Here is a 72,089-nt window from a genome sequence, read left to right on the forward strand (position 1 = left end):
CCTTCGAATACGTGCAGAGAGCCAGAATTTGGCTCCAAAATATGGCTCAAGCGTCGAATTTGGGATGTTTGGGATACTTCGGAAACTGCAGGAGTGGTTTGGGCAAAATGTGACCCATCGCCTCTCTCAGTAATAAACATATTTTCGGTATAAAAAGTCGTAATTTCAAACTGTGAATACGTGCAGAGAGCCAGAATTTGGCTCCAAAATGTGGCTCATGCGTCGAATTTGTGATGTTTGTGATATTTTAAAAACTGCAGGGAGGGTTTGGGCAAAATGTGACCCATCGCCGCTTTCAGTAATTGGCATATTTTCGGTATAAAAAGTCGTAATTTCATACTGAAAATACGTGCAGAGAGCCAGAATTTTTCTCCTCAATGTGGCTCAAGCGTCGAATTTGGGATGTTTGGGATATTTTAAAAACTGCAGGTGGCGTTTGGGCCAAATGGGACCCATCGCTGCTCTCAGTAATTGTCACATTTTCGATATAAAAATTCGTAATTTCAAACTGCGAATACGTGCAGAGAGCGAGAATTTGACTCCAAAATATGGCTCAAGCTTCGTATTTGGGATGTTTGTGATATTTTGAAAACTGCAGGGAGGGTTTGGCCAAAATGTGATCCATCGCTGCTTTCAGTAATTGGCATATTTTTGGTATAAAAAGTCGTAATTTCATACTGAAAATACGTGCAGAGAGCCAGAATTTTTCTCCTCAATAGGGCTCAAGAGTCGAATTTGGGATGTTTTGGATATTTTGAAAACTGCAGGGAGGGTTAAGTCAAAACGTGATCCATTGCCGCTTTCAGTAATTGGCATATTTTCGGTTTAAAAAGACGTATTTTCAAACTGCGAATACGTGCAAAGAGCCAGAATTTGGCTCTAATTAAGGTTAAGGAGTCGAACTTGGAATGTTTGGGATATTTTGAAAGCTGCAGGGGGGTTTTGGGCAAAAAGGAACCCATCGCAGTAATTAGCATATTTTCGGTATTAAAAGTCGTAATTTCAAACATCGAACACGTGCCGAGAGCTAGAATTTGGCTCCAAAATAATGGCTCAAGCATCGAATTCGGTATGTTTGGGATATTCTGAAAACTGCATTGGGTGTTTGGGCAAAATATGACCCATCGCAGCTTTAAGTAATTGGCATAAATTCGGTATAAAAACTCTTAATTTCAAAAAGCGAATTCGTGCAGAGAGCCTGAATTTGACTCCAAAATATGGATCTAGCGTCGAATTTGGGATGTTTGGGATATTTTGAAAGCTGCAGAGGGTTTTGGGCAAAACGAGCCTTATCGCCGCTCTCAGTAATTGGCATATTTTCGGTATAAAATGTCGTAATTTCAAAGTGCGAATACGCAGAGAGCCAGAATTTGGCTACAAAATATGAATCAAGCGTCGAAATTGGGATGTTAGGGAAATTTTGAAAACTGCAGGGGGGTTTGAGCAAAATGTGACCCAGCGCCGCTTTCAGGAATTGGCATATTTTCGGAATAAAAAGTCGTAATTTCAAACTGCGAACACGTGCTGAGAGCTAGAATTTGGCTCCAAAATTTGGCTCAAGCGTCGAATTCAGGATGTTTGGGATATTTTGAAAACTGGAGAGGAGGGGGGGGGGGGATTATAACAATATGTGACCTATCGCCGCTCTCAGTAATTGGCATATTATCGGTATAAGAAGTCATAATTTCAAATGGCGAATACGTGCAGAGAGCCAGAATTTGGCTCCAAATTATGGCTCAAGCGTCGAATTTGGGATGTTTGGGATATTTTGAGAACTGCAGGGAGGTTTGGGCAAATTGTGACCCATCGCCGCTCTCAATAATTGGCATATTTTCGGTATAAAAATTCATAATTTCAAATGGCGAATATGTGCAGAGAGCCAAAATATGGCTCCAAAATATAGCTCAACCTTCAAATTTGTGATATTTGGGATATTTTGAAAACTGCAGGGAGGGTTTGGGCAAAAGTTGACCCATCTCCGCTATCAGTAATTGGCATATTTTTGGTGTAGAAAGTTGAAATTTCAACCTGCAAATACGTGCAGGGAGCCAGAATTTGGCTCTAAAATATGGCTCAAGGGTCGAACTTGGGATGTTTGGGATATTTTGAAAACAGCATGGAGGGTTTGGGCAAAATGTGACCCATCTCCGCTCTCAGTAATTGGCATATTTTCGGTATAAAAAGTCGAAATTTCAAACAGCAAATACGTGCAGACAGCCAGAATTTGACTCCAAAATATGGTTCAAGGGTCGAATTTGGGATGTTTTGGATATTTTGAAAACAGCAGAGGGGGTTTGGGCAAATTGTGACCCATCGCTGCTCTCAGTAATTAACATATTTTCGGAATAAAAAGACGTAATTTCAAACTGCGAATACGTGCAGAGAGCCAGAATTTAACTCCAAAATATGGTTGAAACGTCGAACTTGGATTGTTTAGGATATTTTTAAAACTGCAGGTTGATTTGGGCAAAATGTGACCCATCGCCGCTCTCAGTAATTGGCATATTTTCGCTATAAAAAGTCATAATATCAAATGGCGAATACGTGCAGAGACCCAGAATTTTGCCCCAAAATATGGCTCAAGCGTTTAATTTGGGATGTTTGGGATATCGTGAAAGCTGCAGGGGATTTTGGGTAAAAAGTGACCCATCGCTGCCTTCAGTAATTTGCATAATTTCGGTATAAAAAGACATAATTTCAAACTGCGAATACGTGCAGAGAACCTGAATTTGGCTCCAAATTATGGCTCAAGGGTCGAGTTTGGGATGTTTGGGATACTTTGAAAACTGCAGGGGGGATTGGGCAAAATATGACACATCGCCGCTCTCAGTAATTGGCATATTTTCGGTAAAAAAAAGTCGTAATTTCATCCTGCGAATACGTGCAAAGAGCCAGAATTTGGCTCCAAAATATGGTTAAAGCGTCAAACCTTGGATGTTTGTGATATTTTGAAAACTGCAGGGAGGGTTTGGGCAAAATGTGATCCATCGCCGCTTTCAGTAATTGGCATATTTTTGGTATAAAAAGACATAATTTCAAACTGCGAATACGTGCAGAGAACCTGAATTTGGCTCCAAAATATTGCTCAAGGGTCGAATATGGGATGTTTGGGATATTTTGAAAACTGCAGCTGGGTTTGGGCAAAATATGACACATCGCCGGGGAGCCGATCGGCCGAGCGGACAGCACGCTCGACATGTGATCCGGGTTCAATTCCCGGCGCCGGCGAGAAACAATAGCCAGAATTTCTTTCACCCTCTGCTCCTGTTACCTAGCAGTAAAATAGATACCTGGGTGTTAGTCAGCTGTCACGGGCTGCTTCCTGGGGGTGGAGGCCTGGTCGAGGACCGGGCCGCGGGGACACTAAAGCCCCGAAAAGCCCTCAAGATAACCTCGCCGCTCTCAGTAATTGGCATATTTTCGGTAAAAAATGTCGTAATTTCATACTGCGAATACGTGCAGAGAGCCAGAATTTGGCTCCAAAATATGGTTAAAGCGTCAAACTTGGGATGTTTGTGATACTTTGAAAACTGCAGGGAGGGTTTGGGCAAAATGTTATCCATAGCCGCTTTCAGTAATTGGCATATTTTCGTTATAAAAAGTCGTAATTTCACACTGGGGGGTGGGGGGGGGGGGGAGCAAAATGTGACTCATTCCCGCTCTCAGTAATTAGCATATTTTCGTTATAAAAATTCGTAATTTCAAACAGCAAATACGTGCAGAGAGCCAGAATTTGGCTCCAAAATATGGCTCAAGCGTCGAATTTGGGATGTTTGGGATATTTTGAAAACTGCAGGAGTGTTAAGTCAAAATGTGATTCATCGCCGCTTTCAGTAATTAGCATATTTTCGGTATAAAAAGACGTAATTTCAAACTGTGAATACGTGCAGAGAGCGAGAATTTGATTCCAAAATATGGCTCAATCGTCGAATTTGGGATGTTTAGAATATTTTGAAAACTGCAGAGGGGTTTAGGCAAAATGTGACCCATCGCTACTCTCAGTAATTGGCATATTTTCGGTATAAAATTCGTTATTTCAAACTGCAAATACGTGCAAAGATTCAGAATTTGGCTCTAAAATATGGCCATGGTCATGTTTGGGATGTTTTGGATATTTTGAAAATTGCAGGTGGGGGATTGGTGAAAATGTGACCCACCGCCGCTCTCAGTAATTGGCATATTTTCGGTATAAAAAGACGTAATTTCAAACTGCGAATACGTGCAGAGAGCGAGAATTTGATTCCAAAAAATGGCTCAAGCGTCGAATTTGAGATGTTTGGGATATTTTGAAAACTGCAGGGCGATTTGGGCAAAATGTGATCCTTCGCTGCTCCTAGTAATTATCGAATTTGGGATGGTATAAATTCGAATCCGAATTTGGATTCGGTATAAAAAGACGTAACTTCAAACTGCGAATACGTGCCTAGAGCCAGAATTTGGCTCCAAATTATAGCTCAAGGGTCAAATTTGGGACGTTTTGGATATTTTGAAAACTGCAGGGTGGTTGTGGGCAAGATATGACCTAACCTAACCTAACCTAACCTAACCTAACCTAACCTAACCTAACCTATCGCTGCTCTTATTAATTGGCATATTTTCGGTATAAAAAGTAACTTCAAACTTCAAATACGTGTAGAGAGCCAGAATTTTTCTCCAAAATATGGCTCAAGCGTCGAATTTGGGATGTTTGGAACATTTTGAAAACTGCAGGGAGGGTTTAGGCAAAATGTGATCCATCGCCGCTTTCAGTAATTGGCATATTGTCGGTATAAAAAGTCGTAATTTCAAACTGCAAATACGTGCAGAGAGCCAGAATTTGGCTCCAAAATATGGCTCTAGCGTCGAATTAGGGATGTATGGGATACTTTAAAAACTGCAGGAAGTGTTTGGGCCAAATGTGATTCATCGCAGCTTTCAGTAATTAGCATATTTTCGGTATAAAAAGACGTAATTTCAAACTGCGAGTACGTGTAAAGAGCGAGTATTTGATTCCAAAATATGGCTCAAGCGTCGAATTTGGGATGTTTGGGATATTTTGAAAACTGCAGGGGATTTGGGGCAAAATTTGACCTATCGCTGATTTCAGTAATTTGCATATTTTCGGTATAAAAACACGTAATTTCAAACTGCGAACACGTGCAGAGAGCCTAAATTTGGCTCCAAAATATAGCTCAAGGGAGGAGTTTGGGATGTTTGGGATATTTTGAAAACTGCAGCGGGATTTGGGCAAAATGTGACCATTCGCGGCTCTCAGTAATTAGAATATTTTCGGTAAAAAAAAGTCATAATTTCAAACTGCGAATACGTGCAGAGAACCAGAATTAGGTTTCAAAATATGGCTCAATCGTCGAGTTTTGGGATGTTTGGGATATTTTGAAAATGCTGGTAGGGTTTGGGCAAAATGTGACCCATCGACGCTTTCCGTAATTGACATTTTCGGTATAAAAAGTCGTAAATTCAAACTACGTAGGGGTTTGGGCAAAATGTAACACATCGTCGCTCTCAGTAATTGGCATATTTTCGGTATAAAAATTCGTAATTTCAAATTGCGAACACGTGCCGAGAGCCAGAATTTGGCTCAACAATATTGCTCAAGCTTCGAATTTTGGATTGTTGAAATATTTTGAAAACTGCTGGGGGGGTTTGGGCAAAATGTGACCCATCGCATCTCTCAGTAAATAACATATTTTCGGTATAAAAAGTCGTAATTTCAAACTGCGAATACGTTCACAAAGCCAGAATTTGGGTCCAATACATGGTTCAAGCTTCAAATTTGGGATGTTTGTGATAATTTGAAAACTGCAGGGGATTTTGGGCAAAATGAGACCCATCGCTGCCTTCAGTAATTTGCATGTTTTCGGTATAAAAAGACATAATTTCAAACTGCGAATACATGCAGAGAACCAGAATTTGGCTCCAAAATATGGCTCAAGCGTCGAATTTTGGATGTTTCGGATATTTTGAAAACTGCAGGGGGGGGGGGGGGCCAAATGTGACCCATCGCTGCTCTCAGTAATTAACATATTTTTCGTATAAAAAGTCATAATTTCAAACTACGAATACGTGCAGAGAGCAAGAATTTGGCTCCAAAATATGGTTAAAGCGTCAAACTTGGGATGTTTGGGATATTTTGACAACGGCAGGGAGGGTTTGGGCAAAATGTGATCCATCGCCGTTTCAGTATTTGGCATATTTTCGGTATGAAATGACGTAATTTCAAATTGCGAATAAGTGCAGCGAGCCAGAATTTGTCTCCAAAATATGGTTCCCGCGTCGAATTTGGGATGTTTGTGATACTTTGAAAACTGCAGGGAGGGTTTGGGCACAATGTGATCCATCGCCGCTTTTAATAATTGGCATATTTTTGGTTTAAAAAGTCGTAATTTCAAAATGCGAATACGTGCAGAGAGCCAGAATATAGCTCCAAAATATGGCTCAAGTGTCGAATTTTTGATGATTGGGATGTTTTAAAAACTGCAGGAAGGGTTTAGGCAAAATGTGATCCATCGTCGCTTTAAGTAATTCGCATATTTTTAGTATAAAAAGACGTAATTTAAACCAAGATCACGTGCCGAGAGCTAGAATTTGGCTCCAAAATATGGCTCAAGCGTCGAATTTGGGATGTTTGGGATATTTTGAAAACTGAAGGGGGGAAGGGGTTCGGGAAAAATGTGCCCAATCGCAGCTTTCAGTAATTGGCATAAATTCGGTACAAAAACTTGTTTTTCAAACTTCGAATACGTGCAGAGAGCCAGAATTTGACTCCAAAATATGGCTCAAGCGTCGAATTTGGGATGTTTGGGATACTTTTAAACCTGCAGGGAGGGTTCGGGAAAATTGTGATCCATCGCCGCTTTCAGTAATTGTCATATTTTCGGTAAAAAAAGTCGTAATTTCAAACTGCGAATACATGCAGAGAGACAGAATTTGGCTCCAAAATATGGCTCAAGGGTCGAATTTTATATGTTTGGGAGATTTAGAGAATTGCAAGGGGGTTAGGGCAAAATGTGACCCATCGCCGCTCTCGGTAATTGGCATATTTTCGGTATAAAAAGTCGCAATTTCAAACTGCGAATACGTGCTGAAAGCCAGAATTTAGATCCAAAAAATGGCTCAAGCGTCGAATTTGGGATGTTTGAGATATCTTGTAAACTGCAAGGGGGGTTTGGGCAAAATGAGACCCATCGCCGCGCTCAGTAATTAACATATTTTCGGTATAAAAAGTCGTAATTTCAAACTGTGAAATCGTGCAAAGAGCCAGAATTTGGCACCAAAATGTGGCTCAAGCGTCGAATTTGGGATGTTTGGGATATCTTGGAAACTGCAAGGGGGGTTTGGGCAAAATGTGATCCATCGCAGCTTTCAGTAATTGGCATATTTTTGGTATAAAACGACGTAATTTTAAACTGTGAATACGTGCAGAGAGCGAGAATTTGACTCCAAAATATGGCTCAAGCGTAGAATTTGGGATGTTTGGGATAGTTTGAAAAGTGCAGGGAGGGTTCGGGCAAAATGTGATCTATCGCCTCTTTCAGTAATTGGCATATTTTCAGTATAAAAAATCGTAATTTCAAACTGCGAATACATGCAGAGAGCCACAATTTGGCTCCAAAATATGGCTTAAGGGTCGAATTTGGGGTGTTTGGGTTATTTTGAGAATTGCAGGGGGGTTTGGGCAAAATGTTACCTATCGCCGCTCCCAGTAATATGCATATTTTCGGTATAAAAAGTCGCAATTTCAATCTGCGAATACGTGCAGATAGCCAGAATTTGGCTCCAAAATATGGCTCAAGGGTCAAATTTGGCATGTTTGGGATATTTTGAAAACTGCAGGGGGGTTTGGTGAAAATGTGACCCATCGCCGCTCTTAGTAATTGGCATATTTTCGCTATAAAAAGTCGCAATTTCAAAATGCGAATAAGTTCAGAGAGCCAGAATTTGGCTCCTAAATGTGGTTCAAGCGTCAAATTTGGGATGTTTGTGATATTATAAAAACTGCAGGGAGGGTTTGGGCAAAATGTGATCCATCGCCGCTTTCAGTAATTGGCATATTTTCGGTATAAAAAGTCGTATTTTCAAACTGCGAACACGTGCAGAGTGCCAGAATTTCCTAAACATCCCAAATTTGACCCTTGAGCCATATTTTGGAGCCAAATTCTGGCTCTCTGCACGTATTTGCAGTTTGAAATTACGACATTTTATACCGAAAATATGCCAATTACTGAGAGCAGCAATTGGTCACATTTTGACCAAACCCCCCCTGCAGTTTTCAAAATATCTCAAACATCCCAAATTCGACCCTTGAGCCTTATTTTCGAGCAAATTCTGGCTCTCGGCAAGTATTCGCATTTTGAAACTACAACTTTTTATACCGAAAATATGCCAATTACTGAGAGCGGCGATAGGTCACATTTTGCCCAAACCCCCCTAGTTTGAAATTACGACTTTTTTTACCTAAAATTTGCCAATTACTGAGAGCGGCGATGGGGTTACATTCCCCCCCCCCCCTGCAGTTTCAAAAATATCGCAAACATTCCAAATTCGACGCTTGAGCTATATTTTCGAGCCATATTCTGGCTCTCTGCACGTATTCGCAGTTTGAAATTATGACTTTCGGGGCTGTTAGTGTCCCTGCAGTCCGGTCCTCGACCAGACCTCCACCCCCAGGAAGCTGCCCGTGACAGCTGACTAACAACCAGGTACCCAATTTATTGCAAGGTAACAGAGGCACAGGGTGAAAGAAACTCTGCTAATTGTTTCTCGCCGGCGCCCGAAATCGAACCCGGGACCACAGGATCACAATTCCAGTGTGCTGTCCGCTCGGCCGACCGGCTGTCCGGTCGAAGGGGAGCCGGTGAACAGGGGAATCAGGTTAAAGAATATCTATCGATTTGCTATTGCATCAACTGAGATTCGATATGGAACCATCAGGATTATAACCAACGAACTCTCTCCGTTTAGACGGTAGGCCTCCAGTTTGTGTGTGTGTGTGTGTGTGTGTGTGTTTGTGTGTGTGTGTGTGTGTGTGTGTGTGTGTGTGTGTGTGTGTGTGTGTGTGTGTGTGTGTGTGTGTGTGTGTGTGTGTGTGTGTGTGTGTGTGTGTGTGTGTATGTGTGTGTGTGTGTTTGTGTGTGTGTGTGTGTGTGTGTATGTGTGTGTGTGTGTATGTGTGTGTGTGTGTGTGTGTGTGTGTGTGTGTGTGTGTGTGTGTGTGTGTGTGTGTGTGTGTGTGTGTGTGTGTGTGTGTGTGTGTGTGTGTGTGTGTGTGTGTAAGTGTGTGTGTGTGTGTGTGTGTGTGTGTGTGTGTGTGTGTGTGTGTGTGTGTGTGTGTGTGTGTGTGTGTGTGTGTGTGTGTGTGTGTGTGTGTGTGTGTGTGTGTGTTTGTGTGTGTGTGTGTGTGTGTGTATGTGTGTGTGTGTGTGTGTGTGTGTGTGTGTGTTTGTGTTAGAGAGAAATAGATGTAGTAGATATAAAAAAAGGAAAAATACATATATTTGATAGGCGGGGTCCAAGAGCTAATAACTCGATTCTGCAGATACATATAGTAAATACAAGGAGAAAATAAATACACACATACACACACACACACACACACACACACACACACACACACACACACACACACACACACACACACACACACACACACACACACACACACACACACACACACACACACACACACACACACACACACACACACACACACACACACACACACACACACACACACACACACACACACACACACACACACACACACACACACACACACACACACACACACCCAGAAGCGAGGGGGGAACCCACAACCAGCTACCCAGTAACACCAGAAGGGAGGACAACCCCGCCTCCCTCCTCTGCATAGAAAACCCCCCTACCCCAAACCCTCCCTCCCCCACTCAAATGTTCAGCCAAATCTCCCTCCCCCCACACCCAATCCCCACCCTTCTACCCCTCCCCTCCTCCCAAGTCCTCCCTCCCCCCCCTTTCCTTCCCGTCCTCCCTCCCCTTTCACCCCATACCCTCCCTGTCCCTCCCCCATCACTGGATCCCCCGCCCCTCATCCCAGTATCCTCTGAGACCCTGTTATCCACCTCACAGGTCCTCACACCCATGGAACAGCCTCCCCCACCAGCAGAACACTCACCAAGGAGGCGATTTGAGAAGGGACAGAAGAAAGTGAGCCTCAAAGCGATGTACACTAACATAGATGGAATTACAAATAAAACAAATGAGCTTGGAGAGCGGGTACTAGAGGAAAACCCAGACATAATAGCCCTCACAGAAACAAAGATCACGAAAACAATAACAAACGCAATGTTCCCATAGGACTATTACGTTATGAGAAAAGAGAGGGAAGGAAGAGGTGGGGGTGGTGTAGCTCTGCTGGTAAGAAAAGGCTGGGATTTTGAAGAAATGGATATTCAGGGCTGTGAAGGTTTCAGTGACTACATAGCACGTACCGTAACAAATGGAGGGAAAAAAATTATAGTCGTAGTCATATATAATCCACCACCAAATGACAGAAGACCTAGACAGGAATATGATAGAAACAACATGGCCACCATTAACATAATAGAAAGAGCAGCTTCTGTTGCTAGCAGGAATGGATCTGGACTACTAATTATGGGAGACTTCAACCATGGGAAGATAGATTGGAAGAACAGAGACCCGCATGGAGGACCAGAAACATGGAGAGCTAAGCTGCTGGACGTGGCAACAAGAAACTTTCTAAGCCAGCACATCAAAGAACCAACAAGAATGAGAGGAGAAGATGAACCAGCACTGCTTGATTTGATATTTACCCTAAATGAGTGGGATATAAGAGAAGTTAAGATGGAAGCGCCCTTGGGAATGAGTGACCACAGGGTATTGAACTTTGAGTACCTGGTAGAGCTAGGACTTATCTCCCCCAAAAAAGAACTAGGAATCAAAAGGCTGGCATACCGAAAGGGAAATTATGAACAGATGAGAAGTTTCCTAAGTGAAATACCTTGGGACACAGACCTCAGAGATAAGTCTGTACAGGGTATGATGGACTATGTTACCCAAAAGTTTCAGGAGGCAGTAAACAGGTTCATCCCGGCCCAAAGGGAAAAATCCGAGAAGCAACAGAAGAATCCATGATATAATAGGGCATGTATGGAAGCGAAGAAACTGAACAAAAGGGAGTGGAGGAACTTCCGGAATAACAGAACACCAGAAAGCAGAGAGAGAAATACCAGAGAGCCAGGAATGAGTACGTCAGGGTGAGAAGAGAAGCAGAGAAAAGTTTTGAAAATGATATAGCAAACAAAGCCAAGACCGAACCAAAGCTACTCCACAGTCACATCAGAAGGAAAACAACAGTGAAAGAACATGTATTGAAACTTCGAACAGGCTATGACAGGTATACAGAGAATGACAGAGAGGTGTGTGAAGGACTCAACAAGAGGTTCCAGGAGGTCTGCACAATAGAACAAGGTGAGGTCACTGTGCTAGGAGAAAGGGAGGTAAACCAGGCGGCCTTGGAAGAGTTCGAAATTACGAGAGAGGAGGTCAAGAGACACCTGCTGGATCTGGATGTTAGAAAGGCTGTTGGTCCAGATGGGATCTCACCATGGATACAGAAAGAGTGTGCAGAGGCACTTTGCTTGCCACTCTCCATAGTGTATAGTAAGTCACTGGAGACGGGAGACCTACCAGAAATATGGAAGACGGCGAATGTGGTCCCAATATACAAAAAGGGCGACAGGCAAGAGGCACTGAACTACAGGCCAGTGTCCTTGACTTGTATACCATGCAAGGTGATGGAGAAGATCGTGAGAAAAAAACTGGTAACACATCTGGAGAGAAGGGACTTCGTGACAAATCGCCAACATCGGTTCAGGGATGGTAAATCTTGCCTTACAGGCTTGATAGAATTCTACGATCAGGTGACAAAGATTAAGCAAGAAAGAGAGGGCTGGGTGGACTGCATTTTCTTGGATTGTCGGAAAGCCTTTGACACAGTACCGCATAAGAGGCTGGTACATAAGCTGGAGAGACAGGCAGGTGTAGCTGGTAAGGTGCTCCAGTGGATAAGGGAGTATCTAAGCAATAGGAAGCAGAGAGTTACGGTGAGGGGTGAGACCTCCGATTGGCGTGAAGTCACCAGTGGAGTCCCACAGGGCTCTGTACTCAGTCCTATCTTGTTTCTGATATATGTAAATGATCTCCCAGAGGGTATCGATTCATTTCTCTCAATGTTTGCGGACGATGCTAAAATTATGAGAAGGATTAAAACAGAAGAGGACTGTTTGAGGCTTCAAGAAGACCTAGACAAGCTGAAGGAATGGTCGAACAAATGGTTGTTAGAGTTTAACCCAACCAAATGTAATGTAATGAAGATAGGTGTAGGGAGCAGGAGGCCAGATACAAGGTATCATCTGGGAGAGGAAATTCTTCAGGAGTCAGAGAAGGAAAAAGACTTGGGGGTTGATATCACGCCAGACCTGTCTCCTGCAGCACATATCAAGCGGAAAACATCAGCGGCATATGCCAGGCTGGCCAACATACGAACGGCATTCAGAAACTTGTGTAAAGAATCATTCAGAACTTTGTATACCACATATGTCAGGCCAATCCTGGAGTATGCAGCCCCAGCATGGAGTCCATATCTAGTCAAGGATAAGACTAAACTGGAAAAGGTTCAAAGGTTTGCCACCAGACTAGTACCCGAGCTGAGAGGTATGAGCTACGAGGAGAGACTACGGGAATAAAACCTCACTTCGATGGAAGACAGAAGAGTTAGGGGGGACATGATCACCACATTCAAGATTCTGAAGGGAATTGATAGGGTAGATAAAGACAGTCTATTTAACACAAGGGGAACACGCACAAGTGGACACAGGTGGAAACTGAGTGCCCAAATGAGCCACAGAGATATTAGAAAGAACTTTTTTAGCGTCAGAGTGGTTGACAAATGGAATGCATTAGGCAGTGATGTGGTGGAGACTGACTCCATACACAGTTTCAAGTGTAGATATGATAGAGCCCGATAGGCTCAAGAATCTGTACACCTGTTGATTGACGGTTGAGAGGCGGGACCAAAGAGCCAGAGCTCAACCCCCGCAAACACAACTAGGTGAGTACACACACACACACACACACACACACACACACACACACACACACACACACACACACACACACACACACATTAATTGATAATGGACTGTTTTGTGTGCGTATCCATGTGTACTATTGTCAAGACCGACAGACACGTGGAGCTATGTGTGTTTATGTGTACCTGTAATTGAACTGACATGTGTACGGTAATTATCTGTATGCGTCCATTTTAAAGGTACACATTAGTGAATGTTTATTTATGTAAATTGATTGACATATGTATGTGGACGCTCGGTTAGTGTTACTGTAATTTATATGGTTAACGTTTGAATGACATAGTTTCCCCTCATTGTCACATTTTTTGTTACTATTTCGCTGTTCACTCTCACTCTCTCTAAATCCCGTGGACTAATTGTGCTCACGTGTGTTTGTTTAGGGTAGGGTAACCATAGTCTTCTTACACAATAATTTGCAACTATTTGCTGACTAACATTTCAAAAGATCATCTAAGTTTCTAATAAGTATTCTTTTTCCTAACATACAAGTCAATCAGACAGTACCTAACCTCAGTCAGAAAAACTTTTATTACTACATCTCGCAACGTCTTTTGCATATATATCCAAAATTAAAAAAAATTAAAAATTTACATTCATTAACTGGCAGCCCCCTCCCCTCCAAAGCCTTCAAGGCCACCAAACATCATTCCTTTCCCTTAACCTCTCCCAAATTATCTTTTGCACCAATACACAAATTAGGGGGCATTATAGCTGAGTGGACGTCGCTCTCGACTCGTAATCCTAGCTCATGCGATCCCCCGGTGATGGAACAAACGGAAATCAGCAGAGTTGCTATCATTCTGATGCCCCTGTTACCTAGCAGTAAATATGTACCTGGGCGTTAGACACCTGTTACGGGCTGCTTCCTGGGTGTGTGTGTGTGGAATGTTTTTTATTAGTTAGTAATAATTGATTGATTGACAGTTGAGAGGCGGGCCGAAAGAGCAGAGCTCAACCCTCGTAAGCACAACTAGGTGAACACTACTAGATAAATACTAACCAACCACGATCTCGACAATCCACTACACACGCAACCCGCCCCCCCCCCCCCAACTCCCCAAATCACTCTACCTAAGTCATTAAAAAATTAACACAAATCAATTAATACACCAAAAATACTAACTATAAATAAAGGCACCAAATTTGAGACATACAGCGACTCCAGCGTGGTCTAGTCGGAAGAGAACGAGTTCTCATCTGGATAGATTGCGATCGAGCCTGTCGGAACGGTTGTGTAACTGCAGGGCACAAATATTTGTGTGTCCCCTCCTGTAGCTGCCTCTGTTTCGACAGGTTCCTTGGATAGCTGGAATTGGCCTGGCCCTTGGAAAGTGGGGAAGGGGTGAAATCCGTTGGGCCCACGGACGGATACCTTGGATCCATGGACCTACGGCAGGTCTAATCACCTGGGATTCGAACCCACGGTGGGAATAAGGGAGGAGATTTCGGGAGGAGGGGTTGAAGGATTGTTCCAGGAACCAAACCTCACATAAACCCGGACACTCACACACACACACACACACACACACACCCTCATCCGAACACTCACAGGGACACTCACACACACCCTGTGATAAGGGAGGACTGTGATAAGGGAGACCATCTGAGGGGACACAGATGGCCTCGTGGACCCACTGGTATAACCGGACACAAACTCACCCGGACACTCACACACACTCACCCGGACACTCACAGGGTGTAATACACACTCACACAAAGACACACATCCATAGACACAAACTGTGATGAGGGAGACCATCTGAGGGGACACAGATGACCTCCTGGACCCACAAGTATATATCAATATTTAATTTATTATTTATTATTTAATTTTAATAAATAAATAAATCAAATTAATTTTTTTAATAAATTATTATTTTATTAAATTATTAAATAATTATTTTAATAACAAATAAATTAAATTAAATTAAATTTAATAAATAAATATTTATTATTTATATATATATATAATAATAAATATATATATAAATATATATATATATATATATATATATATATATATATATATATATATATATATATATATATATATATATATATATATATATATATATATATAAATTTGTGAGGGTACCAGCTCTGGTGCCAATGTGGGGACCCATAGCCTCGGAGAAGAAAATAAAACGTATTCAGAGGAGACCTTGTGGTTTCTCACTGAACACTAATATTATCTTCTCCTACCACCCCCATTCTTTTGTATGTACACATATATATTTGCTTTATTTGAACTTTGTTACAAAAAAGGAGTTACATATAGGTTACAAAGATGGTTATCATAGGTTGTCGAGTTCCTCCAGCTCCTCAGATGGCGGGCAGGAACCCTGGATGCAGTGCGCATTTCCCCTCTGTATCGCCACGCTGAGGCGCTAGAGAAGAAAGCTGGCAGCTGTAGGGTCCCTTGTTGTTTCAATGAGCCTAGAACCCAGTTCCTTAAAAAAACTGGTAGCACTTTTACCCCAGGCGCCGAGTGTCTCAGAAGCAATGGGGACAAAATTGTAGAGGTGATCCAGTTCTCTATACTTACGGGATTTTTCTGCTTCCCTGTGGGTGGCAGCGCCACCTGGTTGTGCAACACTGAGGTCAATGTAGGTGCTAGCCAGGGTTGATACGCACGTGTAGTCCCATACCAACTGCTTGCCATTCTTCTAGGGGTTCACTGTGATACCATCCGGGCGACCAATTAGAGCATCAGAGTTAAGGGGCGTGAGATAACGGGGCTCTCTTTCAGCTGGGCATCCAGCTGTGGTGAGACTCCTCTTGATGAAGTCGTTAATATAATATATATATATATATATATATATATATATATATATATATATATATATATATATATATATATATATATATATATATATATATATATATATATATATATATATATATATATGCGAACAAGCCTGAATGGTCCCCAGGACAATATGCAACTGAAAACTCACACCCCAGAAGTGACTCGAACCCATGTGGGGTGGTTCAAATAGCTTAGGCTATCTCCTCATTATGTCCGGTCGTGATGGTCAAGTGGATTAAGGCGTCTTGTACATACCAGTTGCGTTGCTCCTGGGAGTATGGGTTCGAGTCACTTCTGGGGTGAGTTTTCAGTTGCATATTGTCCTGGGGACCATTCAGGCTTGTTCGCATTTGTGTTCTTCACGTGTGCCCCAAAGAATGAGGTGATTTGGTAAAATGCTATGCCCAAGATTACTATCCGAGTGCCGGCGGTGGGGTGGTTCAAATAGCTTAGGCTATCACCTCATTATGTCCGGTCGTGATGGTTAAGTGGATTAAGGCGTCTTGTATATACCAGTTGCGTTGCTCCTGGGAGTATGGGTTCGAGTCACTTCTGGGGTGTGAGTTTTCAGTTGCATATTGTCCTGGGGACCATTCAGGCTTGTTCGCATTTGTGTTCCTCACGTGTGCCCCAAAGAATGAGGTGATTTGGTAAAATGCTATGCCCAAGATTACTATCCGAGTGCCGGCGGTGGGGTGGTTCAAATAGCTTAGGCTATCACCTCATTATGTCCGGTCGTGATGGTCAAGTGGATTAAGGCGTCTTGTACATACCAGTTGCGTTGCTCCTGGGAGTATGGGTTCGAGTCACTTCTGGGGTGTGAGTTTTCAGTTATATATATATATATATATATATATATATATATATATATATATATATATATATATATATATATATATATATATATATATATATATCTATGTCGTACCTAGTAGCCAGAATGCACATCTCGGCCTACTATGCAAGGCCCGATTTGCCTAATAAGCCAAGTTTTCATGAATTAATTGTTTTTCGACTACCTAATCTACCTATCTTAACCTAACCTAACTTTTTCGGCTACGTAACCTAACCTAACCTATATAGATAGGTTAGGTTAGGTAGGGTTGGTAGGATAGGTTAGGTTCGGTCATATATCTAAGTTAATTATTAGGCAAATCGGGCCTTGCATATATCGGCCGACCGGCCCATATATATGTATGAAAAATATATATATTTATATGAAAATGCATGACGAACTAAAAATCAAACAATTATTAATTAAATGAAAAATAATATTATAAAGAAAATATCAATGATACATAAAGGAATAAAAATAATTTATTCATAATTATTATGAAAATGGTTCAAGCGTCTAATTTGGGATGTTTGGGATATTGTGAAAACTGCAAGGGATTTTGGGCAAAATGTGACCCATCGCCGTGTTCAGTAATTGGTATATTTTCGGTAAAAAAAAGACGTAATATCAAACAGCGAATACGTGCAGAGAGCCTGAATTTGGCTCCAAAATATTGCTCAAGGGTCGAATTTGGGATGTTTGGGATATTTTGAAAACTGCAGCTGGGTTTGGGCAAAATGTGACCCATCGCTGCCTACAGTAATTGGCTTATTTTCGGTAAAAAAAATCGTAATTTAAAACTGCGAACACGTGCAGAGAGCCAGAATTTAACTCCAAAATAAGGCTCAAGTGTCGAATTTGGGATGTTTGGGATATTTAGAAAACTAAAGGGAGGGTTTGGTCAAAATGTGATCCCTCGCTGCTTTCAGTAATTGACGTATTTTCGGTATAAAAAGGCGTAATTTCAAACTGCGAATACGTGCAGAGAACCAGAATTTGACTCCAAAATATTGATCAAGCGTCGAATTTGGGATGTTTGGGATATTTTGAAAACTGCAGAGGATTTTGGGCAAAATGTGACCCATCGCTGCCATCAGTAATTTGCATATTTTTGGTATAAAAAGACATAATTTCAAACTACGAATACGTGCAGAGAGCCTGAATTTGGTTTCAAAATATTGCTCAAGGGTCGAATTTGGGATGTTTGGGATATTTTGAAAACTGCAGCTGGGTTTGGGCAAAATGTGACCCATCGCCACTCTCAGTAATTGGCATATTTTCGGTATAAAATGTCATAATTTCAAATAGCGAAAACGTACAGAGACCCAGAATTTGGTTCCAAAATATGGTTCAAGCGTCGAATTTGGGATGTTTGGGATATTTTGAAAACTGCAGGGGATTTTGGGCAAAATGTGACCCATCGCTGCCATCAGTAATTTGCATATTTTTGGTATAAAAAGACATAATTTCAAACTACGAATACGTGCAGAGAGCCTGAATTTGGTTTCAAAATATTGCTCAATGGTCGAATTTGGAATGTTTGGGATATTTTGAAAAATGCAGCTGGGTTTGGGCAAAATGTGACCCATCGCCGCTTACAGTAACTGGCTTATTTTCGGTAAAAAAAAAATCGTAATTTTAAACTGCGAATACGTGCAGAGAGCCAGAATTTGACTCCAAAATATGGATCTAGCGTCGAATTTGGGATGTTTGAGATATTTTGAAAGCTGCAGGGAGGGTTTGGCCAAAATATGACCCATCTCCGCTCTCAGTAATTGGTATATTTTCGGTATAAAAAGTCGAAATTTCAAACTGCAAATACGTGCAGAGAGCCAGAATTTGGCTCTAAAATATGGATCAAGGGAAGAATTTGGGATGATTTGAATATTTTGAAAACTATAGGGGAGGTTTGGACAAAATGTGACCTATCGCCGCTCTCAGTAATTGGCATATTTTCGGCATAAAAATTCGTAATTTCAAATAACGAATACTTGCAGAGAGCCAGAATTTGGTTTCAAAATGTGGCTCAAGCGTCGAATTTGGGATGTTTGGGATATTTTGAAAACTGCAGAGGGGTTTCGGCAAAATGTGACCCATCGTCGCTCTCAGAAATTGGCATATTTTCGGTATAAAAATAGTAATTTCAAACTGCGAACACGTGCTGAGAGCCAGAATTTGGCTCCAAAATATAGGTTAAGCTATGAATTTGGGATGTTTGGGATATTTAGAAAACAGCAGGGGGGGTTTGGGCAAAATGTGACCCATGGCCGCTCTCAGTAATTAACATATTTTCGGTATAAACAGACGTAATTTCAAACTGCGAATACGTGCAGAGAGCCAGAATTTAACTCCAAAATATGGCTAAAGCGTCGAACTTGGATTGTTTGGGATATTTTGAAAATTGCAGGGGGTTTAGGGCAAAATGAGCCTTATCGCTGTTCTCAGTAATTGGCTTATTTTCGGTATAAAATGTCGTAATTTCACACTGCGAATACGCAGAGAGCCAGAATTTGGCTTCAAAATATGGATCTAGCGTCGAATTTGAGATGTTTGGGAAATTTTGAAAACTGCAGAGGGGTTTGAGCAAAATGTGAACCAGCGCCGCTCTCAGTAATTGGCATATTTTCGGAATAAGAAGTCATAATTTTAAATGGCGAATACGTGCAGAGAGCCAGAATTTGGCTCCAAATTATTGCTCAAGCGTCGAATTTGGGATATTTGGGATATTTTTAAAACTGCAGGGGATTTTGGGCAAAAGGTGACCCGCAGCTGCTTTCAGTAATTGGCATATTTTCGGTATAAAAATTCGAAATTTCAAACTGGAAATACGTGCCTAGAGCCAGAATTTGGCTCCAAAATATGGTTAAAACATCGAAATTGGATTGTTTAGGATAACTTGAAAACTGCAGGGGGCTTTGGGCAAAATGAGACTCATTGCCGCTCTCAGTAATTGGCATATTTTCGGTATAAAATGTCGAAATTTCAAACTGCGAATACGCAGAGAGCCAGATTTTGGCTCCAAAATATTGACCTTGCGTGGAATTTTGGATGTTTGGGATATTTTGAAAACTGCAGGGAGGGTTTATGAAATATGTGATCCATCGCCGCTTTCAGTAATTGGCATATTTTCGGTATAAAAAGTCGTATTTTCAAACTGCGAATACATGCAGAGAGCCAGAATTTGGCTCCAAAATATGGCTCAAGGGTCAAGTTTGGGATGTTTGGGATATTCTGAAAATTGCCGGGGGGGCGTGGACAAAATTTGACCTATCGCTGCTCTCAGTAATTGGCATATTTTTTGAATAAAAGTTCGTAATTTTAAACTGCAAATACGTGCAAAGAGCCAGAATTTGGCTCAAAAATATAGCTCATGGGTAGAATTTTGGATGTTTAAGATATTTTGAAAACTGCAGGGGGGTTTGGGCAAAAGGTGATCCATCGCCGCCTTCAGTAATTGGCATAGTTTTGGTATAAAAAGTTGTAAATTCAAACTAGGATGGAAGAGGGGAGGGGTTTGGGCCAAATGTAACCCATTGCCGCACTCAGTAATTAACATATTTTCGTTATAAAAAGTCGTATGTTCAAACTGCAAATACGTGCAGAGAGCCTGAATTTGGCTCCAAAATATAGCTCAAGCGCCGAATTTGGGATGTTTGAGATATTTTAAAAACTGCAGAGTGGGTTTAGGCAAGATGTGATCCATCGCCGCTTTAAGTAATTAGCATATTTTCTGTATAAAAAGACGTAATTTCAAACTGTGAATACGTGAAGAGAGCCAGAATTTGGCTCCAAACTATGGCTCACGTGTCGAACTTGGAATGTTTGGGATATTTCTCAAACTGCAGGAGGCGTTTGGGAAAAAAGGAACCTATCGCAGCTCTCAGTAATTAGCATACTTTCGGTATAAAAAGACGTAATTTCACACTGCGAATACGTGCAGAGAGCGAGAATTTGACTCCAATATATGCCTCAAGCGTCGAATTTGGGATGTTTGGGATAATTTGAAAACTGCAGGGAGGGTTTATGAAAAATGTGATCCATCGCCGCTTTCAGTAATTGGCATATTTTCGGTATAAAAAGTCGTATTTTCAAACTGCGAATACATGCAGAGAGCCAGAATTTGGCCTCAAAATATAACTCATGGGTAGAATTTTGGATGTTTAAGATATTTTGAAAACTGCAGGGGGGTTTGGGCAAAATGTGATCCATCGCCGCTCTCAGTAATTGGCATATTTTTGGTATAAAAAGTCGTAAATTCAAACTAGGGGGGGAGGGGGGGGTTGGGCAAAATGTGACCCATTGCCGCTCTCAGTAATTAATATATTTTCGTTATAAAAAGTCGTATTTTCAAACTGCAAATACGTGCAGAGAGCCTGAATTTGGCTCCAAAATGTGGCTCAAGCGTCGAATTTGGGATGTTTGAGATATTTTAAAAACTGCAGGGAGGGTTTAGGCAAAATGTGATCCATCGCCGCTTAAAGTAATTGGCATATTTTCGGTATAAAAATTCGTAATTTCAAACTGGAAATACGTGCCTAGAACCAGAATTTGGCTCCAAAATATGGTTAAAACATCGAAATTGGATTGTTTGGGATACCTTGAAAACTGCAGGGGGGCTTTGGGCAAAATGAGACCCATTGCCGCTCTCAGTAATTGAAATATTTTCGGTATAAAAAGTCGTAGTTTCAAACAGCGAATGCATGCAGAGAGCCAGAATTTGGCTCCAAAATATGGCTCAAGGGTCGAATTTGGGATGTTTGAGATATTCTGAAAATTGCCGGGGGGATTGGGCAAAATGTGATCCATAGCCGCCTTCAGTATTTGGCATATTTTTGGTATAAAAAGTAGTAAATTCAAATTAGGGGGGAGGGGGGTGGGGTTTGGAAAAATGTGACCCATTGCCGCTCTCAGTAACTAACATATTTTCGGTATAAAAAGCCGTAATTTCAAACTGCGAATATGTGCAGAGAGCCAGAATTTGGCTCCATAATATGGCTTAAGCTTCGAATTTGGGATGGTTGGGATATTTTGAAAACTGCAGTTGGGCAAAATGTGACCCATCGTAGCTCTCAGCAATTAACATATTTTCGGTAAAAAAAGTCGTGATTTCAAACTGCGAATACGTGCAGAAAGCCAGGTTTTGTCTCCAAAATATGGCTCAAGCTTCGAATTTGGGATGTTTGGGATATTTTGGAAACTAAACGGAGGGTTTGGGCAAAATTTGAACGATCGCAGCTCTCAATAATTGGTATATTTATTATAAAAATTCGTAATTTTAAACTGCGAACACGTGCAGAGAGCCAGAATTTGGCTCCAAAATATGGCTCAAGTGTCGATTTTGGGATGTTTGGGGTATTTTGAAAACTAAACGGAGGGTTTGGGCAAAATGTGATCCCTCACTGCTTTCAGTAATTGGCATATTTTCGGTATAAAAAGCCGTAATTTCAAACTGCGAATACTTGCAGAGAGCCAGAATTTGGCTCTAAAATATTGCTCAAGCGTCGAGTTTGATATGTTTGAGATATTTTGAAAACTGCAGGGGATTTTTTGCAAAATGTGACCCATCGCTGTTTTCAGTAATTGGCATATTTTCGGTATAAAAAGACGTAATTTCAAACTGCGAATACGTGCAGAGAGCCTGAATTTGGCTTCAAAATATTAACCAAGGGTCGAATTTTGGATGTTTGGGATATTTTGAAAACTGCAGCTGGGTTTGGGCAAAATGTGACCCATCGCCGCTCTCAGTAATTAACATTTTTTCGGTATAAAAAGCCGTAATTTCAAACTGCGAATACGTGCAGAGAGCGAGAATTTCACTCCAAAATATAGCTCAAGCGTCTAATTTGGTATGTTTGGGATATTTTGAAAACTGTAAGGGGGGGGGGGTTGAGCAAAAAGGAACCCATCGCATCTCTCAGTAATTTGCATAATTTCGGTATAAAAAGTCCTAATTTCAAACTGCGAAAACGTGCCAAGAGCCAGAATTTGACTTCGAAATATGGCTCAAGCGGCGAATTTGGGATGTTTGGGATATTTTAAAAACTGCAGGGAGGTTTTGGGCAAAATATGACCCATCTCTGATCTCAGTAGTTGGCATATTTTCGGTATAAAAATTTGAAATTTCAAACTGCAAATACGTACAGAGAGCCAGAATTTGACTCCAAAATATGGCTCATCGGTCGAATTTTGGATGTTTAAGATATTTTGAAAACTGCAGGGGGGTTTGGGCAAAATGTGATCCATCGCCGCCTTCAGTAATTGGCATATTTTTGGTATAGAAAAGTCGTTAATTCACACTAGGGGGGGGGGGGCAAAATGTGACCCAATGCCGCTCTCAGTAATTAACATATTTTCGTTATAAAAAGTAGTATTTTCAAACTGCAAATACGTGCAGAGAGCCTGAATTTGGCTCCAAAATATGACTCAAGCGTCGAATATGGGATCTTTGGGATATTTTAAAAACTGCAGGTACGGTTTAGGCAAAATGTGATACATCGCCGTTTCAGTAATTGGCATATTTTCGGTATAAAAAGACGTAATTTCAAACTGCGAATAAGTGCAGAGAGCCAGAATTTGGCTCCAAAATATGGCTCAAGCGTCGAATTTGGGATGATTGGGATATTATGAAAACTGCAGGTGGGGTTTGGGCCAAATGTGACCTATCGCTGCTCTCAGTTAGTGGCATATTTTCGGTATAAAAAGTCGTAATTTCAAACTGCGAATACGTGCAAAGAGCGAAAATTTGACTCCAAAATATGGCTTTCGCGTCGAATTTGGGATGTTTGAGATATTTTGAAAGCTGCAGGGAGGATTTGGGCAAAGTGTGACCCAGCACCGCTCTCAGTAATTGGCATATTTTCAGAATAAAAGTCGTAATTTCAAACTGCGAACACGTGCCGAGAGCTAGAATTTGGCTCCAAAATATGGCTCAAGCGTAGAATTTGGGATGTTTGAGATATTTTGAAAACTACAGGGAGGGTTTGGGCAAAATGTGACCCATCTCCGCTCTCAGTAATTGGCATATTTTCGGTATAAAAAGTCGAAATTTCAAACTGCAAATACGTGCAGAGAGCCAGAATTTGGCTCTAAAATATGGCTCAAGGGTCGAATTTGAGATGTTTGGAATATTTTGAAAACTACAGGGGAGGTTTGGGCAAAATGTGACATACCGCTGCTTTCATTAATTAGCATATTTTCGGCATAAAAATTCGTAATTTCAAACTGCGAACACGTGCCGAGAGCTAGAATTTGGCTCCTAAATTTGGCTCGAGGGTCGAATTCGGGATGTTTGGGATATTTTAAAACTGGAGAGGGGGGGGGGGATTATAACAATATGTGACCTATCGCCGCTCTCAGTAATTGGCATATTATCGGTATAAGAAGTCATAATTTCAAATGGCGAATACGTGCAGAGAGCCAGAATTTGGCTCCAAATTATGGCTCAATCGTCGAATTTGGGATGTTTGGGATATTTTGAGAACTGCAGGGAGGTTTGGGCAAAATGCGACCCATCGCCGCTCTCATTAATTGGCATATTTTCGGTATAAAAATTCATAATTTCAAATGGCGAATACGTGCAGAGAGCCAAAATTTGGCTCCAAAATATAGCTCAAGCTTCAAATTTGCGATATTTGGGATATTTTGAAAATTGCAGGGGGGGTTTGGGCAAAATGTGACCCATCTCCGCTCTCAGTAATTGGCATATTTTCGGTATAAAAAGTAGTAATTTCAAACTGCGAACACGTGCCGAGAGCTAGAATTTGGCTCCAAAATATGGCTCAAGCTTCGAATTTGGGATGTTTTGGATATTTTGAAAACTGCAAGGGGATTTTGGGCAAAATGTGACCCATCGCCGCTCTCAGTAATTGGCATATTTTCGGTATAAAAAGTAACTTCAAACTTCAAATACGTGTAGAGAGCCAGAACGTTTCTCCAAAATTTGGCTCAAGCGTCGAATTTGGGATGTTTGGGATATTTTGAGAACTGCAGGGAGGGTTTGGGCAAAATGTGATCCATCGCCGCTTTCAGTAATTGGCATATTTTCGGTACAAAAATTCGTAATTTCAATCAGCGAATACGTGCAGGGAGCCAGAATTTGGCTCCAAAATATATCTCAAGGTTCGAATTTGAGATGTTTATGATATTTTAAACACTGCAGGGGGCGGGGGCAAAATGTGACCCATCGCCGCTATCAGTAATTGGCATATTTTCGGTATAAAATATCGTAATTTCAAACTGCAAATACGTCCAGAGAGCGAAAATTTGGTTCCAAAATATGGCTCAAGCGTCGAATTTGGGATGTTTCGGATATTTTGAAAACTGCAGGGAAGGGTTTGGGCAAAATGTGACCCTTCGCCGCCCTTAGTAATTGGCATATTTTCGGTATAAAAATACGTAACTTTAAATTGCGAATACGTGCAGAGAGCTAGAATTTAACTCCAAAATATGGCTCAAGCTTCCATTTTGGGATGTATGGGATTCTTTTAAATCTGCAGGGAGGGTTAGGTTATCTTGAGGTTATCTTGAGATGATTTCGGGACTTTAGTGTCCGCGCGGCCCGGTCCTCGACCAGGCCTCCACCCCCAGGAAGCAGCCCGTGACAGCTGACTAACACCCAGTTACCTATTTACTGCTAGGTACCAGGGGCATAGGGTGAAAGAAACTTTGCCCATTGTTTCTCGCCGGCGCCTGGGATCGAACCCAGGACCACAGGATCACAAGTCCAGTGTGCTGTCCGCTCGGCCGACCGGCTCCCTAGGGTTCGGGCAAAATGTGATCCATCGCCGCTTTCAGTAATTGGCATATTTTGTAATTTCAAACTGCGAATACACGCAGAGAGCCAGAATTTGGCTCTAAAATATGGCTCAAGGGTCGATTTTGGGATGTTTTGGATACTTTGAGAAGTGCAGGGGAGTTTGGGCAAAATGTGACCCATCGCCGCTCTCAGTAATTGGCATATTTTCGGTATAAAAAGTCGTAATTTCAATCTGCGAATACGTGCAGAGAGCCAGAATTTAACTCCCAAATATGGCTCAAGGGTCGAATTTGGGACGTTTGGGATATTTTGAAAACTGCAGGGAAGGGTTTGGGCAAAATGTGACCCTCTGCTGCTCTCAGTAATTAGCATAATTTCGGTATTAAAAGTCGTAATTTCAAACTGCGAACACGTACCGAGAGCCAGAATTTGCTCGAAAATAAGGCTCAAGGGTCAAATTTGGTATGTTTGGGATATTTTGAAAACTGCAGGGGGGTTTGGGCAAAATGTGACCTATCGCCGCTCTCAGTAATTGGCATATTTTCTGTATAAAAAGTCTTCATTTCAAACTGCGAATACGTGCACAGATCCAGAATTTGGTTCCAAATATGGCTCAAGGGTAAAATTTGGGATGTTTGGGATATTTTGAAAACTGCAGGGGGGGGGGGGGGGGGGTTAGTGAAAATGTGACCCATCGCTGCTATCAGTAATGGGCATATTTTCGGTATAAAAAGTCGCAATTTCAAACTGCGAATATGTGCAAAGAGCCAGAATTTGGCTAAAAAATATTGCTCAAGCGTCGAGTTTGGTATGTTTGGGATATTTTGGAAACTGCAGGGAGGGTTTGGGCAAAATGTGACCCATCGCCGCTCTCAGTAATTGGCATATTTTCGGTATAAAAATTCGTAATTTCAATCTGCGAATACGTGCAGAATGCCAGAATTTAACTCCAAAATATGGCTCAAGGGTCGAATTTGGTATGTTTGGGATATTTTGAAAACTGCAGGGAAGGGTTTGGGCAAAATGTGACCCTTTGTCGCTCTCAGTAATTGGCATATTTTTGGTATAAAAAGTCGTGATTTCAAACTGCGAACACGTACCGAGAGCCAGAATTTGCTCGAAAATAAGGCTCAAGGGTCGAATTTGGGATGTTTGGGATATTTAGAGAACTGCAGGGGGGGTTTGGGCAAAATGTGATCCATCGCCGCTTTCAGTAATTGGCATATTGTCGGTATAAAAATTCTAGTTTCAAACTGCGTATACGTGCAGAGAGCCTGAATTTGGCTCCAAAAATATGGCTCAAAGGTCGAATTTGGGATGTTTTGGATATTTTGACAACTGCAGAGGGGTTTAGGCAAAAATAAGACCCATCGCTGCACTCAGTAATTAATATATTTTCAATATAAAAATCGTAATTTCAAACTGTGAATACGTGCAGAGAGCCAGAATTCGGCTCCAAAATGTGGCTCAAGCGTCGAATTTGGGATGTTTGTGATATTTTAAAAACTGCAAGGAGTGTTTGGGCAAAATGTGATCCATCGCAGCTTTCAGTAGTTGGCATATTTTCGGTATAAAAAGACGTAATTTCAAACTGCGAATACGTGCAGAGAGCGAGAATTTGACTCCAAAATATGGCTCAAGCGTCGAATTTGGGATGTTTGGGATACTTTTAAACCGCAGGGAGGGTTCGGGCAAAAAGTGATCAATCCCCGCTTTCAGTATTTGGCATATTTTCGACATAAAAAGTCGTAATTTCAAATTGCGAATACATGTAGAGAGCCAGAATTTGGCACCAAAATATTGCTCAAGAGTCGAATTTTGGATGTTTGGGATATTTTGAGAATTGCAGGGGGTTTGGGCAAATTGTGACACATCGTCGCTCTCAGTAATTGGCATATTTTCGGTATAAAAATTCGTAATTTCAATCAGCGAATACGTGCAGAGAGCCAGAATTTGGCTCCAAAATATGGCTCAAGGGTCGAATTTGAGATTTTTATGATATTTTGAACACTGCAGGGGGGGGGGGGCAAAATGTGACCCTTCGCCGCTCTCAGTAATTGGCATATTTTCGGTATAAAATATCGTAATTTCAAACTGCAAATACGTGCAGAGAGCCAGAATTTGGCTCAAAAATATGGCTCAAGCGTCGAATTTGGGATATTTGGGATATTTTGAAAACATCAGGGAAGGGTTTGGGCAAAATGTGACCCTTCGCCGCTCTTAGTAATTGTCATATTTTCGGTATAAAAATACGTAACTTCAAATTGCTAATACGTGCAGAGAGCTAGAATTTGACTCCAAAATATGGCTCAAGCTTCCAATTTGGGATGTTTGGGATACTTTTAAATCTGCAGGGAGGGTTCGGGCAAAATGTGATCCATCGCCGCTTTCAATAATTGGCATATTTTGTTATTTCAAACTACGAATACACGCAGAGAGTGAGAATTTAGCTATAAAATATGGCTCAAAGATCGTTTTTGGGATGTTTTGGATACTTTGAGAATTGCAGGGCAGTTTGGACAAATTGTGACCCATCGCCGCTCTCAGTAATTGGCATATTTTCGGTATAAAAAGTCGTAATTTCAATCTGCGAATACGTGCAGAGAGCAAGAATTTAACTCCAAAATATGGCTCAAGGGTCGAATTTGGGATGTTTGGGATATTTTGAAAACTGCAGGGAAGGGTTTGGGCAAAATGTGACCCTTTGCCGCTCTCAGTAATTGGCATATTTTCGGTATAAAAAGTCGTAATTTCAAACTGCGAACACGTACCAAGAGCCTGAATTTGCTCGAAAATAAGGCTCAATGGTCGAATTTGGGATGATTGGGATATTTTATAAACTGCAGGGGGATTTGGGCAAAATGTGACCCATCGCCGCTCTCAGTAATTGGCATATTTTCGGTATAAAAAGTCGTAATTTCAAACTGCGAATACGTGCAGAGAGCAAGAATTTGGCTCCAAAATATGGCTCAAGCTTCGAATTTTGGATGTTTTAGATATTTTGAAAACTGCAGGGAAATTTTGGGCAAAATGTGACCCATCGCCGCTCTCAGTAATTGGCATATTTTTGGTATAAAAAGTAACTTCAAATTTCAACTACGTGTAGAGAGCCAGAATTATTCTCCAAAATATGGCTCAAGCGTCGAATTTGGGATGTTTGGGATATTTTGTAAACTGCAGGGAGGGTTTGGGCAAAATGTGATCCATCGCCGCTCTAAGTAACTGGCATATTTTCGGTATAAAAAGTCGTAATTTCAATCTGCGAATACGTGCAGAGAGACAGAATTTGGCTCCAAAATATCGCTCAAGCGTAGAATTTGGGATGTTTGGGATATTTTCAAAACTGCAGGGAGGGTCTGGGCAAAATGTGATCCATCGCTGCTCTCAGTAATTGCCATATTTTCGATATGAAAAGACGTAATTTCAAACCACGAATACGTGTAGAGAGCCAGAAATTGACTCCAAAATATGGCTCAAGGTTCGAATTTGAGATGTTTGGGATATTTTGAAAACTGCAGGGTGGGTTTGGCAAAATGTGACCCATCGCCGCTCTCAGTAATTGGCATATTTTCGGTACAAAAAGTCGTAATTTCAAACTGCGAATACATGCAGAGACCCAGAATTTGGCTCCAAAATATGGCTCAAGGGTCGAATTTGGGATGTTTATGATACTTTAAAAATTGCATTGGGAAGGGGGGGGCTTGGACAAAATGTGACCCTTCGCCGCTCTTAGTAATTGACATATTTTCGGTATAAAAAGACGTAATTTCAATCTGCGAATACGTGCAGAGAGACAGAATTTGTCTCCAAAATATGGCTCAAGCGTCTAGTTTGGGATGTTTGGGATATTTTGAAAACTGCAGGGGGGGATTGGGCAAAATGTGACCCATCGCTGCCTTCAGTAATTTGCATATTTTCGGTATAAAGAGACATAATTTCAAACTGCGAATACGTGCAGAGAGCCTGAATTTGGCTCCAAAATATTGCTCAAGGGTCGAATTTCGGATGTTTGGGATATTTTGAAAACTGCTAGGAGGGTTTGGGCAAAATGTGACCCATCGCCGCTCTCAGTAATTGGCATATTTTCGGTATAAAAAGTCGTAATTTCAAACTAGGGGGGGTTTGGGCAAAATGCGACCCATCGCCGCTCTCAGTAATTAATATATTTTCGGTATAAAAAGTCGTAATTTCAAACTGCGAATACGTGCAAAAAGCCAGAATTTGGCTCAAAATATGGTTAAAGCGTCAAACTTGGGATGTTTGGGATATTTTTAAAACTCCAGGGCTGGTTGGAGAAAATGTGATACATCGCCATTTCAGTAATTGGGATAATTTCGGTATAAAAAGACGTAATTTAAAACTGCGAATACGTGCAAAGAGCGAGAATTTTACTCCAAAATATGGCTCTCACGTCGAATTTGGGATGTTTGTGATACTTTGAAAACTGCAGGGTGGGTTAGGGCAAAATCTGATCCATCGCTGCCTTCAGTAATTGGCATATTTTCGGTATAAAAAGTCGTAATTTCAAACTGCGAATACGTGCAGAGAGCCAGAATTTGGCTCCAAAATATGGCTCAAGCGTCAAATTTGGGATGTTTGGGATATTTTGAAAACTGAATGGAAGGTTTGGGCAAAATGTGGTCCATCGCTGCTTTCAGTAATTGGCTTATTTTCGGTATAAAAATACGTAATTTTAAACTGCGAATACGTGCAGAGAGCCAGAATTTAGCTCCAAAATATGGCTCAAGAGTCGAGTTTGATATGTTTGGGATATTTTGAAAACTGCAGGTGGGGTTTGGGCAAAATGTGACCCATCGCCGCTCTCAGTAATTGGCATATTATCGATATAAAAAGTCGTAATTTCAAATGGCGAATACGTGCAGAGACCCAGAATTTGATTACAAAATATGGCGCAAGCGTCGAACTTGGGAATTTTGGGATATTTAGAAATACTGCAGGGGTTTTAGGCAAAATGTGACCTATCGCTGCCTTCAGTAATTTGCATATTTTCGGTATAAAAAGACATAATTTCAAATTGCGAATACGTGCAGAGGGTCTGACTTTGGCTCTAAAATATTGCTCAAGGGTCAAATTTGGCATGTTTGGGATATTTTGAAAACTGCAGCTGGGTTTGGGCAAAATGTGACCCATCGCCGCTCTCAGTAATTAGCATATTTTCAGTAAAAAAAAAGTAGCAATTTCAAACTGCGAATACGTGCAGAGAACCAGAATTTTGCTCAAAAATATGGCTCAAACGTCGAATTTTAGATGTTTGGAATATTTTGAAAACTGCACGGGAGTTTAGGCAAAAAGGAACCTATCGCAGCTCTCAGTAATTGGCATATTTTCGATATAAAAAGCCGTAATTTCAAACTGCGAATACGTGCAGAAAGCCAGAATTTGGCTCCAAAATATGGCTCAAGCTTCGAATTTGGTATGATTGGGATACTTTGAAAACTGCAGGGAGGGTTTGGGCAAAATTTGATCCATCGTCGCTTTGAGTAATTGGCATATTCTTGGTATAAAAAGTCGTAATTTTAATCAGCGAACACGTGACGAGAGCAAGAATATTGCTCCAAAATATGGCTCAAGCTTCGAATTTGGGATGGTGGGGATATTTTGAAAACTGCAGGGGGTGTTTGAGCAAAATGTGACCCATCACAGCTCTCAGTAATTAGCATATTTTCGGTAAAAAAAAGTCGTAATTTCAAACTGCGAATACGTGCAGAAAGCCATAATTTGGCTCCAAAATATGGCTCAAGCTTCGAATTTGTTATGATTGGGACATGTTGAAAACTGCTGGGAGGGTTTGGGCAAAATGTGACCCATCGCCGCTCTCTGTAATTAACATATTTTCGGTATAAAATTTAATAATTTCAAACTGCGAATACGTAAAGATAGCAAGAATTTGGCTCCAAAATAAGGTTAAAGCGTCAAACTTGGGGTGTTTAGGATATTATGAAAACTGCAGGGAGGGTTTGGGCAAAATGTGATCCATCGCTCTTGCAGTAATTGGCATATTTTCGGTATAAAAAGTCGTAATTTCAAACTGCGAATACGTGCAAAGAGCGAGAATTTGATTCCAAAATATGGCTCTCGCGTCGAATTTTGGATGTTCATGATACTTTAAAAACTGCAGGGAGGGTTTGGGCAAAATGTGACCCATCTCCGATCTCAGTAGTTGGCATATTTTCGGTATAAAAAGTGGAAATTTCAAACTGCAAATGCGTACAGAGAGCCAGAATTTGACTTCAAAATATGGCTCAATGGTCGAATTTGGGATGTTTGGAATATTTTGAAAACTACAGGGGGGGGGGGGCAAAATGTGACCCATCGCCGCTCTCAATAATTGGCATATTTTCGGTATAAAAAGTCTTAGTATCAAATAGCGAATACATGCAGAGAGCCAGAATTTGGTTTCAAAATATGGCTCAAGGGTCGAATTTGGGATGTTTGGGATATTTTGAAAACTGCATGGGGTTTGGGCAAAATGGAACCCATCGTCGCTCTCAGTAATTGGCATATTTTCGGTATAAAAAATCGTATTTTTAAACTGCAAATAAGAGCTGAAAGCCAGAATTTGACTCAAAAATATGGTTACATCTTTGAACTGGGATTGTTTGAGATATTTTGAAAACTGCAGGGGGGCTTTGGGCAAAATGTGATCTCTCGCCGCTTTCAGTAATTGGCATATTTTCGATATAAAAAGCCGTAATTTCAAACTGCGAATACGTGCAGAGAGCCAGAATTTGGCTCCAAAATATAGCTCAACCGTCTAATTTGGGATGTTTGGAATATTGTGAAAACTGCAGAGGATTTTGGGCAAAATGTGACCCATCGCCGTTTTCAGTAATTGGTATATTTTCGGTAAAAAAGACGTAATTTCAAACAGCGAATACGTGCAAAGAGTCAGAATTTGGCTCCAAAATATGGCTCAAGCTACGAATTTGGGATGTTTTGGATATTGTGAAAACTGCAGGGGATTTTGGGCAAAATGTGACCCATCGTTGTTTTCAGTAATTGGCATATTTTCGGAATAAAAAAAGGTAATTTCAAACTGCGAATACGTGCAGAGAGCCTGAATGTGGCTCCAAAATGTGGCTCAAGGGACGAGTTTGGGATGTTTGGGATATTTTAAAAAACTGCAGCTGCGTTTGGGCAAAATGCGACCCATCGCCGCTCTTAGTAATTGGCATATTTTCGGTATAAAATGTCATAATTTCAAATGGCGAAAACGTACAGAGACCCAGAATTTGGTTCCAAAATATGGTTCAAGCGTCGAATTTTGGATGTTTGGGATATTTTTAAAACTGCAGGGGATTTTAGGCAAAATGTGACCCATCGCTGACTTCAGTAATTTGCATATTTTTGGTATAAAAAGACACAATTTCAAACTACAAATACGTGCAGGGAGCCTGAATTTGATTTCAAAACATTGCTCAATGGTCGAATTTGGGATGTTTGGGATATTTTGAAAACTGCAGCTGAGTTTGGGCAAAATGTGATCCATCGCCGCTTACAGTAATTGGCATAATTTCGGTAAAAAAAATCGTAATTTCAAACTGCGAATACGTGCAGAGAGCCAGAATTTAACTCCAAAATATGACTTACGCGCCGAACTTGGAATGTTTTGGATATTTTCAAAACTGCAGGGGGGGTTTTGCGCAAAATGTGACCCATCGCTGCTCTCAGTAATTGGCTTATTTTCGGTATAAAATGTCCTAATTTCAAACTGCGAATACGCAGAGAGCCAGAATTTGCCTCCAAAATATGGATCTAGCGTCGAATTTGGGATGTTTGGGAAATTTTGAAAACTGCAGGGGGGTTTGAGCAAAATGTGACCCAGCGCTGCTCTCAGTAATTGGCATATTTTCGGAATAAAAAATCGTAATTTTAAACTGCGAACACGTGCAGAGAGCCAGAATTTAGCTCCAAAATATGACTCACGGGCCGGACTTGGAATGTTTTGGATATTTTCAAAACTGCAGGGAGGGTTTTGGGCAAAAAGTGACCCATCGCTGCTCTCAGTAATTGGCGTATTTTCGGTATAAAAAGTCGTAACTTCAAACTGCGAAAACTTGCCGAGAGCTAGAATTTGGCTCCAAAATATGGCTCAAGCGTCGAATTCGGGATGTTTGGGATACTTTGAAAACTGTAAGGGGGGGGGGGTGATTAACCCAATATGTGACCAATCGCCGCTCTCAGTAATTGGCATATTTTCGGTATAAGAAGTCATAATTTTAAATGGCGAATACGTGCAGAGAGCTAGAATTTGGCTCCAAAATATAGCTCAAGGTTCGAATTTGGGATATTTGGGATATTTTGAAAACTGCAGGGGATTTTGGTCAAAATGTGACCCGTCGCTCTTTTCAGCAATTTGCATATTTTCGGTATAAAAAGACGTAATTTCAAACTGCGAATACGTGCAGAGAGCCTGAATTTGGCTCCAAAATATGGCTCAAGGGTCGAATTTGGGATGTTTGGGATATTTTGAAAACTGCTGATAGGGTTTGGGCAAAATGTGACCCATCGTCGCTCTCAGTAACTGGCATACTTTCGGTATAAATAGTCGTAATTTCAAACTACAGGGGGTTGGGGCAAAATGTGACCCATCGCCGCTCTCAGTAATTGGCATATTTTCGGAAATAAAAAGTCGTAAATTCGAACTGCGAATACGTGCAAAGAACCAGAATTTGGTTTCAAAATATGGCTCAAGCGTCCAATTTGGGATGTTTGAGATATTTTGAAAACTGCAGCTGGGTTTGGGCAAAATATGACACATCGCCGCTCTCAGTAATTGGCATATTTTCGGTAAAAAAAGTCGTAATTTCGTACTGCGAATACGTGCAGAGAACCAGAATTTGGCTCCAAAATATGGCTCAATCGTCGAATTTTGGATGTTTGGGATGTTTTGAAAACTGTTGGGAAGGTTTGGGCAAAATGTGACCCATTGCCGCTCTCCAAAGTCTCAAGCGTCGAATTCGGGATGTTTGGGATATTTTGAAAACTGCAGGGGGTGTTTGGACAAAATGTGACCCATCGCAGCTTTCAGTAATTGGCATAAATTCGGTATAAAAACTCGTAATTTCAAAATGCGAATACGTGCAGAGAGCCAGAATTTGACTCCAAAATATGGATATAGCTTCGAATTTGGGATCTTTGAGATATTTTGAAAACTGCAGGGAGGGTTTGGGCAAAATATGACCCATCTCCGCTCTCTGTAATTGGTATATTTTCGGTATAAAAAGTCGAAATTTCAAACTGCAAATACGTGCAGAGAGCCAGAATTTGGCTCTAAAATATGGCTCAAGGGTCGAATTTGGGATGTTTTGAATATTTTGAAAACTACAGGGGAGGTTTGGAAAAAATGTGACCTATCGCCGCTCTCAGTAATTGGCATATTTTCGGCATAAAAATTCGTAATTTCAAATGGCGAATACTTGCAGAGAGCCAGAATTTGGTTTCAAAATGTGGCTCAAGCGTCGAATTTGGTCTGTTTCAGATATTTTGAAAACTGCAGAGGGGTTTCGGCAAAATGTGACGCATCGTCGCTCTTAGTAATTGGCATATTTTCGGTATAAAAAGTAGTAATTTCAAACTGCAAACACGTGCTGAGAGCCAGAATTTGGCTCCAAAATATAGCTCAAGCCTCGAATTTGGGATGTTTGGGATATTTTGAAAACAGCAGGGGGGGGGGGGGGGTTGGGCAAAATATGACCCATCGCCTCTCTCAGTAAATAACATATTTTCGGTATAAAAAGACGTAATTTGAAACTGCGAATACGTGCAGAGAGCCAGAATTTAACTCCAAAATATGGTTAAAGCGTCGAACTTGGATTGTTTGGGATATTTTGAAAACTGCAGGGGGTTTTGGGCAAATTTGTGTATACTTCGATAGCAATTTGTATGATGATAATTGGACTGTATTTCTGCAATAATCTCACAAATCGATCCTCTACACATTAGGAGGGGTTTATATTAAATTTATATATATACAGCCAATCAAACTACAGTATTAGACTACATACATTGGAGAGATTCCTTATCTTATTTGTACAGCAGGCGTTAGTCCACCAGGTATAACCAGGATGTAGACACCACATTTTCCTCGTGTGAGGTAGCTTCCAACACCCTGGTAACTGATACACAAAGCATGCTTCCTCGTCTTGACCTGTCAAAAGGGCACTAGCTGTAAAGCCAGAATCCTAATATATGACAGCTATATCAGAGAAAACACTGTACAAGGAACCATAAAGACCTAGGCTTAATTACCTTGTTTGAGTCGATCATTTGTGATCTAACCGGCCCACCCAATATCTACTGACATTAATGGCCATAAATGAAAGATAAACGGGTTTCGGAAAGACACTTCCCTTGAGATTGATGACAGCATGTTGATGATGGCAGATCACTACTCAGATCTTCCATAACACTTCGTCCAAGAGAATTTATAAGAGCCGAAATTCGCTCCACGACTCTGTGGTCTTAAACAATAACAATGGCAGACCACTCCCTCCTCACTGACACTACTGGCCTACATTGTCCAGATGACAGTAAGTGATAGAAGGGTCACATTTACTCTATTTTAATTCTGATAATTAAGTTAATTTATATGAGATGTTTTTATGATGGTAAAGTCCAAAGACTAATGTATTTAAGAATAATTCCCACCATAATAGGTGGTGAATTTATAATAGTATGTGGTAATGATATCCCATTTTCTATAGACGGAAATTCCACTACAAGTTACATTTTCTATGGGTTAACTTGTTTATACAACACAGCAATATTATCTGCCTGTATGATATTATTAAATGGTGTCGGATTTTCCGACAAAGAGAGATTGATGCAGAGGCTCAAGAGAGTGATGCAGAGGCTCAAGAGAGTGATAGAGGCTGAAGAGAGTGATGCAGAGGCTTAAGAGAGTGATGCAGACGATCAAGAGAGTGATGCAGAGGCTCAAGAGAGTGATGCAGAGGATCAGGAGATGGAAGCAGAGGCTCAAGAGAGTGATGCAGAGAATCAAGAGAGGGATGCAGAGGCTTAAGAGAGTGATGCAGAGGCTTAAGAGAGGGATGCAGAGGCTCAAGAGAGTGATTCAGAGGCTTACGAGAGTGATGCAAAGAATCAAGAGAGTGATGCTCTGCATCACTCTCGAGAGAGTTATGCAGAGGCCTCGATAGAGGGATTCAGAGGCTTAAGAGAGTGATGCAGAGGCTGAAGAGAGTGTTACAGAGGCTCAAGAGAGGGATGAAGAGGCTGAAGAGAGTGATGCAGAGGCTCAAGAGAGGGATGCAGAGGCTCAAGAGAGTGATGCAGAGGCTTAAGAGAGTGAGGCAGAGGCTTAAGAGAGGGATGCAGAGGCTCAAGAGAGTGATGCAGAGGCTTGAGAGAGGGATGCAGGGGCTCAAGAGAGTGATGCAGAGGCTCAAGAGAGTGATTCAGAGGCTGAAGAGAGTGATGCAGAAGCTTAAGAGAGGGATGCAGAGGCTCAAGAGAGGGATGGGGAGGCCCAAGAGAGGGATGCAGAGGCTCAAGAGAGGGATGCAGAGGCTCTTGAGAGTGATGCAGAGGCTCAAGAGAGGGATGCAGAGGCTTAAAAGAGTGATGCAAAGGCTCAAGAGAGGGATGCAGAGGCTCATGAGAGGGATACAGGAGTTCAAGAGAGGGATGCAGAGGCTCAAGAGAGTGACTCAGAGGTTTACGAGAGTGATGCAGAGGCTTAAGAGAGGGATGCAGGGGCTCAAGAGAGAGATGCAGAGGCTCCATACGTGCAGAGAGCCAGAATTTGGCTTCAAAATATGGCTCAAGGGTCGAATTTGGGATATTTGGGATATTTTGAAAACTGCAGGGGGGTTTGGGCAAAATGTGACCCATCGCTGCTTTCAGTGATTGGCATATTTTCAGTATAAAAGTCGTAATTTCAAAATGCGGATACGTTCAGAGAGCTAGAATTTGGCTCCAAAATTAGGCTCAAAGGTCGAATTTAGGAAGTTTGGGATATTTTGAAAACTACAGGGAGGGATTAGGCAAAATGTGGTCCATCGTCGCTCTCAGTAATTGGCATATTTTTGGTATAAAAGTCGTCATTTCAAGCTGGGAATACGTGCAGAGAGCCAGAATTTGGCTCCAAAATATAGCTCAAGGGTCGAATTTGGGATGTTTGGGATATTTTGAAAACTGTAGGGGGGTTTGGGCAAAATGTGACCTTTCGCTGCTTTCAGTAATTGGCATATTTTCAGTATAAAAAGTCGTAATTTCAAACTACGAATATGTGCAGAGAGTCAGAATTTAGCTCCAAAATTAGGCTCAAGGGTCGAATTTGGGATGTTTGGGATATTTTGAAAACTGCAGGGAAGGTTTGGGGAAAATTTGATACATCGCCGCTCTCAGTAATTGCCATATTGTCGATATAAAAAGTCGTAATTTCAAACTGTGAATACGTGCAGAGAGCCAGAATTTGGCTCCAAAATATTTCTCAAGGGTCGAATTTGGGATGTTTGGGATATTTTGAAAACTGCAGGGAGGGTTTGGGCAAAATGTGACCCATCGCTGCTTTCAGTAATTGGCATATTTTCAGTATAAAATGAAATAATTTCAAACTGCGAATACGTGCAGAAAGCCAGAATTTGGCTCAAAAATATTGCTCAAGCGTGGAATTTAGGATGTTTGGGATAATTTGAAAACTGCACGAAGGGTTTGGGCAAAATGTGACCCATCGCTGCTTTCAGTAATTGGCATATTTTCAGTATAAAAATTCGTAATTTCAAACTGCGAATACGTGCAGAGAGCCAGAATTTGGCTCCAAAATATGACTCAAGTGTCGAATTTGGGATGTTTGGGATATTTTGAAAACTGCAGGGAGGGTTTGGCCAGAATGTGACCCATCGCGGCTTTCAGTAATTGGCATATTTTCAGTATAAAAAGTCGTAATTTCAAACTGTGAATACGTGCAGAGAGCCAGAATTTGGCTCCAAAATTAGGCTCAAGGGTCGAATTTGGGATGTTTGGGATATTTTGAAAACTGCAAAGAGGGTTTGGGCAAAATGTGATCCAACGTCGCTCTCAGTAATTGGCATATTTTTGGTATTAAAAGTCGTAATTTCAAACTGCGAATACGTGCAGAGAGCCAGAATTTGGCTAAAAAATATTGCTCAAGCGTCGAATTTGTTATGTTTGGGATATTTTGAAAACTGCAGTTAGGGTTTGGGCAAAATGTGATCCATCGCTGCTCTAAGTAATTGGCATATTTTCGGCATAAAAAGTCGTAATTTGAAATTGCGAATTCGTGCAGAGAGCGAGAATTTGGCTTCAAAATATGACTCAAGCGTCGACTTTTGGATGTTTTGGATATTTTGAAAACTGCAGGGAGGGTTTGGGCAAAATGTGATCCATGGCGCTCTCAGTAATTGGCATTTTTTCGGTATAAAAAGTCGTAATTTCAAACTGAGAATACGTGAAGACAGCCAGAATTTGGCTCCAAAATTCAGCCTCTGCATCATTCTCTTCAGCCTCTGCATCAGTCTCTTAAGCCTCTTCATCATTCTCTTCAGCCTCTGCATCACTCTCTTGAGCCTCTGCATCACTCTTCGGAGGCTCTACATCACTCTTATACGCCTGTGCATCATTCTCTTCAGCCTCTGCATCACTCTCGTAAGCCTCTGCATCCCTCTCTTAAGCCTCTGCATCATTCTCTTCAGCCTCTGCATCTCTCTCTTAAGCCTCTGCATCATTCTCTTCAGCCTCAGCATTCTTCTCTTAAGCCTCTGCATCACTCTCTTGAGCCTCTGCATCCCTCTCTTAAGCCTCTGCATCACTCTCTTGAGCCTCTGAATCCCTCTCGTGAACTTCTGCATCCCTCTCATGAGCCCCTGCATCCCTATCTTGAGCCTTTGCAACACTCTCTTAAGCCTCTGCATCCCTCTCTTGAGCCTCTGCATCACTCTCAAGAGCCTATGCATCCCTCTCTTGAGCCTCTGCATCCCTCTCTTGAGCCCCTGCATCCCTCTCTTGAGCCCCTGCATCCCTTTCTTGAGCCTCTGCATCCCTGTCTTGAACCTCTGCATGGGAGCCGGTCGGCCGAGCGGACAGCACGCTGGACTTGTGATCCTGTGATCCCTTGTTCGATCCCGGGCGCCGGCGAGAAACAATGGGCAGAGTTTCTTTCACCCTATGCGCCTGTTACCTAGCAGTAAAATAGTTACCTGGGTGTTAGCTGTCACGGGCTGCTTCCTGGGGGTGGAGGCCTGGTCGAGGACCGGGCCGCGGGGACACTAAAAGCCCTGAAATCATCTCAAGATAACCTCAAGATAACCATCACTCTCTTAAGCCTCAGCATCACTCTATTGAGCTTCTGCATCACTCTCTTGAGCCTCTACATCCCTCTCTTGAGCCTCTGCATCACTCTCGTAAGCCTCTGCATCACTCTCTTGAGCCTCTGCATAACTCTCTTGAGTCTGTACATCACTCTCTTGAGCCTCTGCAACACTCTCTTCAGCCTCTGCATCACTCTCTTAAGCCACTGCATCCCTCTCCTGAGCATCTGAATCCCTGTCTTGAGCCTCTGCATCATTCTCTTGAGCCTCTGCATCACTCTCTTCATCCTCTGCATAACTCGCTTGAGCATCTGCATCACTCTCTTGAGCCTCTGCATCCCTCTCTTGAGCCTCTGCAACACTCTCTTAACCCTCTGCACCACTCTCTTAAGCCTCTGAATCCCTCTCTTGAGCCTCTGAATCCCTCTCTTGAGCCTCTTCGTCACTCTCTCGAGCCTCTGCATCACTCTCTCGATCCTCTGCATCACTCTCTTGAGCCTCTGCATCACTCTCTTCATCCTCTGCATAACTCTCTTGAGTCTCTGCATCATTTTCTTGAGCCTCTGATCCCTCTCTTCATCCTCTGCATCACTCTCTTGAGCCTCTGCAATACTCTCTTAAGCCTCTGCATCCCTCTCTTCATCCTCTGCATCACACGCTTGAGCCTCTGAATCCCTCTCTTGAGCCTCTTCGTCACTCTCTCGAGCCTCTGCATCACTCTCTCGATCCTCTGCATCACTCTCTTGAGCCTCTGCATCACTCTCTTCATCCTCTGCATAACTCTCTTGAGCCTCTGCATCATTTTCTTGAGCCTCTGATCCCTCTCTTCATCCTCTGCATCACTCTCTTGAGCCTCTGCATTACTCTCTTAAGCCTCTGCATCCCTCTCTTCATCCTCTGCATCACTCGCTTGAGCCTCTGCATTACTCTCTTAAGCCTCTGCATCACTCTCTTCATCCTCTACATCATTTACTTGAGCCTCTGCATCCCTCTCTTGAGCCTCTGCATCATTCTCTTTAGCCTCTGCATCCCTCTCTTGAGCCTCTGCATCCCTCTCTTCATCCTCTGCATCACTCTCTTGAGCCTCTGCATCACTCTCTTCAGCCTCTGCATCCCTCTCTTGAGCCTCTGCATCACTCTCTTGAGCCTCTGCATCACCCTCTTAAGCCTCTTTATCCCTATTTTGAGCCTCTGCATCACTTTTTTAAGCCTCTGCATCTCTCACTTCAGCCTCTGCATCACTCTCTTGAGCCTCTGCATCCTCTCTTGAGTCCCTGCATTACTCTCTTGAGCCTATGCATCACTCTCTTGAGCTTCTGCATCACTCTCTTGAGCCTCTACATCCCTCTCGTAAGCCTCTGTATCACTCTCCTGAGCCTCTGAATAACTCTCTTGAGTCACTGCATCACTCTCTTGAGCCTTTGCATCCCTCTCTTGAGCCTCTGCAACACTCTCATCAGCCTCTGTATCCCTCTCTTGAGCCTCTCAATCCCTCTTTTGAGCCTCTGCATCACTCTCTCGAGCCTCTGCATCATTCTCTTAAGGCTTAAGAGAGTGATACAAAGGCTCAAGAGAGGGATGCAAAGGCTCATGAGAGGGATGCAGGAGTTCAAGAGAGGGATTCAGAGGCTCAAGAGAGTGATTCAGAGGCTTACGAGAGTGATGCAGAGGCTTAAGAGAGTGATGCAGAGGCTTAAGAGAGGGATGCAGAGGTTCAAGCGAGGGATGCAGGGGCTTAGGAGAAGGATGCAGGGGCTTATGAGAAGGATGCAGGGACTCAAGAGAGGGATGCAGGGACTCAAGAGAGGGATGCAGAGGCTCAAGTGAGGGATGCAGAGGCAAAAGAGAGGGATGCAGAGGCTCTTGAGAGTGACGCAGAGGATCAAGAGAGGGATGCAGAGGCTTAAGAGAGTAATGCAGAGGCTGAAGAGAGTGTAGCAGAGGCTTAAGAGAGGGATGCAGAGACTCAAGGGAGTGATGCAAAGGCTCAAGAGAGTGACGCAGAGGCTTAAGAGCGGGATGCAGAGGCTCAAGTGAGGGATGTAGAGGCTCAAGAGAGGGATGCAGGGGCTCAAGAGAGGGATGCAGAGGATCAAAAGAGGGATGCTGAGGCTGAAGAGAGAGATACAAAGGCTTAAGAGAGGGATGCAGAGGCTGAAGCGAGGGATGCAGAGGCTCAAGAGAGGGATGCAGGGGCTTATGAGAGGGATGCAGAGGCTCAAGAGAGGGATGCAGGGGCTCAAGAGAGGGATGCAGAGGCTCAAGTGTGGGATGCAGAGGCAAAAGAGAGGGATGCAGAGGCTCAAGAGAGTGATGCAGAGGCTGAAGAGAGTGTTGCAGAGGCTTAAGAGAGGGATGCAGAGGCTCAAGAGACTGATGAAAAGGCTCAAGAGAGTGACGCAAAGGCTTAAAAGAGAGATGCAGAGGCTCAAGAGAGGGATGTAGAGGCTCAAGAGAGGGATGCAGAGGCTTAAGAGATGAATGCAGAGGCTCAAGAGAGGGATGCAGAGGCTGAAAAGAAAGATGCAGAGGCTTAAGAGAGTAATGCAGAGGCACAAGAGAATAATGTAGAGGCTTAAGAGAGGAATGCAGAGGCTCAAGAGAATGATGAAAAGGCTCAAGAGAGTGAAGCAGAGGCTTAAGAGAGGGATGCAGAGGATCAAGAGAGTGATGCAGAGGCTAGAGAGAAGAATGCAGAGGCTGAAAAGAATGATGCAGAGGCTTAAGAGAGGGATGCAGAGGCTGAAAAGAATGATGCAGAGGCTTAAGAGAGGGATGCAGAGGCTCAAGAGAGTGATGGAGAGGCTCAAGAGAGTGATGCAGAGGCTCAACAGAGTGATTCAGATGCTTACCAGAGTGATGCAGAGGTTCATGGGAGGGATGCAGAGGCTCAAGTGAGGGAGGCAGAGGCACATGAGAGGGATGCAGAGGCTCTTGAGAGTGACGCACAGGCTCAAGAGTGGGATGCAGAGGCTTAAGAGAGTGATGCAAAGGCTCAAGTGAGGGATGCAGAGGCTCATGATAGGAATGCAGGAATTCTAGAGAGTGATGCAGAGGCTCAAGATAGGGATGCAGAGGCTCAAGTGAGTCATGAACAGGCAAAAGAGAGGGATGCAGAGGCTCTTGGGAGTGATGCAGAGGCTCAAGAGAGGGATGCAGAGGCTCAAGACAGTGATTCAGAGGCTGAAGAGAGTGTTGCAGAGGCTTAAGAGAGGGATGCAGAGGCTCAAGAGAGTGATGCAAAGGCTCAAGAGAGATATGCATAGGCTTAAGAGAGTGATGCAGAGAATCAAGAGAGTAATGCAGAGGCTCGAGCCAGTTATGCAGAGGCCTCAAGAGAGGGATTCAGAGGCTCAAGAGAGGGATGCAGGGGCTCAAGAGAGGGATGCAGGGGCTCAAGTTAGGGATGCAGAGGAACAAGAGAGGGATGCAGAGGCTTAAGAGAGTGATGCAGAGGATCAAGATGGGGATGCAGAGGCTCAAGAGAGGGATGCAGGGGCTCAAGAGAGGGATGCAGAGGCTCAAGTGAGGGATGCAGAGGCACAAGAGGGGGATGCTGAGGCTCAAAAGAGGGATGCAGAGGCTTAAGAGAGTGATGCAGAGGCTGAAGAGAGTGTTGCAGAGGCTTAAGAGAGGGATGCAGATTCCCAAGAGAGTGATGCAAAGGCTCAAGAGAGTGATGCAGAGGCTCAAGAAAGTGATGCAGAGGACCAAGAGAGCGATGCAGATGCTGAAGAGTGTTGCAGAGGCTTAAGAGAGGGATGCAGAGGCTCAAGAGAGAGATGCAAAGGCTCAAGAGAGTGATGTAGAGGCTGAAGAGAGTGATGCAGAAGCTTAAGAGAGTGATGCAGAGGCTTAAGAGAGTGATGCAGAGGCTCATGAGAGAGATTCAGAGGCTCAAGAGATGGATGCAGAGGCTTAAGAGAGTGATGCAGAGACTCAAGAGAGTGATGCAGAGGCTCAAGAGAGTGATGCAGAGGCTGAAGAGAGTGATGCAGAGGCTCAAGAGAGGGATGTAGAGGCTCAAGAGAGTGATGCAGTGGCTCAAGAGAGTGATGCAGAGGCCTAGGAGAATGATGCAAAGGCTCAAGAGAGGGATGTAGAGGCTCAAGAGAGTGATGCAGAGGCTCAGGAGAGGGATGCCGATACTCAAGAGAGTGATTCAGAGGCTTACGAGAATGATGCGGAGGCTTAAGAGAGTGATGCAGAGGCTTACGAGAGGGATGCAGGGGCTCAAGAAAGTGATGCAGAGGCTTAAGAGGGTGATGCAGAGGCTCAAGAGAGTGATGCTGAGGCTCAGGAGAGGGATGCAGAGGCTTAAGAGAGTGATGCAGAGGCTTAAGAGAGGGATGCAGAGGCTTAAGAGAGGGATGCAAAGGCTCAAGAGAGTGATGCAGAGGCTCAAGAGAGTGATGCAGAGGCTCTAGAGAGTGATGCAGAGGCTCAAGAGTATGATGCAAAGGCTCAAGAGAGGGATGCCGAGGCTCAAGAGAATGATGCAGAGGATGAAGAGAGTGATGCAAAGGCTCAAGGGAGTGATGCAGAGGATGAAGAGAGGGATGCAGAGGCTTAAGAGAGTAATGCAAAGGCTCAAAAGAGTGTTGCAGAGGATGAAGAGAGGGAAGCAGAGGCTCAAGAGAATGATGCAGAGCCTCAAGAGAGTGATGCAGAGCATGAATCACTTTCTTATCACTTCGATCACTTTCTTAAGCCTCTGCATCACTCTCTTAAGCCTTTGCATCACTCTCGTAAGCCTTTGAAACACTCACTTGAGCTTCTGCATCCCTCTCTTGAGCCTCTACATCACTCCCAACAGCCTCGGCATCCCTCACGTGTGCCTCTTCATCCCTCTCTTGAGCCTCTGCATCACTCTCTTGAACTCCTGCATCCCTCTCATGAGCCTTTGCATCCCTCACTTGAGCCTTTGCATCACTCTCTTAAGCCTCTGCATCCCTCTCTTGAACCTCTGCGTCACTCTGAAGAGCTTCTGCATCCCTCTCTTGTGCCTCTGCTTCCCTCACTTGAGCCTCTGCATCCCTCTCTTGAGCCCCTGCATCCCTCTCTTGATCCTCTGCATCCCTCTCTTGAGCCTCTGCATCCCTCTCTTAAGCCTCTGCATCACTCTCGTAAGCCTCTGCATTACTCTCGTAAGCCTCTGAATCACTCTGTTGAGCCTCTGCTTCACTCTCTTGAGCCTCTCCATCACTCTCTTCAGCCTCTGCATCCCTCTCATAAGCCTCTGCATCATTCTCTTTAGCCTCTGCATCCCTCTACTAAGCCTCTGCATCATTATCTTCAGCCTCTGCAATCCTGTCATAAGCCTCTACATCACTCTCTTGATCCTCTGCATCCCTCTCTTAAGCCTCTGCATCACTTTCTTTAGCCGCTGCATACCTCTCCTAAGCCTCTGCATCCCTCTCTTGAGCCTTTGCATCATTCTCTTAAGCCACTGCATCCCTCTCTTGAGCCTCTGCATCACTCTCAAGAGCCTCTGCATCCCTCTCTTGTGCCTATGCATTCCTTACTTGAGCCTCTGCATCCCTCTCTTGAGGGATGCAGAGCAATAAACTGAAAATGCAGAACAATAAACTGAAAATTCACAAAAACGTGGAAAAACGGCAAAATATTGCCTAATTCGATGATATTTTGTTTAAATCACATAAAGGAAAAGAGGATGATAAACGTCAAAATATTGCTCAATTCAATGATTTTTAGTACAAAACAAAATGCAAGAAAACTTGCTTAAAATGCAAAATTTGCGAAATTCTGAGATTTGAAGGCCAAATCACATATCGTGAGAAAACATGAAGTAGTATCGAAATATTGGTAAAAACGAATATATTTACGTAATGTCACACTACATGAAAAACGTGACAAAAATAGCTGTTTTTCCAAATTTGAGGAAATCATACTTCAAATCATAAAGCGAGGTTTCGTATTACTTAGATTCTAGAAAAGATGTTGTTTCCAATACAAATGATAAAAACCAATGTGTTTTCATTACCTCACTTGAGGTAATCACATTACCTCACTTGAGGTAATCACATTACCTCACTTGAGGTAATCACATTACCTCACTTGAGGTAATCACATTACCTCACTTGAGGTAATTACCTCACTTTCGTCCCTCACTTGAGCCTCTGCATCCCTCTCTCTTGAGCCTCTGCATCACTCTCTTGAACTCCTCCATCCCTCTCATGAGCCTCTGCATCCCTCATTTGAGCCTTTGCATCACTCTCTTAAGCCTCTGCATCCCTCTCTTGAGCCACTGCGTCACTCTCAAGAGCCTCTGCATCCCTCCCTTGTGCCTCTGCTTCCCTCACTTGAGCCTCTGCATCTCTCTCTTGAGCCCCTGCATCCCTCTCTTGAGCCTCTCCATCCCTCTCTTGAGCCTCTGCATCCCTCTCTTAAGCCTCTGCATCATTCTCTTAAGCCTCTGCATCACTCTCGTAAGCCTCTGAAACACTCTGTTGAGCCTCTCCATCACTCTCTTGAGCCTCTCCATCACTCTCTTGGGCGTCTGCATCCCTCTCTTAAGCCTCTGCATCATTCTCTTGAGCCCCTGCATCATTCTCTTGAGCCTCTGTATCCCTCTCTTAAGCCTCTACATCATTCTCTTGTGCCTCTGCATCACTATCTTGAACCTCTGCATCACTCTCTAAAGCCTCTGCATCTCTCTCTTCAGCCTCTGCATCACTCTCTTGAGCCTCTGCATCACTCTCTTGAGCCTTTACATCCCACTCTTGAGCCCCTGCATCCCTCTCTTGAGCCTCTGCATCCCTCTCTTGAGCCTCTGCATCATTCTCTTAAGCCTCTGCATCACTCTCGTAAGCCTCTGAAACACTCTGTTGAGCCTCTCCATCACTCTCTTGAGCCTCTCCATCACTCTCTTGGGCGTCTGCATCCCTCTCTTAAGCCTCTGCATCATTCTCTTAAGCCTCTGCATCACTCTCGTAAGCCTCTGAAACACTCTGTTGAGCCTCTCCGTCACTCTCTTGAGCCTCTCCATCACTCTTGGGCGTCTGCATCCCTCTCTTAAGCCTCTGCATCATTCTCTTGAGCCCCTTCATCATTCTCTTGAGCCTCTGTATCCCTCTCTTAAGCCTCTACATCATTCTCTTGTGCCTCTGCATCACTATCTTGAACCTCTGCATCACTCTCTAAAGCCTCTGCATCTCTCTCTTCAGCCTCTGCATCACTCTCTTGAGCCTCTGCATCACTCTCTTGAGCCTTTACATCCCACTCTTGAGCCCCTGCATCCCTCTCTTGAGCCTCTGCATCCCTCTCTTGAGCCTCTGCATCATTCTCTTAAGCCTCTGCATCACTCTCGTAAGCCTCTGAAACACTCTGTTGAGCCTCTCCATCACTCTCTTGAGCCTCTCCATCACTCTCTTGGGCGTCTGCATCCCTCTCTTAAGCCTCTGCATCATTCTCTTAAGCCTATGCATCACTCTCGTAAGCCTCTGAAACACTCTGTTGAGCCTCTCCATCACTCTCTTGGGCGTCTGCATCCCTCTCTTAAGCCTCTGCATCATTCTCTTGAGCCCCTGCATCATTCTCTTGAGCGTCTGTATCCCTCTCTTAAGCCTCTACATCATTCTCTTGTGCCTCTGCATCACTATCTTGAACCTCTGCGTCACTCTCTAAAGCCTCTGCATCTCTCTCTTCAGCCTCTGCATCACTCTCTTGAGCCTCTGCATCACTCTCTTGAGCCTTTACATCCCACTCTTGAGCCCCTGCATCCCTCTCTTGAGCCTCTGCATCCCTCTCTTGAGCCTCTGCATCCCTCTCTTAAGCCTCTGCATCACTCTCCTAAGCCTCTGCATCACTCTCGTAAGCCTCTGAAACACTCTGTTGAGCCTCTCCATCACTCTCTTGAGCCTCTCCATCACTCTCTTGGGCGTCTGCATGCCTCTCTTAAGCCTCTGCATCATTCACTTGAGCCCCTGCATCATTCTCTTGAGCCTCTGTATCCCTCTCTTAAGCCTCTACATCATTCTCTTGTGCCTCTGCATCACTATCTTGAACCTCTGCATCACTCTCTAAAGCCTCTGCATCTCTCTCTTACGCCTCTGCATCACTCTCTTGAGCCTCTGCATCACTCTCTTGAGCCTTTACATCCCACTCTTGAGCCTCTGCATCCCTCTCTTAAGCCTTTGCATCACTCTCTTGAGCCTTTGCATAACTCTCTTGAGCCTCTGCATCCCTCTCTTAAGCCTCTGCAACACTCTCTTCAGCCTCTGCATCACTCTCTTAAGCCTCTTGATCCCTCTCTTAAGCCTCTGCATCCCTCTCTTAAGCCTCTGCAACACTCTCTTCAGCCTCTGCATCAATCTCTTGAGCCTTTGCACCACTCTCAAGAACACTCTCTTCACCCTCTGCATCCCTCTCTTAAGCCTCTGCAACACTCTCTTCAGCCTCTGCATCACTCTCTTAAGCCTCTGCATCCCTTTTTTGAGCCTCTGCATCACTTTCTTAAGCCTCTGCATCCCTCTCATGAGCCTCTGCATCCCTCTTCTGAGCCTTTGCATCACTCTCTTAAGCCTCTGCATCCCTCTCTTGAGCCTCTGCGTCCTTCTCAAGAGCCTCTGCATCCCTCTCTTGTGTCTCTGCATCCCTCACTTGAGCCTCTGCATCCCTCTCTTCAGCCTCTGCAGCCCTGTCTTGGGCCTCTACATCCCTCTCTTGAGCATCTGCATGCCTCTCTTAAGCCTCTGCATCACTCTCTGAAGCCTCTGTATCACTCTCTTAAGCCTCTGAATCACTCTCTTGAGCCTCTGCATCACTCTCTTGAGCCACTGCATCCCTCTCTCAAGCTTCTGCATCACTCTCTTGAGCCTCTGCATTACTCTTATGAGCCTCTGCATCCCTCTCCTAAGACTCTGCCTCACTCTCTTAAGCCTCTTCATCACTCTCTTGAGCCTCTGCATCACTCTCTTGAGCCTCTGCATCACTCTCTTCAGCCTCTTCATCCCTCTCTTGAGCCTCTGCAACACTCTCTTCAGCCTTTGCATCACTCTCTTAAGCCTCTGAATCCCTCTCTTGAGGCCTCTGCATAACTCTCTCGAGCCTCTGCATCACTCTCTTGATTCCCTGCATCACTCTCGTAAGCCTCTGAATCACTCTCTTGAGCCTCTGCATCCCTCTCTTAAGCCTCTGCATCCCTCTATTAAGCCTCTGCATCACTCTCTTAAGCCTCTGCATCACTCTCTAGAGCCTTTGCATCACTCTCCTAAGCCTCTGCTTCCCTCTCTTGATCCTCTGCATCACTCGCTTGAGCCTCTGCATCACTCTCTTGATCGTCTGCATCATTCTCTTGAGTCTCTGCATCACTCTCTTGAGCCTATCTATCACTCCGCTGAGCCTCTGCATCACTCACTTAAGCCTATGCATCCCAGTTTTCCCAGCAAACACATATCTAGAAAACGTTCGTCTATCCCTTCCCATAGGTGTGGGAATGATTTGCATTGAGAATGGTGCAGGAGAGCCTTTGAGAAACTTTTAATCGAAAAATCCAAACACAAAGGTTTTATAATAAATTGTTTTTCCACAACTATTTTGTTCTTAATGTATTACAAATAGTTTTTACATGTTTAAATATAAAATTTATGGTGTTTTTTGCAAAATTCATTAATAAATTGTGAATGATATTTATTGGCTCAGTGAAACGTTCAAAATCCATTTAGTTATAATATGATCAGAAAAAAGTAGTTTTCCAAATTTAAAAAAAATCGCTCTTTTTAACACAATTTGACTCCTTATGCATTCCACTAAACACTAATATCATGTTTAAATATATAATTTATGTATTATTCCCTAAGATAATTTATATAAATTATAAAAGTTGCTGGAAAGTGGTGTGAAAGAATCTGAAAACGTTTTGTTGTCTTATATTGGCGTGTTCTTATTAACTAGAGTGAGTAAGAGTGAGTGAGAGTGGGCAAGAGTGAGTAAGAGTGACTGAGAGTAAGAGTGAGTAAGAGTAAGAGTGACTGAAGGTGAGTGCGAGTGTGTAAGTGTGAGTAAAAGTAAGAGTGACTGAGAGTGAGTGAGAGTAAGAGTGACAGAGTGAGTAAGAGTGATTGAGAGTAAGGGTGAGTATGAGAGTAAGAGTTATTGAGAGTGAGAGTAAGAGTGATTGAGAGTGAGAGTAAGAGTGATTGAGTTAGAGTGAGAGTAAGAGTGATTGAGAATGAGAGTAGGAGTGATTGAGAGTAAGAGTGATTGAGAGTAAGAGTGATTGAGAGTAAGAGTGATTGAGAGTGAGAGTGATTGAGAGTAAGAGTGATTGAGAGTAAGAGTGATTGGGAGTAAGAGTAAGAGTGAGTAAGAATAAGAATGAGAGTATGAGTGATTGAGAGTAAGAGTAAGAGTGAGTAAGAGTAAGAATGAGAGTAAGAGTGATTGAGAGTAAGAGTGATTGGGAGTAAGAGTGAGAGTAAGAGTGATTGGGAGTAAGAGTGATTGAGAGTAAGAGTGATTGGGAGTAAGAGTAAGAGTAATTGAGAGTGAGTGAGAGTAAGAGTGATTGAGAGTAAGAGTATGAGAGTAAGAGTGAGAGAGTGAGTATGAATGGTAAGGGTGACTGAGAGTGAGTAAGAGTGACAGAGTAAGAGTGAGTAAGAGTAAGAATGAGAGTAAGAGCGATTGAGAGTAAGAGTGATTGGGAGTAAGAGTGAGTAAGAGTAAGAATGAGAGTAAGAGTGATTGAGAGTAAGAGTGATTGGGAGTAAGAGTGAGAGTAAGAGTGATTGAGAGTAAGAGTGATTGGGAGTAAGAGTGAGAGTAAGAGTGACTGAGAGTAAGAGTGATTGGGAGTAAGAGTGAGAGTAAGAGTGATTGAGAGTAAGAGTAATTGAGAGTGAGTGAGAGTAAGAGTGATTGAGAGTAAGAGTATGAGAGTAAGAGTGAGAGAGTATGAATGGGTAAGGGTGACTGAGAGTGAGTAAGAGTGAGTAATAGTGCATAAGAGTGATTGAGAGTAGGAGTGAGAGTGAGTTAAGAGTGTGAGGTGTGAGAGGGTAACTGGCCAGGGAGGCAGGATGTGTGGTCACAGATAGGCCTAGGCCTCATGATCTCTAATGTTGGTTTTTATATATATATTGGATTTTTTGTCCTGTTTCAAATTATAATTATTTAGCAGGAATGTAATAAGATATTGCACAGTATTAATGTGACAATAATATATGCATTATTTCCTTGATAATCAAACTTGCTGTTCAAAGATAATATACAATCTTTGAAGGAAACATTTTGAGAGCGCGGGCTGGCAACACTGTTCTGGTGGTGAGAGACACATGGTTAGTTGTGCTCAGACCTTCAGTGAAGGGTGTGTCCCAGCTGCCACCCGCCGCCACCCGCCTCCACCACCCACCACCGCCACCAGCCGCCACCTACCACCACCAGCCGCCACCCACCACCACCAGCCGCCACCAGCCGCCACCCACCACCACCAGCCGCCACCCACCACCACCAGCCACCACCACCCACCACCACCACCAGCCGCCACCACCCACCACCGCCATCACCCACCACCACCGACCACCACCCACCACCCGCCACCACCCACCACCACCCACCACCACCATCAGCCGCCACCCGCCACCACCCACTACCACCAGCCGCCACCACCACCACCCACCACCACCACCGCCACCACCACCACCCACCACCACCAGCCGCCACCCGTCACCACCCACCACCGCCACCACCCACCACCACCCACAACCACCCACCACCGCCACCACCCACCACCGCCACCACCCACCACCACCCACCACCGCCACCACCCACCACCGCCACCACCCACCACCACCCACCTCCGCCACCACCCACCACCACCCACCACCACCAGCCGCCACCCGCCACCACCCACCACCACCAGCCGCCACCACCCACCACCCACCACCACCAGCCGCCACCACCCACCACCACCAGCCGCCACCCGCCACCACCCACCACCACCACCGCCACCACCCACCACCACCAGCCGCCACCACCCACCACCGCCACCACCAACAACCGCCACCACCCACCACCCACCACCACCCACTACCCGCAGCCGCCACCCGCCACCACCCACCACCAGCCGCCACCCGCCACCACCAGCCGCCACCCGCCACCACCAGCCGCCACGCCACCGCCACCAGCCGCCACCCACTACCGCCGCCCGCCACCACCAGCCGCCACGCCACCAGCCGCCATCCACTAACGCCACCCGCCACCACCAGCCGGCTCGCCACCGCCACCAGCCGCCACCCACTACCGCCGCCCGCCACCACCAGCCGCCATGCCACCGCCACCACCCACCACAGCTGCCACCACCCATCACCGCCGCCACCACCACCCACCACCACCGCCACCACCCACCACAGCCGCCACCACCACCCACCACCGCCGTCACCACCAGCCGCCACCGCCCGCCACCAGCCGCCATCACCAGCCGCCATCACCGCCACCAGCCGCCACCGCCCGCCACCAGCCGCCATCACAGCCACCAGCCGCCACCACCACCACCAGCCGCCATCACCACCACTACCAGCCACCACCAGCCGCCACCAGCCGCCACCACCCGCCACCACCCGCCACCACCCACCACCACCCACAACCCCACCGCTACCGCCGCCACAGCCAGACACAGCCGCCAGTGTCCGCCACCGCCGCCACTGTCCGCCACCGCCACCACTGTGTCGCCGCCACTGTCCACCACTGTCCGCCACCGCCGCCACTGTCCGCCCGCCGCCACCGCCGCCACTGTCCGCCCGCCGCCACCGCCGCTACTGTCCGCCACCGCCACCACCACCACCCACCACCACCAGCCGCCACCCGTCACCACCCACCACCGCCACCACCCACCACCACCCACAACCACCCACCACCGCCACCACCCACCACCGCCACCACCCACCACCACCACCACCCACAACCACCCACAACCACCCACCACCGCCACCACCCACCACCACCCACCACCGCCACCACCCACCACCGCCACCACCCACCACCACCCACCTCCGCCACCACCCACCACCACCCACCACCACCAGCCGCCACCCGCCACCACCCACCACCACCAGCCGCCACCACCCACCACCCACCACCACCAGCCGCCACCACCCACCACCACCAGCCGCCACCCGCCACCACCCACCACCACCACCGCCGCCACCCACCACCACCAGCCGCCACCACCCACCACCGCCACCACCAACAACCGCCACCACCCACCACCCACCACCCACCACCACCCACTACCCGCAGCCGCCACCACCCACCACCAGCCGCCACCCGCCACCACCAGCCGCCACCCGCCACCACCAGCCGCCACGCCACCGCCACCAGCCGCCACCCACTACCGCCGCCCGCCACCACCAGCCGCCACGCCACCAGCCGCCACCCACTACCGCCACCCGCCACCACCAGCCGCCACGCCACCGCCACCAGCCGCCACCCACTACCGCCGCCCGCCACCACCAGCCGCCACGCCACCGCCACCACCCACCACAGCTGCCACCACCCATCACCGCCGCCACCACCACCCACCACCACCGCCACCACCCACCACAGCCGCCACCACCACCCACCACCGCCGTCACCACCAGCCGCCACCGCCCGCCACCAGCCGCCATCACCAGCCGCCACCTCCCGCCACCAGCCGCCATCACCAGCCGCCATCACCGCCACCAGCCGCCACCGCCCGCCACCAGCCGCCATCACCACCACCACCAGCCACCACCAGCCGCCACCAGCCGCCACCACCCGCCACCACCCACCACCACCCACAACCCCACCGCTACCGCCGCCACCGCCAGACACAGCCGCCAGTGTCCGCCACCGCCGCCACTGTCCGCCGCCGCCACCACTGTGTCGCCGCCACTGTCCGCCACTGTCCGCCACCGCCGCCACTCTCCGCCCGCCGCCACCGCCGCCACTGTCCGCCCGCCGCCACCGCCGCTACTGTCCGCCACCGCCACCACTGTCCGCCACCGCCACCACTGTCCGCCACCGCCGCTACTGTCCGCCACCGCCACCACTGTCCGCCACCGCCACCACTGTCCGCCACCGCCACCACTGTCCGCCACCGCCGCTACTGTCCGCCACCGCCGCCACTGTCCGCCACCGCCACCACTGTCCGCCACCGCCACCACTGTCCGCCACCGCCACCACTGTCCGCCACCGCCACCGCCACCACTGTCAGCCACCGCCACCGCCACCACTGTCCGCCACCGCCGCCACTGTCCGCCCGCCGCCACTGTCCGCCACAGCCGCCACTGTCCGCCCGCCGCCACTGTCCATCACCGCCACCACTGTCCGCCACCGCAACCACTGTCCACCACCGCCGCCACTGTCCGCCCGCCGCCACTATCTGCCACCGTCGCCACTGTCCGCCACAGCCGCCACTGTCCACCACCGCCACCACTGTCCACCACCGCCAAAACTGTCCACCACCGCCGCCACTGTCTGCCCGCCGCCACTCTCTGCCACCGCCGCCACTGTCCGCCCGCCGCCACTATCTGCCACCGCCGCCACTGTCCGCCAAAGACGCCCCAGCTGCCACTATCTGCCACCGCCGCCACTGTCCGCCACAGCCGCCACTATCCGCCACAGCCGCCACTATCTGCCACCGCCGCCACTGTCCGCCACAGCCGCCACTGTCCGCCACAGCCGCCACTATCCGCCACCGCCGCCACTGTCCGCCACAGCCGCCACTATCCGCCACAGCCGCCACTATCCGCCACCGCCGCCACTGTCCGCCACTGTCCGCCACAGCCGCCACTATCTGCCTCCGCCGCAACTGTCCGCCACACCCGCCACTGTCCGCCACAGCCGCCACTATCCGCCACCGCCGCCACTGTCCGCCACAGCCGCCACTCTCCGCCGTACAGCCTCCCCTCTCTCCGTTAGTAAATAATTATAATTGTTAGTAAATAATAAAAGAAATATAAATTATTAGATTTTTTTTACCCTTAAATTGGTTTTAATATTTAAATTGAAAATAATAATATAATATAAAATAAAATTTAATAAAAATAATAATATAATATAAAATAAAATTTAATAAAAATAATAATATATTATAAAATAAAATTTAATAAAAATAATAATATAATATAAAATAAAATTTAATAAAAATAATAATATAATATAAAATAATTTAATTTCAAGAAATTTAACTTTAAACACAAAGATGTGAAAAGGGTTCAGATTATAGGCTCAAACCTTTCATAAGAGATTCATATTGGTAGATGAATGGATTATGAATGATTCATGTTAGGATTGTAAAGTTGCCACAACATCTCAAATTAGTGTTAGAAACGTAGGTTTTGGTTATAAGTTTTGGAAACCTATTTAAGTCCACACACAAATTCGTATCTGATACGATAAAACAAACGTTTCCAATCCTTTCAAATACTTTCCAGATATGTTGTGGCAACCTTAAATTGTTTGCTGGGTTAAGCCTCTGCATCATTCTCTTCAGCCTCTGCATTCCTCGCTTAAGCCTCTGCATCACTCTCTTGATCCTTTGCATCCCTCCCTTAAGCCTCTGCATCATTCTCTTGAGCCCTTGCATCATTCTCTTGAGCCTCTGCATCCCTCTCTTAAGCCTCTACATCATTCTCTTGTGCCTCTGCATCACTCTCTTGAACCTCTGCATCACTCTCTTAAGCCTCTGCATCTCTCTCTTCAGCCTCTGCATCACTCTCTTCAGCCTCTGCATCACTCTCTTGAGCCTCTACATCCCTCTCTTGAGCCTCTGCATCCCTCTCTTAAGCCTCTGCATCACTCTCTTGAGCCTTTGCATTACTCACCTGAGCCTCTGAATCACTCTCTTAAGCCTCTGCATCCCTCTCTTGAGCCTCTGCATCCCTCTCTTAAGCATCTGCAACACTCTCTTCAGCCTCTGCAACACTCTCTTGAGCCTTTGCATCACTCTCTTGAGCCTCTGCATCCCTCTCCTAAGCCTCTGCAACACTCTCTTCAGCCTCTGCATCACTCTCTTAAGCCTCTGCATCCTTTTTTTGAGCCACTGCATCACTATCTTAAGCCTCTGCATCCCTTTCTTGAGCCTCTGCATCACTCTCTTGAACTCCTTCATCCCTCTCATGAGCCTCTGCATCCCTCTCCTGAGCCTTTGCATCACTCTCTTAAGCCTCTGCATCCCTCTCTTGAACCTCTGCGTCACTCTAAAGAGCATCTGCATCCCTCTCTTGTGCCTCTGAATCCCTCACTTGGGCCTCTGCATCCCTCTCTTGAGCACCTGCATCCCTCTCTTGAGCCTCTGCATCCCTCTCTTGAGCCCCTGCATCCCTCTCTTAAGCCTCTGCATCACTCTCTTAATCCTCTGCATCACTCTCGTAAGCCTCTGAATCACTCTCTTGAGCCTCTGCATCCCTCGCTTCAACTCCTGCATCCCTCTCATGAGCCTCTGCATCCCTCTCTTGAGCTTTTGCATCACTCTCTTAAGCCTCTGCATCGCTCTCAAGAGCCTCTGCATCACTCTAGAGAGCCTCTGCATATTCTCTTGTGCCTCTTCATCCCTCACTTGAGCCTATGCATCCATCTCTTGAGCCTCTGCATCCCTCTTTTGGGCCTCTGCATCTCTCTCTTGAACCTCTGCATCACTCTCTTAAGCCTCTGCATCACTCTCTTAAGCCTCTGCATCACTCTCTTAAGCCTCTGCATCACTCTCTTGAGCCTTTGCATCACTCTCTTGAGCCCCTGCATCTATCTCTCAAGTCTCTGCATCACTCTCTTGAGCCTCTGCATCACCCTCTTAAGCCTCTGCATTACTCTCTTGAGCCTCTGCATCCCTGTCCTAAGCCTCTACCTCACTCTCTAAAGCTTCTGCATCACTCTCATGAGCCTCTGCATCCCTCTCTTGAGACTCTGCATCACTCTCTTCAGCCTCTTCTTCCCTCTCTTGAGCCTCTGCAACACTCTCTTCCGCCCTGCATAACTCTCTTAAGCCTCTGAATCCCTCTCATGAGGCCTCTGCATAACTCTCTTGAGCCTCTGCATCCCTCTCTTAAGCCTCTGCTTCACTCTCTTATGCCTCTGCATCACTCTCTAGAGCCTCTGCATCACTCTCTTCAGCCTCTGCATCACTATCTTAAGCCTCTGCTTCCCTCTCTTGATCCTCTGCATCGCTCTCTTGAGCCTCTGAATCACTTTCTTGATCACCTGCATCACTCTCTTCTGCCTCAGCATCACTCCCTTGAGCCTCTCTATCACTCTCTTGAGCCTCTGCATCACTTTCTTGATCATCTGCATCACTCTCTTAAGCCTCTGCATCCCTCTCTTAAGCATCTGCATCATTCTCTTCAGTCTCTGCATTCCTCTCTTAAGCCTCTGCATCACTCTCTTGATCCTCTGCATCCCTCTCTCAAGTCTCTGCATCATTCTCTTGAGCCCCTGCATCATTCACTTAAGCCTGTGCATCCCTCTCTTAAGCCTCTATATCATTCTCTTGTGCCTCTGCATCACTCTCTTGAACCTCTGCATCCCTCTCTTAAGCCTCTACATCATTCTCTTGAGCCTCTACATCCCTCTCCTGAGCTTCTGTATCCCTCTCTTAAGCCTCTGCATCACTCTCTTGAGCCTCTGCATCACTCTCTTGAGCCTCTACATCCCTCTCTTGAGCCTCTGCATCCCTCTCTTAAGCCTCTGCAACACTCTTTTCAGCCTTTGCCTCCCTCTCTTAAGCCTCTGTAACACTCTCCTCAGCCTCTGCATCATTCTCTTGAGCCTCTGCATCACTCTCTTGAGCCTCTACATCCTTCTCATGAGCTTCTGCATCCCTCTCTTAAGCCTCTGCATCACTCTCTTGAGCCTCTACATCCCTCTCTTGAGCCTCTGCATCCCTCTCTTAAGCCTCTGCATCCCTCTCTTGAGCCTTTGCATCCCTCTCTTTAGCCTCTGCAACACTCTCTTCAGCCTCTGCATCACTCTCTTGAGCCTTTGCATCACTCTCTTGAACCTCTGCATCCCTCCCTTAAGCCTCTGCTACCCTCTCTTCAGCCTCTGCATCACTCTCTGAAGCCTCTGCATCCCTTTTGTGAGTCTTTGCATCACTTTCGTAAGCCTCTGCATCCCTTTCTTGCGCCTCTGCATCACTCTCTTGAACTCCTGCATCCCTCTCATGAGCCTCTGCATCCCTCTCCTGAGCCTTTGCATCACTCTCTTAAGCCTCTGCATCCCTCTCTTGAGCCTCTTCGTCACTCTAAAGAGCATCTGCATCCCTCTCTTGTGCCTCTGCATCCCTCACTTGGGCCTCTGCATCCCTCTCTTGAGCACCTGCATCCCTCTCTTGAGCCTCTGCATCCCTCTCTTGAGCCCCTGCATCCCTCTCTTAAGCCTCTACATCACTCTCCTAATCCTCTGCATCACTCTCGTAAGCCTCTGAATCACTCTCTTGAGCCTCTGCATCCCTCTCTTCAACTCCTGCAGCCCTCTCATGAGCCTCTGCATCCCTCGCTTGAGCTTTGGCATCACTCGCTTAAGCCTCTGCATCCCTCTCAAGAGCCTCTGCATCACTCTAGAGAGCCTCTGCATATTCTCTTGTGCCTCTTCAACCCTCACTTGAGCCTCTGCATCCCTCTCTTGAGCCTCTGCATCCCTCTCTTGGGCCTCTGCATCTCTCTCTTGAGCCTCTGCATCCCTCTCTTAAGCCTCTGCATCACTCTCTTAAGCCTCTTCATCACTCTCTTAAGCCTCTGAATCACTCTCTTAAGCCTCTGCATCACTCTCTTGAGCCCCTGCATCTATCTCTCAAGTCTCTGCATCACTCTCTTGAGACTCTGCATCACCCTCTTAAGCCTCTGCATTACTCTCTTGAGCCTCTGCATCCCTCTCCTAAGCCTCTGCCTCACTCTCTTTAGCTTCTGCATCACTCTCTTGAGCCTCTTCATCCCCTCTCTTGAGCCTCTGCATCACTCTTCCGCCCTGCATAACTCTCTTAAGCCTCTGAATCCCTCTCATGAGGCCTCTGCATAACTCTCTTAAGCCTCTGCTTCACTCTCTTATGCCTCTGCATCACTCTCTAGTGCCTCTGCATCACTCTCTTCAGCCTCTGCATCGCTCTCTTAAGCCTCTGCTTCCCTCTCTTGATCCTCTGCATCACTCTCTTGAGACTCTGCATCACTTTCTTGATCATCTGCATCAATCTCTTCAGCCTCAGCATCACTCCCTTGAGCCTCTCTATCACTCTCCTGAGCCTCTGCGTCAATTTCTTGATCATCTGCATCACTCTCTTTAGCCTCTGCATCCCTCTCTTAAGCATCTGCATCTTTCTCTTCAGTCTCTGCATTCCTCTCTTAAGCCTCTGCATCACTCTCTTGATCCTCTGCATCCCTCTCTCAAGCCTCTGCATCATTCTCTTGAGCCCCTGCATCATTCACTTAAGCCTGTGTATCCCTCTCTTAAGCCTCTATATAATTCTCTTGTGCCTCTGCATCACTCTCTTAATGAACCTCTGCATCCCTCTCTTAAGCCTCTACATCATTCTCTTGAGCCTCTACATCCCTCTCCTAAGCTTCTGTATCCCTCTCTTAAGCCTCTGCATCACTCTCTTGAGCCTCTGCATCACTCTCTTGAGCCTCTACATCCCTCTCTTGAGCCTCTGCATCCCTCTCTTAAGCCTCTGCAACACTCTCTTGAGCCTCTACATCCCTCTCTTGAGCCTCTGCATCCCTCTCTTAAGCCTCTGCATCCCTCTCTTGAGCCTTTGCATCCCTCTCTAAAGCCTCTGCAACACTCTCTTCAGCCTCTGCATCACTCTCTTGAGCCTTTGCATCACTCTCTTGAACCTCTGCATCCCGGCGCCTCTCTTAAGCCTCTGCTACACTCGTTTCACCCTCTGCATCACTCTCTGAAGCCTCTGCATCCCATTTTTGAGTCTTTGCATCACTTTCTTAAGCCTCTGCATCCCTTTCTTGCGCCTCTGCATCACTTTCTTGAACTCCTGCATCCCTCTCATGAGCCTCTGCATCCCTCTCCTGAGCCTTTGCATCACTCTCTTAAGCCTCTGCATCTCTCACTTGAATCTCTGCATCCCTCTCTTAAGCCTCTGCATCACTCTCTTAAGCCTCTGCATCCCTCTCCTGAGCCTTTGCATCACTCTCTTAAGCCTCTGCATCCCTCACTTGAACCTCTGCATCCCTCTCTTAAGCCTCTGCATCACTCTCTTAAGCCTCTGCATCACTCTCATAAGCCTCTGAATCACTCTCTTGAGCCTCTGCATCCCTCTCTTGAATCACTTTCACTCTGAATCTTTCACTCTTTCACTGAATCACTCTCTTGAGCCTCTGCAACCCTCTCTTGAGCCTCTCCATCCCTCTCTTGAGCCTCGGTATCACTCTCTTGAGCCCATGGGTCCCTATCTTAAGCCTCTGCATCACTCTCTTGAGCCTCTGCATCACCCTCTTAAGCCTCTGCATCACTCTCTTCAGCCTCTGCATCACTCTCTTGATTCTCTGCATCACTCTCGTAATCCTCTGAATCACTCTCTTGAGCCTCTGCATCCCTCTCTTAAGCCTATGCATCCCTCTCTTAAGCCTCTGCATCACTCTCTTAAGCCTCTGCATTACTCTCTAGAGCCTCTGCATCACTCTCTTCAGCCTCTGCAACACTCTCCTAAGCCTCTGCTTCCCTCTCTTGATCCTCTGCATCACTCTCTTGAGCCTCTGCAGCACTCTCTTGATCGTCTGCATCACTCTCTTGAGCCTCTGCATCACTCTCTTTAGCCTCTCTATCACTCTTTTGAGCCTCTGCATCACTCTCGTGAGCCTCTGCATCACTCTCTTGAGCCTCTGCATCACCCTCTTAAGCCTCTGCATCACTCTCTTCAGCCTCTGCATCACTCTCTTGATTCTCTGCATCACTCTCGTAAGCCTCTGAATCACTCTCTTCAGCCTCTGCATCCCTCTCTTAAGCCTATGCATCCCTCTCTTAAGCCTCTGCATCACTCTTTTAAGCCTCTGCATTACTCTCTAGAGCCTCTGCATCACTCACTTCAGCCTCTGCAACACTCTCCTAAGCCTCTGCTTCCCTCTCTTGATCCTCTGCATCACTCTCTTGAGCCTCTGCAGCACTCTCTTGATCGTCTGCATCACTCTCTTGAGCCTCTGCATCACTCTCTTGAGCCTCTCTATCACTCTTTTGAGCCTCTGCATCACTCTCGTGAGCCTCTGCATCACTCTCTAAAGCCTCTGCATCCCTCTCTTGATTCTCTGCCTCACTCTCTTGAGCCTCTGCATCATACTCTTGAGCCTCTGCATCCCTCTCTTAAGCCTCAACATCATTCCCTTGAGCTTCTGCATCACTCTCTTGAGCCTCTGCATCCCTCTCTTAAGCCTCTGCTACACTCTTTTCAGCCTCTGCATCACTCACTTAAGCCTCTGCATCCCTCCTTTGAGCCTCTGCATCACTTTCTTAAGCCTCTGCATCCCTTTCTTGGGCCTCTGCATCTCTCTCTTGAACTCCTCCATCCCTCTCATGAGCCTTTGCATCCTTCTCTTGAGCATTTGCATCACTCGCTTAAGCCTCTGCATCCCTCTCTTGTACCTTTCCATCACTCTCAAAAGCCTCTGCTTCCCTCTCTTGTGCCTCTGCATCCCTCACTTGAGCATCTGCATCCCTTTCTTGAGCCCCTGCATCCCTCTCCTGAGCCTCTGCATCCTTCTCTAGAGCCTTTGCATCACTCTCTTAAGCCTCTGCATCACTCTCTTAAGCCTCTGCATCACTCTCGTAAACCTCTGAATCACTCTCTTGAGCCTCTGCATCCCTCACTTGAGCCTCTGAATCACTCTCTTGAGCCTCAGCATTCGTCTCTTGAGCCTCTGCATCACTCCCGTAAGCCTCTGAATCACTTTTTTGAGCATCTACATCCCTCTTTTGAGCCTCTGCATCCCTCTCTTAAGCCTCTGCATCATTCTTTTGAGCCTCTGCATCACTAACTTCAGCCTCTGCATCACTCTCTTGGGCCTCTGCTTCCCTCTCTTAAGCCTCTGCAACACTCTCTTCAGCCTCTGCATCCCTCTCGTGATCATCTGCATCAATCTCGTAAGCCTCTGCATCACTCTCTTGAGCCTCTGCATCACTCTCTTGAGCCTCTGCATCCCACTTTTAAGCCTCTGCATCACTCTCTTAAGCCTCTGCATCACTCTCTGAATTCTCTGAATCACTCTCTTGAGCCTCTACATAACTCTCTTGAGCCCCTGCATCCCTCTCTCAAGCCTCTGCATCACTCTCTTGAGCCTCTGCATCCCTCTCTCAAGCCTCTGCATCACTCTCCTGAGCCCCTGCGTCCCTCTCTCAAGCCTCTGCATCACTCTCTTGAGCCTCTGCATCACCCTCTTAAGCCTCTGCATTACTCTTGAGCCTCTGCATCCCTCTCCTAAGACTCTGCCTCACTCTCTTAAGCCTCTGCATCACTCTCTTGAGCCTTTGTATCCCTCTCTTGAGCCTCTGCATCACTCTCTTCAGTCTCTTCATCCCTCTCTTGAGCCTCTGCAACACTCTCTTCAGCCTCTGCATCACTCTCTTAAGCCTCTGAATCCCTCTCTTGAGGCCTCCTCATAACTCTCTCGAGCCTCTGCATCACTCTCTTGATCCTCTGCATCACTCTCTTGAGCCTCTGCCTCACTCTCTTAAGCTTCTGCGTCACTCTCTTGAGCCTCTGCATCCCTCTCTTGAGCCTCTGCTTCACTCTCTTAAGCCTCTTCATCCCTCTCTTGAGCGTCTGCAACACTCTCTTCCGCCCTGCATAATTCTCTTAAGCCTCTGAATCCCTCTCATGAGGCCTCTGCATAACTCTCTCGAGCCTCTGCATCACTCTCATGATTTTCTGCATCACTCTCGGAAGCCTCTGAATCACTCTCTTTAGCCTCTGCATCCCTCTCTTAAGCCTCTGCTTCACTCTCTTATGCCTCTGCACCACTCTCTAGAGCCTCTGCATCACTCTCTGCAGCCTCTGCATCACTCTCTTAAGCCTCTGCTTCCCTCTCTTGATCCTCTGCATCACTCTCTTGAGCCTCTGCATCACTTTCTTGATCGTCTGCATCACTCTCTTGAGCCTCTTCATCACTCTGTTGAGCCTCTCTATCACTCTCTTGAGCCTCTGCATCACTCTCTTGAGCCTCTGCATCACTCTCTTAAGCCTCTGCATCCCTCTCTTAAGCCTCTGCATCATTCTCTTCAGCCTCTGCATTCCTCTCTTAAGCCTCTGCATCACTCTCTTGATCCTCTGAATCCCTCTCTCAAGCCTCTGCATCATTCTCTTGAGCCCCTGCATCATTCTTTTCAGCCTCTGCATCATTCTCTTGTGCCTCTGCATCACTCTTTTGAACCTCTGCATCACTCTGTTAAGCCTCTGCATCTCTCTCTTCAGCCTCTGCATCACTCTCTTGAGCCTCTGCATCACTCTCTTGAGCCTCTACATCCCTCTCCTGAGCCTCTGCATCCCTCTCTTAAACCTCTGCATCACTCTCTTGAGCCTCTGCATCACTCTCTTGAGCTTCTACATCCCTCTCTTGAGTCTCTGCATCCCTCTTTTAAGCCTCTGCAACACTCTCTTCAGAATTTGCATCCCTATCTTAAGCCTCTGCAACACTCTCTTCAGCCTCTGCATCACTTTCTCAAGCCCCTGCATCACTCTCTTGAGCCTTTGCGTCACTATCTTAAGCCTCTGCATCCCTCTCTTTAGCCTCTTCGACACTCTAAAGAGCATCTGCATCCCTCTCTTGTGCCTCTACATCCCTCTCTTGTGCCTCTACATCCCTCACTATGGCCTCTGCATCCCTCTCTTGAGCACCTGCATCCCTCTCTTGAGCCTCTGCATCCCTCTCTTGAGCCCCTGCTTCCCTCTCGTAAGCCTCTGCATCACTCTCTTAAGCCTCTGCATCACTCTCGTAAGCCTCTGAATCACTCTCTTGAGCCTCTGCATCCCTCTCTTCAACTCCTACATCCCTCTCATGAGCCTCTGCATCCCTCTCTTGAGCTTTTGCATCACTCTCTTAAGCCTCTGCATCGCTCTCAAGAGCCTCTGCTTCACTCTCAAGAGCCTCTGCATCCCTCTCTTGTGCTTCTTCATCCCTCACTTGAGCCTCTGCATCCCTCTCTTGAGCCTCTGCATCCCTCTCTTGGGCCTGTGCATCCCTCTCTTGAGCCTCTGCATCCCTCTCTTAAGCCTCTGCATCACTCTCTTAAGCCTCTGCATCACTCTCCTTAGCCTCTGAATCACTCTCTTGAGCCTGTGCATCACTCTCCTGAGCCCCTGCATCTATCTCTCAAGTCTCTGCATCACTCTCTTGAGCCTCTGCATCACCCTCTTAAGCCTCTGCTTTACTCTCTTGAGCCTCTGCATCCCTCTCCTAAGCCTCTGCCTTACTCTCGTAAGCTTCTGCATCACTCTCTCCAGCCTCTGCATCCCTCTCTTGAGCCTCAGCATCACTCTCTTCAGCCTTTTCATCCCTTTCTTGTGCCTCTGCAACACTCTCTTCCGCCCTGCATAACTCTCTTAAGCATCTGAATCCCTCTCATGAGGCCTCTGCATAACTCTCTCGAGCCCCTGCATCACTCTCTTGATTTTCTGCATCACGCTCTTCAGCCTCTGCATCACTCTCTAGAGCCTCTGCATCACTCTCTTCAGCCTCTGCATCACTCTCTTAAGCCTCTGCTTCCCTCTCTTGATCCTCTTGATCCTCTGCATCACTCTCTTGAGCCTCTGCATCACTTTCTTGATCATGTGCATCACTCTCTTGAGCCTCTGCATCACTCCCTTGAGCATCTCTATCACTCTCTTGAGCCTCTGCATCACTTTCTTGATCATCTGCATCACTCTCTTAAGCCTCTGCATCCCTCTCCTAAGCCTCTGCATCATTCTCTTCAGTCTCTGCATTCCTCTCTTAAGCCTCTGCATCACTCTCTTGATCCTCTGCATCCCTCTCTCAAGCCTCTGCATCATTCTCTTGAGCCCCTGCATCATTCTCTTAAGCCTGTGCATCCCTCTCTTAAGCCTCTATATCATTCTCTTGTGCCTCTGCATCACTCTCTTGAACCTCTGCATCCCTCTCTTAAGCCTCTACATCATTCTCTTGAGCCTCTACATCCCTCTCCAGAGCTTCTGCATCTCTCTCTTAAGCCTCTGCATCACTCTCTTGAGCCTCTGCATCACTCTCTTGAGCCTCTACATCCCTCTCATGATCCTCTGTATCCCTCTCTTAAGCCTCTGCAACACTCTCTTCAACCTTTGCATCCCTCTCTTAAACCTCTGCAACACTCTCCTCAGCCTCTGCATCACTCTCTCAAGCCTCTGCATCATTCTCTTGAGCCCTTGCATCATTCTCTTAAGCCTCTGCATCCCTCTCTTAAGCCTCTATATCATTCTCTTGTGCCTTGCATCACTCTCTTGAACCTCTGCATCCCTCTCTTAAGCCTCTATATCATTCTCTTGAGACTCTGCATCACTCTCTTGAGCCTCTACATCCCTCTCCTGAGCTTCTGCATCCCTCTCTTAAGCCTCTGCATCACTTTCTTGAGCCTCTACATCCCTCTCTTGAGCGTCTGCATCCCTCTCTTAAGCCTCTGCATCCCTCTCTTGAGCCTTTGCATCCCTCTCTTAAGCCTCTGCAACACTATATTCAGCCTCTGCATCACTCTCCTGAGCCTTTGCATCACTCTCTTGAGCCATTGCATCCCTCTCTTAAGCTCTGCTACACTCTCTTCAGCCTCTGCATCACTCTCTGAAGCCTCTGCATCCCTTTTTTGAGCCTTTGCATCACTTTCTTAAGCCTCTGCATCCCTTTCTTGAGCCTCTGCATCGCTCTCTTGAACTCCTGCATCCCTCTCATGAGCCTCTGCATCCCTCTCCTGAGCCTTTGCATCACTCTCTTAAGCCTCTGCATCCCTCTCTTGAGCCTCTGCGTCACTCTCAAGAGCCTCTGCATCCCTCTCTTGTGCCTCTGCATCCCTCACTTGAGCCTCTGCATCCCTCTCTTAAGCCTCTGCATCATTCTCTTAAGCCTCTGCATCACTCTCATAAGCCTCTGAATCACTCTCTCGAGCCTCTGCATCACTCTCTTGATTTTCTGCATCACTCTCGTAAGCCTCTGAATCACTCTCTTGAGCCTCTGCATCCCTCTCTTAAGCCTCTGCTTCACTCTCTTATGCCTCTGCATCACTCTCTAGAGCCTCTGCATCACTCTCTTCAGCCTCTGCATCACTCTCTTAAGCCTCTGCTTCCCTCTTTTGATCCTCTGCATCACTCTCTTCAGCCTCTGCATCACTTTCTTGATCATGTGCATCACTCTCTTGAGCCTTTGCATCACTCTCTTGAGCCTCTCTATCACTCTCTTGAGCCTCTGCATCACTTTCTTGATCATCTGCATCACTCTCTTAAGCCTCTGCATCCCTCTCCTAAGCCTATGCATCATTCTCTTCAGTCTCTGCATTCCTCTCTTAAGCCTCTGCATCACTCTCTTGATCCTCTGCATCCCTCTCTCAAGCCTCTGCATCATTCTCTTGAGCCCCTGCATCATTCTCTTAAGCCTGTGCATCCCTCTCTTAAGCCTCTATATCATTCTCTTGTGCCTCTGCATCACTCTCCTGAACCTCTGCATCCGTCTCTTAAGCCTCTGCATCACTCTCTTGAGCCTCTGCATCACTCTCTTGAGCCTCTACATCCCTCTCTTGAGCCTCTGCATCCCTCTCTTAAGCCTCTGCAACACTCTCTTCAGCCTTTCCATCCCTCTCTTAAGCCTCTGCAACACTCTCCTCAGCCTCTGCATCACTCTCTCAAGCCTCTGCATCATTCTCTCAAGCCTCTGCATCATTCTCTTGAGCCCCTACATCATTCTCTTAAGCTTCTGCATTCCCTCTCTTAAGCCTCTCTATGCAGCCTCTTAAGCCTAGGATGCAGAGGATCTTGTGCCTCTGCATCACTCTCTTGAACCTCTGCATCCCTCTCTTAAGCCTCTACATCATTCTCTTGAGCCTCTGCATCACTCTCTTGAGCCTCTACATCCCTCTCCTGAGCTTCTGCATCCCTCTCTTGATCCTCTATATCACTCTCATGAGCCTCTACATCCCTCTCTTGAGCCACTGCATCCCTCTCTTAAGCCTCTGCATCCCTCTCTTGAGCCTTTGCATCCCTCTCTTAAGCCTCTGCAACACTCTGTTCTGCTTCTGCATCACTCTCTTGAGCCTTTGCATCACTCTCTTGAGCCTCTGCATCCCTCTCTTAAGCCTCTGCTACACTCTCTTCAGCCTCTGCATCACTCTCTGAAGCCTCTGCATCCCTTTTTTGAGCCTTTGCATCACTTTCTGAAGCCTCTGCATCCGTTTCGTGAGCCTCTGCATCACTCTCTTGAACGCCTGCGTCCCTCTCATGAGCCTCTGCATCCCTCTCCTGACCCTTTGCATCACTCTCTTAAGCCTCTGCATCCCTCTCTTGAGCCTCTGCGTCACTCTCCAGAGCCTCTGCATCCCTCTCTTGTGCCTCTGCATCCCTCACTTGAGCCTCTGCATCCCTCTCTTAAGCCTCTGCATCACTCTCTTAAGCCTCTGCATCACTCTCGTAAGCCTCTGAATCACTATCTTAAGCCTCTGCATCCCTCTCTTGAACTCCTGCATCCCTCTCATGAGCCTCTGCATCCCTCTCTTGAGCCTTTCCATCACTCACTTAAGCCTCTGCATCCCTCTCTTGAGCCTCTGCATCACTCTCAAGACCCTCCGCATCCCACTCTTTTTCCTCTGCATCCTTCACTTGAGCCTCTGCAACCCTCTCTTGAGCCCCTGCATCCCTCTCTCAAGCCTCTGCATCACTCTCTTGAGCCTCTGCATCACCTTCTTAAGCCTCTGCATTACTCTCTTGAGCCTCTGAGTCCCTCTCCTAAGCCGCTGCCTCACTCTCTTAAGCCTCTGCATCTACTCTTGAGCCTCTGCATCCCTCTCTTGATTCTCTGCATCACTCTCTTCAGCCTCTTCATCCCTCTCTTGAGCCTCTGCAACACTCTCTTCAGCCTCTGCATCACTCTCCTAAGCCTCTGAATCCCTCTCTTGAGGCCTCTGCATCACTATTTTGATTCTCTTCATCACGCTCGTAAGCCTCTGCATCACACTCTTGAGCCTCTGCATCACTCTCTTCAGCCTCTGCATCCATCTCTTGATTCTCTGCATCACTCTCTTGAGCCTCTGCATCATACTCTTGAGCCTTTGCATCCCTCTCTTAAGCCTCTACATCATTCTCTTGAGCTTCTGCATCCCTCTTTTGAGCCTCTGCATCTCTCTCTTGAACTCCTCCATCCCTCTCATGAGCCTTTGCATCCTTCTCTTGAGCATTTGCATCACTCGCTTAAGCCTCTGCATCCCTCTCTTGAACGTTTGCATCAATCTCAAAAGCCTCTGCATCCCTTTCTTGTGCCTCTGCATCCCTCACTTGTGCATCTGCATCTCTCTCTTGAGCCCCTGCATCCCTCTCTTGAGCCTCTGCATCCCTCTCTTGAGCCTCTGCATCACTCTCTTAAGCCTCTGCATCACTCTCTTAAGCCTCTGCATCACTCTAGTAAGCCTCTGAATCACTCTCTTGAGCCTCTGCATCCCTCACTTGAGCCTCTGAATCATTCTCATGAGCCTCTGCATCCCTCTCTTAAGCCTCTGCATCACTCTTGTAAGCCTCTGAATTACTCTCTTGAGCATCTACATCCCTCTTTTGATCCTCTGCATCCCTCCCTTAAGCCTCTGCATCACTCTTTTGAGCCTCTGCATCACTCTCTTGAGCCTCTGCATCACTCTCTTGGGCCTCTGCTTCCCTCTCTTAAGGCTCTGCAACACTCTCTTCAGCCTCTGCATCCCTCTCCTGATCATCTGCATCAATCTCGTAAGCCTCTGCACCACTCTCTTGAGCCTCTTCATAACTCTCTTGAGCCTCTGCATCACTCTTTTGAGCCTCTGCATCCCACTTTTAAGCCTCTTCATCACTCTCTTACGCCTCTGCATCACTCTCTTAAGCCTCTGAATCACTCTCTTGAGCCTCTGCATAACTCTCTTGAGCCCCTGCATCCCTCTCTCAAGCCTCTGTATCACTCTCTTGAGCTCCTGCATCCCTCTCTCAAGCCTCTGCATCACTCTCTTGAGCCCCTGCACCACTCTCTCAAGCCTCTGCATCACTCTCTTGAGCCTCTGCATAACCCTCTTAAGCCTCTGCATTACTCTTGAGCCTCTGCATCCCTCTCCTAAGCCTCTGCCTCACTCTCTTAAGCCTCTGCATCACTCTCTTGAGCCTCTGTATCCCTTTCTGGAGCCTCTGCATCACTCTCTTCAGTCTCTTCATCCCTCTCTTGAGCCTCTGCAACACTCTCTTCAGCCTCTGCATCACTCTCTTAAGCCTCTGAATCCCTCTCTTGAGGCCTCTGCATAACTCTCTCGAGCCTCTGCATCACTCTCTTGATCCTCTGCATCACTCTCTTGAGCGGCTGCCTCACGCTCTTAAGCTTCTGAATCACTCTCTTGAGCCTTGGAATCCCTCTCTAGAGCCTCTGCGTCACTTTCTTCAGCCTCTTCATCCCTCTCTTGAGCCTCTGCATCACTCTCTTCAGTCTCTTCATCCCTCTCTTGAGCCTCTGCAACACTCTCTTCAGCCTCTGCATAACTCTCTTAAGCCTCTGAATCCCTCTCATGAGGCCTCTGCATAACTATGTCGAGCCTCTACATCACTCTCTTGATTTTCTGCATCACTCTCGTAAGCCTCTGAATCACTCTCTTGAGCCTCTGCATCCCTCTCTTAAGCCTCTGCATCCCTCTCTTAAGCCTCTGCATCACTCTCTTATGCCTCTGCATCACTCTCTAGAGCCTCTGCATCACTCTCTTCAGCCTCTACATCACTCTCTTAAGCCTCTGCTTACCTCTCTTGATCCTCTGCATCACTCTCTTGAGCCTCTGCATCACTTTCTTGATCGTCTGCATCACTCTCTATAGCCTCTGCATCACTCTCTTGAGCCTCTCTATCACTCTCTTGAGCCTCTGCATCACTCTCTTGAGCCTCTGCATCACTCTCTTAAGCCTCTTCATCCCTCTCTTAAGCCTCTGCATCATTCTCTTCAGCCTCTGCATTCTTCTCTTTAGCCTCTGCATCACTCTCTTGATCCTCTGAATCCCTCTCTCAAGCCTCTGCATCACTCTCTAGAGCCTCTGCATCCCTCTCTTTAGCCTCTACATCATTCTCTTGTGCCTCTGCATCACTCTCTTGAACCTCTGCATCACTCTGTTAAGCCTCTGCATCACTCTCTTGAGCCTCTGCATCACTCTCTTGAGCCTCTACATCCCTCTCTTGAGTCTCTGCATCCCTCTCTTAAGCCTTTGCATTACTTTCTTGAGCCTCTGCATCACTCTCTTCAACTCCTGCATCCCTCTCATGAGCCTCTGCATCCCTCTCTTGAGCCTTTGCATCACTCTCTTAAGCCTCTGCATCCCTCTCTTGAGCCTCTGCATCACTCTCAAGAGCCTCTTCATCCCTTTCTTGTGCCTCTTCATCCCTCAATTGAGCCTTTGCATCCCTCTCTTGAGCCTCTGCATCCCTCTCTTGGGCCTCTACATCCCTCTCTTGAGCCTCTGCATCCCTCTCCTAAGCCTCTGCATCACTCTCCTAAGCCTCTGAATCACTCTCTTAAGCCTCTGAATCACTCTCTTGAGCCTCTGCATCACTCTCTTGAGCCCCTGCATCTATCTCTCAAACCTCTGCATCACTCTCTTGAGCCTCCGCATCACCCTCTTAAGCCTCTGCATTACTCTCTTGAGCCTCTGCATCCCTCTCCTAAGCCTCTGCATCACTCTCTTAAGCCTCTGAATCATTCTCTTCAGCCTCTGCATTCCTGTCATAAGCCTCAACATCACTCTCTTGATCCTCTGCATCCCTCTCTTAAGCCTCTGCATCACTTTCTTTAGCCCCTGCATCATTCTCTTGAGCCTCTGCATACCTCTCTTAAGCCTCTACATCATTCTCTTGTGCCTCTGCATCACTCTCTTGAACCTCTGCATCACTCTCTTAACTTGCAGCTTTACATGTAACACATCAATAAATTTTCATTGCACTAGAACAACTTTTATGAAACCTACCTAATCCCCTCTTATTAAGCCTCTGCATCTCTCTTTTAAGCCTCTGCATCCCTCTCTTCAGCCTCTGAATCTCTCTCTTGAGCCTCTACATCCCTCTCTTAGCCTTAGCATCCCTCTCATAAGCCTCTGCATCACTCTTTTGAGCCTTTGCATCACTTTCTTGAGCCTGTGCATCCCTCTCTTAAGCCTCTACATCCCTCTCTTGATCCTCTGCATCCCTCTCTTATGCCTCTGCAACACTCTCTTCAGCCTCTGCATCACTCTCTTAAGCCTCTGCATCCCTCTCTTGAGCCTCTGCATCTCTCTCTTAAGCCTCTGCAACACTCTCTTCAGCCTCTGCATCACTCTCTTGAGCCTTTGCATCACTCTCTTGAGCCTCTGCATCCCTCTCTTAAGCCTCTGCAACACTTTTTTCAGCCTCTGCATCACTCTCTTAAGCCTCTGCATCCCTCTCTTGAGCTTCTGCATCCCTCTCTTAAGCCTCTGCAACACTCTCTTCAGCCTCTGCATCACTCTCTTGAGCCTCTGCATCCCTCTTTTGAGCCTCTGCATCACTTTCTTAGGATTCTGCATCCCTTTCTTGAGCCTTTGCATCACTCTCTTGAACTCCTGCATCCCTCTCATGAGCATCTGCATCCCTCTCCTGAGCCTTTGCATCACTCTCTTAAGCCTCTGTATCCCTCTCTTGAGCCTCTGCGTCACTCTCAAGTGCCTCTGCATCCCTCGCTTGAGCTTCTGCATCCCTCTCTTAAGCCTCTGCATCACTCTCTCAAGCCTCTGCATCACTCTCGTAAGCCTCTGAATCACTCTCATGAGCCTCTGCATCCCTCTCTTGAGCCTTTGCATCATTCTCTTAAGCCACTGCATCCCTCTCTTGAGCCTCTGCATCACTCTCAAGAGCCTCTGCTTCCCTCTCTTGTGCCTATGCATTCCTCACTTGAGCCTCTGCATCCCTCTTTTGAGGGATGCAGAACAATAAACTGAAAATTCACAAAAACGTGGAAAAACGGCAAAATATTGCATAATTCGATGATATTTTGTTTAAATCACATAAAGGAAAAGAGGATGATAAACGTCAAAATATTGCTAAATTCAATGATTTTTAGTACAAAACAAAACG

This window comes from Procambarus clarkii, chromosome 13, assembly GCF_040958095.1.
Source record: "Procambarus clarkii isolate CNS0578487 chromosome 13, FALCON_Pclarkii_2.0, whole genome shotgun sequence".
Taxonomy (NCBI): Eukaryota; Metazoa; Arthropoda; class Malacostraca; order Decapoda; family Cambaridae; genus Procambarus; species Procambarus clarkii.